General features: G+C 47.7%; 1 protein-coding gene across 2 annotated transcripts; it reads left to right on the forward strand.

Moving 5' to 3' along the window:
• Positions 1-9,549: 9,549 nt before the first annotated feature.
• Positions 9,550-46,807, forward strand: LOC149363068 (rRNA methyltransferase 1, mitochondrial-like). 2 transcript variants are annotated; one of them, XM_089573357.1, is made up of 10 exons: positions 9,552-9,710; positions 9,886-10,055; positions 29,466-29,781; positions 33,642-33,712; positions 35,184-35,238; positions 35,818-35,897; positions 37,047-37,140; positions 41,837-41,975; positions 44,902-45,021; positions 46,153-46,327. In XM_089573357.1, the coding sequence occupies exons 1-10, from the start codon at positions 9,693-9,695 to the stop codon at positions 46,191-46,193; spliced, it is 1,104 nt and encodes a 367-aa protein (XP_089429483.1). In that variant the 5' UTR covers positions 9,552-9,692; the 3' UTR covers positions 46,194-46,327. The 2 variants fall into 2 exon arrangements, with proteins under 2 accessions (XP_089429482.1, XP_089429483.1); XM_089573356.1 differs by lacking the exon at positions 41,837-41,975 and having other exon boundaries at positions 9,550-9,710; positions 46,153-46,807.
• The last annotated feature ends 25,076 nt before the right edge of the window (positions 46,808-71,883 follow it).

Below are 71,883 nucleotides of genomic sequence, written 5' to 3' on the forward strand. Positions count from 1 at the left end.
ACTGAGCCCTAGTGGGCATTATACTAGGTGGCTTCGAGCCCATGGCTCTTGGCGACCTTGTGAGCCCACTCAGTGGCCCGGACTTGCGTCAACGTGTCTGAGCTGGCCAGTATAGCCTCCCACCGCTCTAGAGAAGGGACTGGTAGTAGGTCCGCCGGTGGCGGCGCCTTTTTGCAGCTCCATAAAATGTGGTCATATCCGGCTATCTCGCCGCATTGTTTGCAAGTAGCGTTGTATTGTGTTGGATACATGTGTGCTAGTCTCGACGGGCTAAAGAAGGCTCGCGTCTGGAGCCGACGCCACGTTACCTCCTGGCTTTTGTCGAGCTTTTTGTCTAGTGGCGGATAGATCCTCCTTTCCAGTTTAAACTGATTGGTGTATTCGTGAAATGATATGAATGCCTCTCTCGTGAAATTTGGGGACTCAACCCGGCTCACTGCTCGGCTGACATAACCTCGAGCTATACTGTGAGCCAACTCGTTTCCCCTGTTCCCCGAGTGTGCCGGCACCCATATTAGTTCCACCTCTCTTTGGTCCCAGTCTTTATCTCTTAGGATTCGTTCTGCCTCCTGGGAGATCATACCCCGCGCAAAATTGTTGATAGCCACCTTGGAGTCGCTAATTATGGTGACTGCTTTGGTGCTGGCCATTGCCATGGCGATAGCCGCCTCCTCCGCTGTCCCTGAGTTTTTTGTTTTGACCGAACCGGCCGTTAATGTTTCACCCGAGTCGTTCACGGCCACGACCACAAAGGAGTCGCCTCCTTCGTATTCCGCCGCGTCTACATAGGTTGTGTATTCCGAGCCTTCGAGCTTGGCTTCAAGGGCCTTTGCTCTGGCTCTCCTCCTGCTTTCGTGAAAAGCAGGGTGCATGTTTTTTGGAAGTGGTTTAATAGTGAGTAATTTTCTAACTTTGGTCTGTAATTTTGCCTGCGCGTTTCTTTCCGGAATTCTATCATGTAATCCTAGGTTGCTCAGGATCTTTCTCCCCGGGGGTGAGGTGGCAAGCCTCCTTAATTTGCGCAAATATATGTGCCTCGCATAGTTCCGTGGTGGTGTTGTAGATCCCCAGTTTAAGAAGTCTTTCCGTAGGAGTGCAGTGGGGCAGCCCCAATGCTGCTTTATATGCCTGCCTTATGATCCCATCTATTTTGTTCTGTTCCGCCAGCCCTAGCTTGAGGTAGGGAACGGCGTAAACTATTCTGCTTATCACGAAAGCCTGAACCATTCGGCAGAGATCTTTCTCTTTGACTCCCCGTCTTTTGTTAGCTATTCGCCTTATGAGCCTGGTTGTCATGTTAATTGTGGACTTAGGCCTGTTTATTGTCTCTGTGTTCTTTCTATTGTCCTGTATTATAAGTCCTAGGACCCTGATTTTGTCAACTCTGGCTACCGGAGTCTCATTTACCAGTACGTGAATGTCTCCTGCGTTGGTATCGCGTTTCCTAGCCCCCCGGATCACCAGAAGTTCGGATTTGCTTGGCGAGCATTTTAGTCCTGCCCATTCCGCGTAATCCTGGACAATATCGATCGCGTGTTGGAGATTTTGTTCTATTTCCCCATCGTTTCCTGTATGCATCCATATTGTTATGTCATCCGCATATAGCGTATGGTTTATACCTTCGACAGTCTTCAATAGCGGCGGTAGGTTCTTCAACGCCAGGTTGAATAAGAAAGGAGAGAGCACTGAGCCCTGCGGAGTTCCCTTGTCTCCCAGCTTAATAGTTTCTGACTGGATGTCTCCTAGATTTATTTCTGCGGTTCTGCCGGTTAGAAAGTCTCTTACGTAATCGTAGGTCCGCTTTCCAGGGGCAATCTCCGCCACATTAGTTAGTATGACCACGTGTTTGACGTTATCGAAGGCTTTATGTAGGTCTAGGCCCAGTATAGTTTTGGCGCCCCCTTTGTTCGGCGGGTCTATGATGTCTGCTTTGAGCTGGAGCATGACGTCCTGCGTGGACAACTTGCTCCTGAAGCCTAGCATCGTTTCAGGAAATACCTCCCTTTCCTCTGCGTATTCCTGGAGTCTGTTTAATATGACATGTTCCATCAGCTTCCCCAGGCAGGATGTTAGCGATATCGGCCTGAGGTTGCCCACTTCAAGTTTCTTCCCGGGTTTTGGAATAAAGATTACTTTGGCATGTTTCCATTGTGAAGGTAGACTACCTCGTTTCCAGATCTCATTTAGGTAATCTGTGACTGCCGTGACCGAGACTAGATCTAGGTTCCTTAGCATTTTGTTGGTTACCCCATCTGCCCCCGCTGCCGACGTGGTTCTTAGTTGACTCATTGCTCTCCATACCTCCGCTATCGAGATGTCCTCATCTAGCTGTGTGTTCTCTGCTCCTTGGTAAGCTGGAGATGAACCCCCTTTGTCTGTGTTAAGGTACCTGCTCTTCAGTTCCTCTATTAGGTCCGCGGCTGTTCCCTGGTATTTGTGAATCAATCGTTTAAGCTGCCCTTGTGCCGCCGACTTTGTTTGTCCTGGGTCTAGTAAGTGGCGAAGAAGATGCCACGTGTTCTTGCACCCTAGCTTTCCATTCATTTCATCGCAAATTTGTCCCCATTGTTGACGCTGAAGCTCGTTTGTGTAGTCTTCTATCTGTTTTTCGAGTGTCGATATTCTCTTCTTTAGCCTTCTATTGTGTTTCTGTTTTTTCCACCTCTTCAAGAGGCTCTCGTGGGCTTCCCACATGTGGGCCAGCCTCGAGTCTGTGATGTCATGTTCGGTGGCTGGGGTCTGTCTAGTGTGACTGTTTACGTCTTTTTTGAGTGTCTCAACCCATTGATTTAGATCCGATATCTCCCTCGGAGCGGTTCTGTCCCGGACTTTTCGGAGGGTGTCCCAGTCTGTCAGCTTCGTTTCGCGCAGCTTCCCCTTCATCGGCCTGGTTTGTGTTTCAATCTCTATGATGTAGTGATCGCTACCCAAGGTGTGTCCTGTGTTTGACCATCGTTCACCCTCGAGGTCTTTGCCTAGCGTCAAGTCTGGGGACGTGTCTACGCTGACGCTATTGCCTATCCTCGTGGGGTCTTGCGGGTTGTTTAGTAGCGTGAGCCTTAAGTTTTGGATTTCTGTCCATAGTTTGCTTCCCTTAGAGGAGGCCGTCCGATATCCCCATGCCGGATGCGGGGCGTTGAAGTCCCCCGTGATTACTAATCCCTTCTTATAAGATAGTCTAATGGCTTTACGTAATAGGTCCGCCAGCCCTGTGCCCCGGTTTTTCGGTGAGTTGTATATATTCAGAATAAAGAGACTGTTGTCCCCCTTTCTGTTTGGGATTATTTCTAACATCACGTAGTCCTCGCTTGTGTTTTCGAGTGCGTGTTGTGTTGCCGTTAGATTTCTATGCACTAGCGTGGCCGTGAACGACTTGGGTTTGTGCTCTTTTTGCACTTCTAGCGGGGTGTACGCGGCGTAGCAATTTAATTTGACCATGCCGCTTGCCTCCTGAAGCGTGATTACGTCCGGTGTGGTTATGTTTTTTTGAATGTATGCCTGCAGGTTCCATCTTTTGGACTGGAAGCCTCTGCAGTTCCACTGCCAGATTCTAATTTGTTGGCGAGGGGCCATGATGTCCTATAGAGACTGCTGCTGCGGTTGCAGCTAGGGGAGGGTGTTGCCGGCAACAGGGGGAAGCCTGGCTTCTATGTTTGCTAGTTGTTCCAGAATTTGCTGGAAGCAACCCATGGTTCGTTCCCTGAACATGACGAATTCCGCCGTCAGATTGTCAGCACGTTCGGCTATTTTGTCTACCCTAGCGGTAAGGGCATCAATTCTAGCGTCTTGAGCGTCAACCCGCTTCAATAGTGTGTTCATGTCTGACCTAACCTTGATGTGGGTTTTAGCCGATGCGTCCTCGTTAGGACTTTCTGCCGCCTTTTTGGGAGTACTGTCGTTTGTGTTTCCCTCTCTGGGTAGAGGTCTTTTCAAGGGGACTCTGGTGTCTGTGTCCATTGTGTTTTGAATGTCTCCCCCTTCATATGTGTCTCGCGGGGGCGCCTGACTCGCGTTTTGTGATTGTTGCAAAGGTGGTTTTTCGACCACCTTCGGCTGTTTTGTGTTAGCATTAATGAGTTTCCTCAGCTCCGCCATCTCCTTCTTTATGGTGTCTAGCTCTCTGTCTCTCTTAGCGAGCTGCTCTACCAGTTCCTTCTCCCGAGCGGTTTCCCAAGAAGAGGCCTTATCTGGCCAAATCACCTTTTTGCCCGCGTCTCTGTCCTTGCTTGAGCCTCTTCTTCTGCTCGAGCTGCTCTGTCAGGACCGGAGCTGGCGCCTCCGGTCCCCAGTAATGGTGGGAAGGAGCTCGATCTGCTTCTCCCCCGGTGGCCTTGGCGGGTGCCGCTGTGGTCCCTCGTCTTCGGTCTTGGTTGGTGTCCGGAGTCAAGTTGCCCCAGGTCGTTCTTGGCTTTATAAGGTTCTGTCTTTGCCAGCCGATACTTGCAATTCCGGCTGCCGGTGTTGTGTGGCCCCCCCGCATACGATGCATTCGGGCTTGCATGTCGGCAGTTCTCCCTCCGGTGGGTCTGGATGGTCTTCGCCGCATCTGCGGCAACGCTTTACCCATGGCTTATAGCACACATCCGTCCTGTGTCCCGTCTTCCTGCAGTTGTAGCAGGTCTCTACCCGCTCTCGGTACGGGTAGACGATGAACACTGATCCCCAGTAGAAGACTTGTCTGGGAAGCTTTTTCTCTCCAAAGGTGATGAGAATAGATCTCGACTTGCCAATTCTTCTGGCGTTGAGTACTACGATGTCCGGGTTGCGTTTGATGAATCCTTGACGGACTTCTTCCGGTGTTCCGATATCATAGGCGTTGTATACCACGCCCTTCATTGCGTCGTCGGGAGCCGCGACGTAGGGTGCCATGGCGAGGGTCTTCTCCCCGATAACTATCGTCTTTATCCTCGCGTAGGTGCTCGCGCGTTGACGATTCGGTGTGCTGATCGTGTACGTGTTGTTCACGGAGTTGATTCTTGAAGTGTCTTCGTCCAGGACATCTCCGTATGGTAGTTGCGCGGCCGCGCAGGTGGCCTGCAGTAGGTGACGTGGCACGTAATCGTTCAAGTTCCAGCCTCTGGGCCTGAAGATTATTTTATAGTCGCTCTCCGGGAGCTTCGGCATTGGTGCCCTTTTTCGGATGTTCGGGTCTTGCCTCTTTTTCTGAGTGGCAGTCGATTTCTTCTCCCCGGCGCCGTGATCGCCAGCGTTCCCGCCGAAATTCGCGGCGGCGTTCGTGCCAGCGTTTCCGCTGGCGTTTCCAGGCTTCCCGCCTTTTTTCATCATGCGGTCGTGCATACTGAGAACGGTCTCCCACTCACCGTTCTCAAATTCCGAGGGTGCCAGTTCATCTCCGTCGACGGCGTTGATCATCGTACAACAAACTCAATGTGGTGTCGCTGTTGCCAGGCAGAGACCGAAAGATCGGTTCGGTTTACAAGATTCATGGTCGGGGTTGGTGAGCGCATGAGGATGTGCAAAGGCTCACTCAGAGGCTGCGTTCATTTGAAAAACAAAAGTTGGACATAAAGGCTTTTATTCCAGGCCGCACTGCTGGAGGGCTTATTTACAAAAACATGTGCAGATATGTACTTCACTTTATGCGACAGTAACCAATGAAAGCCAGACAAACGGTTTGGCTCCAGAACACTTCAGGTCTTTCGTATTTGAAGGCGTCACACAATCCTGATAACCTCCCAAAAAAAAGAATTTTGAGGGGCGGGCACAAGGAACTTTCTCTGCTTTCAATAGCTCGAAGCATCACAGTGGCTTTCACGCGTGCGATAGCCCAGTTGGCAATGCAAACTGCAACGCATTCTTTAAAGCTAGCTCCAACTAGGATAATAATATTGCGAGGTCCAAAGAATCTTCTTGATCTCTTTCTCTCAATGTCCACTAGTATTCGAATATGTAGACACTAAAAACTAGCTTTACTGTTTTTTTTTTACATTTGTTTTTCGAATCGTTATTATGGACGACTCGCCTTATCCGCGGCACTGCTCGGTTACTAAGTGTCCTCATTAACGAGGCAAGATGGTAAAATAATACTTTCGGGATGTCCCAATTCTAAGCACTTCATAACTTTAATGAGATATTGATCAGTGAGAAGCAGTCATGGGCAGTATCAAAGATACATGTATCTTCGATACTATCTTTCGATACATTTTGTGTATCGGTATTAGGTATCGCGTGCCGAAAACTAGAGTATCGGAGTATCGGTATCGAAAATACATTTTTAGTGTATCGTGTATTTTACGATACTCGATACAAAAAAAAGCCTGTAAAAGCGCTCGCTCAGGCGGTAGTGCAAGAAGGGCGGCAGCATCTTCGCTGCTTTTCAGCCAACTCCCAAGCTACCACTTCTGGATCAGCGTTTCTCGGAGTTAGAAATGGATTCACCCGCAGGTTTGACCATCTTTTGAAGATGAAACCGAGTGCAGAAGAGGCAACAGTTGCTGCTGTTCTACACCCCTATTTCAAGTTGCGGTGGTTGCGAGCAGAAATGGAAGACTTCCGCCGTCATGCTCAGAAGCTTACAGAAGAAGCTTTTGTCGACTATGTCAGCACAACACAAGCCGCGCATTCTTCTGCACGCGAGGCAGTGGGATCATCGGCGCCAGCAGCATCAAATGAGTCAGCTGACGCATTCTTTTCATTTGAAGAGACAAGCGGTATAACCAGCCGTAGCTCTCAGAAGGCGTTAGTGAAGCTTCAGTTTCTCAATTATTTACAAGATCCTCGAGTTGATGTGGCTATGCTTCATTCTTATCCACTGATAAGAGGCGCCTTCGTCAAGTATAATACTGGGACGGGCTCGTCTGCTCCTGTAGAGAGGCTTTTTTCATTTGCCTCCCTTATAGCGCGCCCACATCGCGGGACTCTTTCGGACCGGCGGTTTGAGCAAATGTTGTTACTTAAGACCTTCAAGTAAACGTAACGAATATCTTTAGCCTAATAAAAACGTTCACCCATTTTACTTGTTGTTGTTTTAATTCCAGCTTTTCAAGAATAGTTTCAGCTTCAGAAGTTTTTTATCGCAGTACTGGCAAACTAACTGTTCGGTTCCCAAGCGCACGGAGCTTGCATCATTTAGTTTGATCAAAGGCACAGGCCATCGGGTAAGTGCTCTATAGTATCGAACCGAAAACAGAAAACGTTTCAGGTTTATTCATATAGCCAAGTGCTCACAGATTGGTTCGTATGAGGAACTTTGTGTTAAATGATTTTTCGCTAGGCTGCTTACGGAAGCGATCACTTCAACATATACCGGGTGTCCCAGCTAAATGTAACCAAACTTTTAAAAAAGGCGAAGTGTCCTAGTCCAGTGAAACCAACTGAGGGTTGTTCATAGTCGCGTGGCCTAGTCCTGAGTATTTTTCCCCTCTTAAAAGTTAACTAATTAGTTAAGTTCAATTAGCTAACTTTTTAATCACTGACTTCAGGAAAAAAAGTGTCAATGAAAAAGTTTTAGATCACCTCGAAAAACCGCTAGTAGTGCTGTTTCCGTCAAGTTACGATTTACGTAGCTTCATTTATTGGCCTTAAAAGAAAGTTGTCACGTGACCAGCTGCTCGCTCACTTCTCTGCCCCAATGTGCACCCAAAGTCTCATCAAGGAGAGGACTTCAGAAAAAACGGATTTTATTCTCTAAGGCGCGTCTTGGGACGTTGAAGTGGCACAGTTGTCATGTGGAAGCTTTTTCTTATTGTGCGGGTTATGGTTAAAAGCGCGGTAAAAAAACTACTTTACGTAAATATTACTTTGCTGCAAAAGTCTCAGTAACCTGTTTCTCGAAGCGATCTACAACTTTTCCATTGACACTTTGTTCCTGAAGTCAATAAATAAAAAGTTAGTTAATTAAGCTTAACTAATTAGTCAACCTTGAAGAATGAAAAAAATACTGCAGACTAGGTCACGGGACTGTAAGCAACCCTCATTTGGTTTCAGATGGCTAGGACACCCCGTGTTTTTTAAAAGCTTGGTTACATTTAGCTGGGACACCTGGTATATGGCTTTAGTCCAAATTAAAGTTCTAACAAGGCCAACTGCGCAGACAGCGGAGCTTCAACAGATCCATGCGGTCAGATTCATTTATAAGTCCTTTCAGGAAAAGTGCTCCATATAGAAATACACTAAAGGTTACAGAAACCACGCGTACATTTCCTAAGTTCTCCAATTATATTACCGGAATTATTAGACAGTGATTTCAGTTATGTAAACTTTGTTAGTCGTAATATAACCTGTATTATATTTGATATTTTAGTGATGTATCGAAGATACAGTATCGAGTATATGTATCGAAAATTGACTTCGGTACTGTATCTTGTATCTGTACCGGAGATACAATTTGCAATGATATCGAGTATCGTATCGAAGATACTATTTTGAAGTATCTTGCCCAGCCCTGGTGAGAAGAGAGGGAACAGCGGTCCTTTGGGAAGCAAATGCGATTTCTGCCAAATCAGCAATTGGGTGGCCCTGATAAGGGCCGTTTGTGGTGATCCTGTTGTTTATGCCTGGGGGGTCCACCAGAGCCATGCTGGCCCACCAGAGCCAGTCCAGGTGGGACTGAAGCAGGGCGCGGCTTGTTCCACCGGTGCGCACCAGCACAAGCTTGGCTTTCTGCCAAGCTTGTTCTATATTCTGAGTGTGCGCACCGGTGGCCGGGTCGACGAAGTTGTCCTGGTGGCACACCGTGTTGTGCTGCAGGTCCATATCACCGGCCGCGTCCTGTAGAGCCTCCAGGTTGTAGCCCCGCCACTCGTCCGTGACTACCTTGGTTGTCGGCAGCACATTGTCCCTGATGATGGCTTTCAGGGTGTCGCCGTCCCGCTTCTCAACTTCAAAAAGTCGGGTCTCTCCCGTGGATACCCAATAGAGGCCGACGACTCAGGGCCCTCTATCTGCTACGCCGTTCGCCTTTCGGCGACCGCGGAACAGGGACTCGTCGACCTGAACTTCCTCCCCGGGGCCACCCATGCGTGGCCTCTGTAGCAGGCCCTTGGCCACAACTTCACGGTAAAAATATGAGTAAAAGCACGGCATGGGGTACGCTGTCGTACGCTTGCTCGGCATAGAGTATTTCCGTATGGGTGAACTAAATGAATTCGAGACGACGGTCTGGAAGTTCATTTTCTACTGTATGTACTACATACATGAGCGCAAACTGCAACAAGCTCAAGCCATGACCGCCGCTCCCGCCTCGCCCAACGTTGGCCTCGCGTCACCCAACTCATGCGCTTTAAAAAACATTTCAACTAAATATAAAAACAAAACCTAACAGTTGTAATATAATAGGTAAGTATTTAAGCTGTAAGTGAATATTCTAAAAGTTTATGTCGATTTTATGCATCATTAAGTTTAAATATGTTGTCACGTGATTTTGGCGTACAATCTAGCCCCCAGCCTCAGGCGTTGCCAAATAAAAACGTCACTACTAATTATGTGACTGTATTAAGGTTAATTTAGCGGGTTTGTAATTTGAAAGTTATTTTAAATACATCTTTTTTTTTAGTAGTTTACCGACTGCACCAAATTGGCGCTGCGGTCGGTATCCAGAAAACACGTGAACGTTGTTTTGGTTCTCTGGTTGCTCAGCGTCCGTCGGTCTCTTGCCCACCACGGCACCACGGTGCTTTCGACTGACAGGTTAACTCTGCTCCACAGTCGCACCAGTTTATTCGCCTTTCACGATGGGCCGTCCTCTTGCCGTAAGTAAGCTTCAAATGCCGTTTTCCCTTGCAGTCTCGGAGGCTCCTGCGAGCGGTTGTAACGCACCGTGATGAACCCACGTGGTTGTGCGAAGCGCTCCTACCGCTTACTACGCACGGTGCTTTTGTAACGAGTTGTATCCTTCACTCATGGGCCACCTCTTTTTTTGTCCAGGTTTGGATGAGAGACGCTCTGAAGACGGCGTGCCGCCTGAACTCTCGGCCCGTTGCGAGCGCTTGGTACTCGCAACAATCGAACCCTGAAGACTGGGACTCGGTCAGCGGCGACCTTCTGTCCATACACGCGAAGCTTGAACGAGAGCATCCGCTACCCAAGAAACAGAGGTTTGCCATATATTTCTACACTTTTCATTGTCGTTGTGAAATACGGCGGCGTTCAATTTGGCAGTTGAGTTCACAGCTTTTACAGTCCGCTGGAGGAACGGAGAGTAGCGGTGCCATGTTTTGCAGCGCTCTCTTCGGCGCCATAACCGTATTCAGTTGAGAGGTTCGGTGTTTGAAATTTCTGTGTTGTGCAGCAGAGTTGACTATCAAGCGTTTAGGTATTCTTCTTGGTATTGGCATTCGAACACAGCGGATAACGGGCAATTAAAAAAGAATAAAGCGAGAAACGAGAGATGCGAACGCCGACGCTTTTTCGCGTTTTGGACGTGCTGTTTGGATTAACTGATGTAGTTTCGCATTCAGGTCTGGTCCTCTTCGCTCATTACGGTCCAGGGAGGGCGCAAGCAAACTATTTTGATCGTCGCATTAGTGCTGTTGGGTTTGGCAGTTCAAACATTGGCTTTTCTAGACTTCTACGCGGAAGTAACAGTGTCGCCGCAGTGTCGCAAGTAACAGTAGCAGGTCGTGTTGGAGACTCACTTCGACCTACAGCCTTTCAGTTGCACATTGGATGTGGCATTAGTTTCGTTCGCTGGCGTCATTAAAAAATTCCTTGCCATTTTTCAGCGCTGTGCACATGCGCTGTGCACATGCAAGGGAGTTTTTGAATTTGTGAAATGTCTTGCTTCAAATAAATTGGCCGTAGAAACAGATCCATGGTGCCATTTAGGATTCTTTCAAAGATAGATGTCAACTAAAGCTTTCGCTTTAGTTGATATGGCACAAAAGCTGGCATTGATTACTAGAACAGACATCTCTGGCATCGCAGATGACCATAAGGAACTGAAAGCGTCGATAGAGTTCATGAATAATGCATTTGAAGACTTGAAAATCAGTGTACAAAATCTTTGTTTGTTAAAACAGCAGCAGATGGAGGATGCCGAGGAAGTAAAAGAGCTGAAAAAGCAGATCGGCGAACTGCACGAAGAAGTTGTGGATGTGAAACAGTACAGCTGCAGGAACAATATTGAAACCAAAGGCGTCCCCGCCCGCTGCTGATGAGTCACTCCCAGAGGTGATTTCAAAAGTGGCTGCAGTGCTTAAGGTGGAACTTCGCACTGAGGAGATCGTTGCTATTCATCGCGCACCAACAAAGAACAAGGGCCAACCAAACATCACAATGAAATTCATCTCAAGGAAGACAAGAGAGGAACTACTGCAGAAAGCGTGAAAACAGGGACTCACGACATCTGCTCTGGGTTTTGACGATAATGAACTAGTGTTTGTGAATGAACACCTATGCCCAGAAAACAGGATCCTCCTTGGTACAGCTGTGCAAGTGAAAAAGCAGAGGGGGTGGAAATTCGCCGGGCTAAGCAATGGCAAAATCTTAATGTGGAAAACCGAGGCTTCTAGAGTCCTGCACATAACGAAACAGGACCTTGACCTTGACCGAGTTTTTAAGGTCACTGACCACACTGCGCGAGACAGTTTTAGTCTGTTTTTACAATAATGGGTTTCACTGTGGAGGAAGTGAATGTTGAATTTAGTAAGGGCAATAATTCTCAGGCTTTCACTGCAACATTCGGAGTTTCAGGAAAAATGAGAATTTATTATTAGCACAATTATCTGAACATGATTTCTTGTTTGACGTCATTGTTTTATTAGAGACCTAGTTAAAAAAGCAGGGAACAGATCCGTGTTCCTGGCTATTACTTTCTTGCCAACTGTAGGAACTCCTTGACTTGGGGAGGAGGAGTGGCTCTCTTTATCAAATCGTCATTAGATCACAAAGTCGTCAAAATATCAGCTCACCACCGCGCGTTAGAATACTTTTTTGCAGAGTTATCAAATGGAGTAATAGTGGGCGTGGTATACAGGCCTCCCCGATCGAGACTTTCACTATTTTTAGAGGAAATGAATGAAGTCCTCTAGTATCTTCATATAAAATACAGAGGCCCTGTCTTAGTGATGGGGACTTCAACACTGATACTTCTACAGATTTAGCTTCCAGATATGCATTGTTGCTACAGTCATACAGCCTTACTAACTTCATAATAGAACAGACTAGAATGGCAGCAGCATCGATAATATATCTGCTGGAGTCTATAATGTACCTATATCTGACCACTTACCAGTATTTGAATTTCTTCATATGGGGAAAGCCGTTGATAGCTGCAAAACACCTTTACGTAAACCCAGAATCAATTACAACTTAGTACGAAACGAACTTGAGCTTACGAAATATAGCTGTCTTGAGCGATGGAATTAATGCTGAATTTTCAAACTTCATTTCTGTATTGAAGCAAGTAATAACACGCTGTCGCTCATGTAATCACCACAGGTATAGTGACCCCATTTGTCCTTGGATGACTACAGGTATACTTAACGAGATAAAAAAGAAAGACACGTGGCATCAAAAGTAAAGAGCGCGCAAAACTAATAGCTTCTACCTACAGCAGTTTCGTGTTATTAGAAATAGATGGTTTGGTTTGGTTTATGGGGTTTAACGTCCCAAAGCGACTCAGGCTATGAGAGACGCCGTAGTGGAGGGCTCTGGAAATTTCGACCACCTGGGGTTCTTTGACGTGCACTGACATCGCACAGTACACAGGCCTCTAGAATTTCTCCTCCAAAGAAATTCAAGCGCCGCGACCGGGATTGAACCCGCGTCTTTCAGGTCAGTAGCAGAGTGGTCACTTATACACTTTATACAGCAGGCACAAGGAAACACGAAAAAAATGTGGGAGGTTGTTCATACTGTAATAGGGAAACCACCTTCGACAATTCGCAGTTCCTGATTTTGTTGGTGCTTACACAACTGAAAAATTTAATAGGTACTTCGTGAACATCGGAGTACAACTAGCTAGTCCGGAAGTCTTACCTGAATTGTAACTGATGGGGACACAGCCCAAAATAGTTTTAAGCCTGATGCCACCAGTGATGCAGAAATTATTTAATAGTGATGCGGGTAGACGACGACAAAGAGCGATGGCACGAGTGGGAAGAGTAGAAGACGACAACGAAGTTTGGACTGTGTTCTCGGAGCCACTCGCAGCTGTTCTTGTCTATTTGTAAATATCTGTAAATATATTCTTTCCCGCAACATATTTGGTGGAGGTGCGGATTTCCCCTACGTCTACCGATGACGGAGCTCCGCAGCGGCCGCCAGTTGCCTTCACTCATCATGACCCAAGACGCCGCCCAGCAAACCTCAGCCCCGGCCATGACATCACTCGTTCTTTCTCCCCCTCGTGACCCTGGGACATTTTCTGGTACCGACAACACTGACGTCGACGACTGGATCAACATGAGCGAGTGAGTACCTACAACCGCTGGGATCCGACCCTTATGCTCGCAAATGTAATATTCTATCTAAAAGACACCGCCCGGGTCTGGTATGAGACGCACGAAGACCATCTGACCAGCTGGGACGTGTGCAAAGAGAAACTCCGCGAATTGTTTGGACGGCCGCTCGGCCGAACGCTTGCCACTAAGAAGGACCTCGCCTCCCGAGCTCAAACATCTACGGAGCCCTATGTGTCGTACATTCAAGATGTGCTGGCCCTCTGTCACAAAGTTGACGCCAACATGCCCGAGTCTGACAAAGTCGGCCACATGTTGAAGGGAATCGCCGACGATGCCTTCAACTTGCTCGTATACAAGAGCTGCACTACAGTCGACGGAATTATTAAGGAATGTCGACGCTTCGAGGAAGCCAAAAGCAGGCGTATTAGCCAGCCGTACACACGCCTCCCCAACACGGCTGCGACTTCTTCATGTGAAGACCTGCGACACCGGGAAGCTCCAGCACCCCCAGAAAATGTGACCCGCATCATCCGACGCGAGCTCGAAGCTATGTCCCCTGCCCCCCTGCATCTACATGATGGCGACAACCGCTTGCCTACCATCTCTCTGGTACAAGCTGTCATCCGCCAAGAGCTTGCCAACCTTGGTTTCCAGCCCGTCAGCCCTGTACGGTCTTCACCACCACCCGAAATCACTGCGATTGCTCCTGGACGACCTTCGTACTTCACTCCACGTCGCCGAAACCCTAACGAGTGGCGGACAACCGACGACAGGCCCATTTGTTTCCATTGCCACCGCATTGGCCACATCTCCCGCCACTGTCGAAATTATTGGTCCCGTCGCAGCACATACCGTCCTCTCAGCTCCCACCGCGACGACGAACAGCCCAGCCACTACACGCTCCCTCCAGCCCAGCACAGTGCTACAGTCGACGGCCAGATTCCCCGCTCCAGCCGCTCCCCGTCACCCCTGCGTCGCCAGTCTCGTTCGCCCCAACGCCGTCGCTCCTTTCCTGGCCCCTACGGACGCTCGCAAGCGGAAAACTAGACGCTGCAGTGTCTGGAGGTGATGCTGCAGTACAGCCCCAGTCCCAAAATCCTCGATTAGCCCTTCGCGCACACAATAATTTGCTCGCCATTCATGTCGATGGAGTGCCTGTGAGAGCCCTGATCGATACAGGCGCGCACGTATCCGTCATGAGTTCAGCCCTACGACACCGCCTCCGAAAAGTACTGACCCCTGCACCCAAAGCCGTTCTCCGCGTTGCCGATGGTGGAACGCCTCATGTTGTTGGACTATGCACAGCCCGTGTGACCATATCCGGCCGCCATACATCCGTTCTGTTCTCTGTTCTGGACCAGTGCCCTCATGAAGCCATTCTTGGCCTCGACTTCCTGTCTGAGCATTCAGCCCTCATTGACTGCGCCACTAATGTTGTTCAGCTTGACCTTCCTCTTTCTGCTGAGTCGCCGTCCCCAGTTATACACCGTCTTTGTGCTGTCGACTTTGTCCGTCTACCGCCTCAAGCCGCAACTTACATTTCTTTCTCATCTGTTCCCCCTGTACCTGATGGTCACTACGTAGTCACTCCGGAACTTGACGTCGCCCTGACGCGCAGCATTGCGCTTCCACACATTGTATTTACAATGTCGGCCAACCGAGCGTACCTTCCGGTCCTGAACTTTGGTTCATCCATCCAACCGCTCCCGCAAGGCATCTCACTCGCCACGCTGTGCCCTGCTGCCGAATGTGTGATATCAGTGGTGGACAGCTGCTTACCTTTCACTCAGCAATGCCGGTTGCCTGCGGCCCCATCAACAGCGAACCCAACGGACGACTACGCCGACATGATCGCTTCTGACCTACCGCCGATGCAAGCTCGCGATCTTAGGTGCCTCTTATCATCTTTCCGCGACATCTTCGACTTTGATAGCCGTGTTTTGGCTCGGACCTCTGTGGTGACGCATCACATAAACACCGGTGATTCCGCTCCTCTCCGCAGACGTCCGTACCGAGTGTCCAGTGCCGAACGCACCGTCATAAATCAAGAGGTGGACAAGATGCTCGCAAAAGACATCATCGAGCCCTCGTCAAGTCCTTGGGCTTCACCAGTCGTCCTGGTGAAAAAGAAGGACTGCAGCTGGCGCTTCTGCGTTGATTATCGGCACCTCAACCGCATCACAAAAAAAGACGTATATCCACTCCCAAGGATCGATGATGCCTTAGATTGCCTACACGGTGCCAAATATTTCTCTTCAATTGATCTTCGATCGGGGTACTGGCAAATTGCCGTTGATGAAAAGGACCGCGAGAAGACCGCCTTCGTGACGCCTGATGGCTTATACCAGTTTAAAGTCATGCCGTTCGGCCTCTGTAACGCCCCGGCTACCTTCGAACGAATGATGGACTCCCTTCTTCGTGGCTTTAAATGGTCCACCTGCCTCTGTTACCTAGACGATGTTGTCGTTTTCTCGCCTACTTTTGCCACGCACCTCGAGCGCCTCTCCAATATACTGACAGTGTTTCGTAACGCCGGACTTCAGCTGAACTCATCGAAATGCAAGTTCGGTCGTCGCCAACTCACTATTCTCGGACACCTCGTTGACGCTTCTGGTGTACGCCCAGATCCCATCAAAATTCAAGCTGTGAAGGACTTTCCTCTTCCAAGGTCGTCGAAAGATGTGCGCAGCTTTGTCGGCTTGTGCTCGTATTTTCGCCGTTTTATCAAAGATTTCGCCGGCATCGCTCGTCCCCTCACCGATCTTCTGAAGAACGACACCCCCTTTACCTGGGGCCCTGCTCAAGAGAACTCATTTTCATCTCTCGTCCATTTGCTGACCACTCCGCCCATCTTAGCACATTTTGACCCGTCGTCTCCCACAGAGGTTCGCACCGACGCCTCCGGATATGGCATCGGCGCCATCCTAGCCCAACGTCAACAGGGTCAAGATCGAGTCATCGCTTATGCCAGCCGCCTACTTTCAGCCGCAGAGCAAAATTACACCATTACTGAGCGCGAGTGTCTTGCCCTTGTCTGGGCAGTAGCTAAATTCAGACCCTACCTGTTCGGCCGTTCATTCGCTGTTGTCACTGATCACCACGCTCTCTGTTGGTTGTCTTCACTAAAAGATCCCACCGGTCGCCTTGGTCGCTGGGCATTGCGCCTCCAAGAATACTCATACTCCGTCGTGTACAAGTCAGGGCGCCATCACCAGGACGCTGACTGCTTATCCCGATACCCTGTGGAACCACCTGACCTAGAGGACGCTCAGACCCTGCCCTGCCTCTTGGCTATCTCCGATCTTGCTGATATTGCCAACGAACAGCGTCACGACTCATCTTTACGACCTATCTTTGATGGCATCCGTTCTGCAAACCGATCTCCGTCTCTGAACCTTTATGTGCTCCAGAATGGCATTTTGTATCGCCGAAACCTACACTCCGATGGCCCTCCGCTCCTGCTCGTGATACCCCAACGTCTACGCTCTTCTGTCCTTGAAGAACTGCACGATCTGCTGACAGCCGGTCACCTTGGCGTGTCCCGCACGTACGCTCGGGTGCGGCATCGCTTCTTTTGGCCTGGTCTCTATCGTTCCGTCAAGCGTTACGTGGCTGCTTGCGACCAGTGTCAACGTCGGAAAAGGCCCTCCACTTTGCCTGCCGGTCTTCTGCAACCCATCGCCATACCTCCGGACCCTTTTCACCGTGTTGGCCTCGACCTTCTTGGCCCTTTTCCGACGTCCCTCTCCGGCAACAAGTGGATAGCTGTCGCAACTGATTATACGACTCGGTACGCCATCACGCGTGCTTTGCCGTCCAGCTGTGCTACCGATGTTGCCGATTTTCTTTTGCAAGACGTCATCCTTCACCACGGCGCCCCTCGTCAACTGCTCACCGACCGCGGTCGTTATTTTCTATCCAGAGTAGTTCACGACATTCTTCGTTCGTGTGACCCGCAGCACCAGCTCGCGACAGCTTACCATCCACAAACCAATGGGCTTACGGAAAGGTTCAACCGCACGCTCACCGACATGTTAGCCATGTACGTATCGCCAGACCACCGAGATTGGGACGCAGCCTTGCCTTATGTGACATTTGCATATAACTCTTCCCTTCATGACAGAACAGGCTATTCTCCTCTCTACCTTTTGTTTGGTAGGCATCCCACCTTGCCTTTGGACACACTCTTGCCGCCTTCTTCAGCCCCCACCACTGCTTACGCTCGGGACGCCATCTCCCAGGCCACGCTGGCGCGCCAAATAGCACGTAGTAGGCTCCAAGCCTCTCAAGTTTCCCAGAAGTCAGCCTACGACCGCCGTCACCAGGCCGTCGAATATACCCCAGGATCACTCGTCCTTCTCTGGACGCCCTCTCACAGCGTCGGTCTCTCCGAGAAGCTCCTTTCGCACTACCGTGGCCCTTACCGTGTCGTGCGCCGTGTTACCGACGTGAACTATGAAATTGCTCCCCTTGAAACCTCGCCCTCGTCCTCTGGCGCCACCACCGACATCGTCCACGTCTGTCGCCTTAAACCTTATCACGACGCTCATACGTCGCCGCCCTAACGCCGAGACGGCGTTTCAGCAGCCGGGGGTCCTGATGCGGGTAGACGACGACAAAGAGCGATGGCACGAGTGGGAAGAGTAGAAGACGACAACGAAGTTTGGACTGTGTTCTCGGAGCTGCTCGCAGCTGTTCTTGTCTATTTGTAAATATCTGTAAATATATTCTTTCCCGCAACAATAGTCTCTTATCTGGCGAACCGTAAAGCTCCTGGATGTGACGGCATAACTGTAAAGATTCTAAAAGACAATATCGAGGTTTTAGCACCGATAATGGCAACATTATTCAATTATGCAATGGAAAAGGGTGAGTACCCGGATATCTTAGAAATAGCAAAAGTCAGCCCAGCCTATAAGAAAGGGGATATGAACGACCCTGGCCACTACCGACCCATATCGGTTTTAAGTATTGTAAATACTATTTCAGGAAAAGTAATAGCTTTTCGGCTAAAAAAATATCTCAATGAAAACAGTGTCATTACACCTTCACAGTACGGATTTAGGTCCAAGAGGTCGACGTCTGCCGCGGTAATGGAACTGACGCAAGCGATCTACTCGTCTTTACATAACGGAAGCATATTAGTAGTTTTGTTTTCAGACCTTAAGAAGGCATTCGACACAATCGCACATTCAGTTTTCTTGCAGAATTTAGAGCAGTATGGCTTTAGAGGAAGAACTTTACATCTATTCGCTAGCTACTTGAACAGTCAACAGCATGTTTTCATAAACAACTTTTCATCTTCATACCATACAGTTTTAACAGGAGTTCCTCGAGATCGGTTCTAGGACCCATCTTGTTTTCTTTTTACGTTAATGACCTGCCACAAAGTACCAGTGCATCTAAAACCATTACCGTATTTACTCGAATCTAACGCGCCCTCGATTCTAACGCGCACCCGTTTTTCGTGACCCCCCCACCGAAAAAAAACAAACTTGATTGTAACGCGCACCCGTTTTCCATGACAAAAAAAAAAAAAAAGGTACCACCCACCTCGTGCTTTCATGCAGCAATACAACTTTGTCTCGTTTGGAAAAACAAAGATTTAATCTCGATGCACTAAAGTTGCGATAATAAACACACACATAAAAAAAGGAAACGGCTTATCTTGCCAAGCCCGGGATCAGCCGTGCCGGCGTAGTGAAAACAATCTTGGCAAGATAAGCCGTTTCCTTTTTTTATGTGTGTGTTTATTATCGCAACTTGGTGTAGAGAGAGGAACTCGAGTGAGACACAGCGGGAAGCATCGCGCCTGCATGCTCTGCCGAAGCGCGATTGGTGGCCCCGAGAGGGACCGTTGAAAAAAAAAGCTGCCAAAGGAGCTTTGAGAGAAGAGGAGGAGGAGAGGCGGCGTTGGGCGAGGAGACATGCAACGCCAGCCCGGGATCAGCCCGCCGGCACAAGGTTCACTCGTCGTCGCTGTCAAGCCTGGCCCGCATGGAGCGTTTTTTACCCGCGAATCCGCGTCGCGCGCCCAACGCCCACGCCGGCGTCGACGAATTCACTCCTGCATGGTCAGCAGCCGAGCGGCGCGCGCTACGGGCGACGTTGACAAGATGGCTGCGCCCTGCTCGCCCACTTCGGAATAAATACATGTCACCGCTGGATTCTTCGACGTGATAGCTCGCTCAGATAGTAGCGGTTCGCTTTTACTTCGCACAGCTCGCCCACACGTAGAGGTATAAGCGATAACTAGCCTTTGTTTTTCAGATAATTTCGCGATTTTCTAGCTCTTAGGCCTAACTGTGTTTACCTCGCAAGAACGACACCTGGTGAAGCAGTTGTCTAGCTTTCAGTCACTTGCTACATTTTCATCGATTAGCAGTTTTTCTACTTGGAACGAAAAAAGGCTCGCAATGCACCCATCGTAGTTATCAGCAATTACGGATAAAAAAATTCTTCAACACAGCATTTATGTGCTTTGGCGTCTTGTCACTAGATGGCGCTACCGTTTACGCGTGCCCCTGATGGACGGCGCGGCCAGCTAAAAGCGACTCCTCCGAGAGACAACACGCTGCTCGGCCGTTTCGGCCGAGAAACCCGAAGACCAAGCCTCGGTATTATAGTTAACTAGAACTCGGTACCCTCGGTGTGTCAAACGCCCGTCTTTCCGGATAATAACTATGCTTTCCGGGAAGCACGACGCAGTTTTGGTGGTCAAGCTACAGTGCCAGAGAGAGCTCGCAAGCGCGTCTCTCTCGGCCGGCGTGGCTCCGCCCAGAGTCACGTGACGCCCGTTCCGGCTCTCATTGGCCCTCTGTCGCTGCCCTCTCCCGGCGTCGGCGCGGCGTCGACGTTTTTATCTGTTTCGACAGAACCCGACGATTTGGCAAAAACGTCCTCTCCGGCGGCAAAAAAACGCTCCGGTGCCGTCGACGCCGACGAATCGCCCGGAAAAACGCTCCATGCGGGCCACGCTTCAGACAACTCCTTATCGCTGTTGACGGACCAAAGCATTTCATCCTCGGTGCCGTCCATGGCATTCGATATGCCACATTTTTTAAAGGCCTTGCTGACCATGGCAGACGGTATCGTGCACCACGCATCTTTCGCCCATCCAGCGAAGTCTTGCAGCGAGGCACGCTTAATCCTATTGCTGGGAGTGAATTCATGGCAGCCACTCACAAGCCATTCGGTGTAGAGCGCCCGAATCCTATCTTTAACCGGCTTGTTCAAACAGACATCGAGCGGCTGGAGCTGCGATGTCATGCCGCCGGGTATCACGACAAGGTCGGTGTTGCACGCTGCGAGCTTGTCCTTGATGCGTTGGTCGAGATGGCACCTGAACGCGTCGAGCACAAGCATCGCACGCAGGCCCAAACTGCCGCCGGGTCTCTTGCGCCAGACGTGGTCGATCCAGTCGGCGACCAAGTCCGTGGTCATCCAACCTTTTTCATTTGCGCGCACAATCACGCCACTCGGAAACACGCTTCCTTTCGGGAGCGTCTTGCGTCTGAATATAAGATACGGGGGCAGCTTGTGTCCATCCGAGGTGCAACAAAGCATTGCGGTGACGCGTGTTTTTTCATGGCCGGAAGACAACGCGCACTTGCTTCGCCCCCTTCTTTTCAACAGTTGTGTTGGCAGGCATGTCGAAGTAGAGCGATGTTTGATCGGCATTTCCAATCTGGCCGAGGCCGTAGCCGTGTCTGCGGCGCAAACCCAAAACGAACCGCTGAAAACTGTGCAGCTTTTCCTCATATTCCTCAGGCAACTTTTGGCATATCCCCGTTCGCCTTCTAAGAGAAAAGCCTTTTCTCTTCATAGAATTTGAGAGCCAGCACCTGCTGGCTTTGAAGTCACTCCGCGTTAGGGCCGTTTCACATGCATGCGATTCTCGCCTGCGACGCTGCGAATTCGGTCGGTCTGCGACTGGGGAGGGCCGTCGGTCTAGCCGCAGACGGCCTGCGACCAAGTTCCGTCCGGTTGGAATCCAGTCGCAGCGTCGGTGTGGTCGCTCTGCGACTGACCAATGGGCAGCGCCGAGTCGGCACGTGACGTGACGTCACGCGGGAGCAGCTGCCGCGGCCACGACCGGTCTCCAGGCGCGCGAGCGAGAGCGCACGTGCGTCGAGACCTGCCGCGGCAACAACTCGCACGTGACGTGACGTCACGCGCCGTCTCGGCGTGGGGTCACGTGGGAGCTGTTCCCGCGGCGTAAGCAAAACTGTTTATTCTAATCAAAACATACGAAATATTGCCTTGCATCTAAAAACAAGCTGGTCATTACATCATCAACACATTCCGTGCAGTGTTTCTGTCGGGTTTAATCGTGGGTTGCCTATGCGAACATCGAGCAACCTTGCGTGTCCCTCCGACCGAATTCGCTGGGTACGCGTTGCATGTGAAAGCACTGTGCGAAAATCGCACTGCGGCGTCACCGACTAGGCCGACTATTTTCGTTCTAGTCGCAGCATGTGAAACGGCCCTTAGCCCTGTTTGTAGGGCTAACTGCATCGCCCGGACTTTGAGCAGATCGGTCGTCACTGGTTGCTGCGCCGCTCGCTGCTCTTGAACATATTCTGCGAGCTGCTCTTCTATTTCGGCGAACCGGCCCTGCTTCGGTCCACTGAAACCCTTTCATGTAGCCTTGCTGGCGAAAATCTTTTCCTTCTGCTTGCGCCAGTCCCGCACGCACGTTTCTGGTATTCCGAATACGCGTGATGCGGCCCGATTTCCGTCAGTCTCTGCACACATGATGACTTTCCTTTTAAATGCGGCATCATGATGAACTCGGCGTATCTTCGCTGTCGGCCCGTCCATGCTGGTAGAGCAAACGCAGAAAACGGATAGAGTAACCTAAGCACAGGCAGCTAGTCAGCTACGCTCTCGAAGTGCGTATGAGGCGGCCATTTTGAAATGCCGATGGCGATATGTTATCGGAGATTTAGGGTCGTACTCGATTCTAACGCGCACCCAATTTTTGGACCCGATATATCGGAAAAAAGGTGTGCGTTAGATTCGAGTAAATACGGTATATATGCTGAAGATACTGCCTTCATTTTTTCTGGTAAAACAGTTGAGAATATAAAACAGCCATCGTTAACAGTGAACTAAATAAATAAACCTGTCAGTTTGGCTGAGGAAAAATAGCTTAACACTGCATAGCGCAAAAACAAAATATAGTGTTTCGCTCTGCCTTTAGATGTTTTGATTCGTAGTTTTTGAAAATCAATTTTAGCAAGTGCCTTTTGGAAGAAGTTGACTCGATTAAATAGCTTGGAGTTGTGTTTATAAAAGCCTTAAAGGTGCACTGAAGAGGAATCTGAACTTGTCTTTTTGCCGCGGGAACTCGATCTACACGTTCCGAGCTTTCTTAGAGACTGCGATTTACTGCCCTGTGTGGCCGATTTCCCCAATTAAATCGGATTAACGTCCGGCTCCCGCCTTTTTTTTTTTTAATTCTGCCTCGTACGGTGGGCGGAGTCGACCAATGCGCGGAGCGCCTTTCACCCAGTCCCGTGGCGGCTTGCCGCTCTGCCATCGGCGGAGTAATACGTCGTAGTCCGTAGTAGCAAATAGTCCGCGCGTATTTTTATTTCTTCGGGCTTATTTTGCGGCTATATTATCTGCGATTGAAACTATTTATTCATGGAAACCTAAAAAACAAAAAAAGCGAAAGCAAAACCTCCACGGGACTGGATGAAAGGCGCTCCGCACGTTGGTCGACTCCGCCCACCGTACGAGGCAGAATTAAAAAAAAAAGGCGGGAGCCGGACGTTAATTCGTTTTAATTGGGGAAATCGGCCACACAGGGCAATAAATCACTGTTTCTAAGAATGCTAGGAACGTGTGGATCGAGTTCCCGCGGCAAAAAGACGAGTTCAGAATCCTCTTCAGTGCACCTTTAACACTGCATAGCGCAAAAACAAAATGTATAGTGTTTCGCTCTGCCTATAGATGTTTTGATTCGTAGTTTTTGAAAATCAATTTTAGCAAGTGCCTTTTGGAAGAAGTTGACTCGATTAAATATCTTGGAGTTGTGTTTATAGCCTTAGTTGGAAAGTACACATCATCAACATGTGCATAAAATTAGCATCATCATGCTTTGCATTATTGAGATGTAGAGAACAGTTTGGTATACCTGTGTTAGAAATAATTGTCTATACCATATTTCATTGCCATCTTGTGTACTGTTGTGATTCGTGGGCTTCAACGTTAAAACAAATTTGGATCCAATTATCCGTCTCCAGAAAAGGGCTTTACGCGTTATCATGCCTTCCAACTGGCGCCAGGCAAGCCATCCACTCTTTCAAGAACTGAAAATACTTCCATTTACGCATGTTTTTCGATTAAAGGTGTGTATAATGGTGTATAAGATTATTGGGAACAATTGCCCCCTTACAATCAATCTGTTTACTCTGCCAACTTGTAGCACTAAGAATACAAACAACCTTAATTTTAGTCCCCCTGTAATGTGCAACATCTATGGCCAGTGCCTAATCAGTTTTATGGTGGACAAATATGGAATACTACTCTGCTTGATGTCGAAGTATCCAAAAACTTTGACTTTTCTGTGAAAAGATTTGGTTTGGTTTATTGGGGTTTAATGTCCCGAAGCGACTCTGGCTATGAGGGACGCCGGTAGTGAAGGGCTCCGGAAATTTCGACCACCTGGGGTTCTTTAAAGGGACACTGAGGAGAAATTGAAGTTGACTTGCATCGACAGAATACCAGCTCCTGATTACAAAAACGCCATTCATACTGACAACAAAGCTCTTGTAACATAGAAAAGAGCAAGAACCAAAATACAGGTATCGCCGCCACAGGCCAAACTCGCAAGTACAAGCTTCATGACGTCATAGGACAAAACAGTGTTGCTAGAACCAATAGTTCTAGCAACACTAGGACACGAGAAGCCACGAATCACTGAGGCGCAGCAAATGCATGCGCAAATCTCCTTGACGTCGCCAGATGGCGCCACATACCCGACAGCTACGCGCGCTCCTGCAGCGCCGGGACCAATCAGCGCCTGCTCACAGCGGTATGGGGGCTCCCGGTATTCCGCTAACGGTAACAAGGTACACGGTATGCTAAAGGTGTCTATTTGCGAGAACTTCGTTGACGACTTCGAGAACGGGATCCATTGTAACGCTGGCAAAATGCCGGTGCAAACGTAAACGAAGCGACGGCCCCAATAGCCGATAGATGCCTTCAACGTGCGGCCGGCGGTAGCTTTCTTTTCGGCTGCTGCTGGGCCGCACTGCTGGCAGCCAGAAATCACGGAGTCTGCGTTACGTCATGTGCACGTCATGTTTCACGTCACTTGGTCCTGTGTCGTCATAGGAGAATCCCAAGTTTGAATCAGAGCGGCGGGAAAAACTTTTTCAACTTCGAATCCAAATTTATTAGAAATAAATGCATCTTTCGCTGCCGGCCAAGTGGCAACAAAGCCATGAAATGCCGAACTATCGGATTTTGGTATAAAAAAAATATTAATAGAGCTCTCCTCAGTGTCCCTTTAACATGCACTGACATCGCACAGTACATGGGCCTCTAGAATTTCACCTCCATCGAAATTCAGCCGCCGCGGCCGGGATCGCACCCGCGTCTTTTGGGCCAGCAGCCGAGCGCCGTAACCACTGAGCCACCGCGGCGGGGCCTGTGAAAGGAATTGTTCTTGGTAATGTATAGTGACATGCATAGCTCCCAGTCTTTTTCCTCTTGTGTTTCGCTTGCCTGACTTTGTGTCTATTTTATCTTGACACTGCAGTATTTTTTTTTGCTGCCAAGTATGTATGACTATGGGCCCCAACCAGCTTCGGCTATGGGTCCTACAGGTTTTGGTGTACTGTATATATGGCGAATAAATAAAATAAATGAAAATAAAAATGCTTGCTTCTGTGAAGCTTGCACATATTTTTAGGTAGGGGTGTGCGAATATTCGAAATTTTCTAATATAATTCGAATATTATATTTTTATTTTAGTATTCGTATTCGATTTGAAATCCAAGTATTCGTGTTGTTTCGAATATTCGACACGACGCGAATATTCGTATCTAGCCGAATATTCTATTGCGAGCACCGGCGTTCATTTCGGTCCGCAAGTCCTATCGACAGAGACATGACAACGTGGCGGCGCCCATAGCAATGCGTAACTTTGGGTCATGCAGTAGCCGACTGCGCTGGTGGCTATACCTGCGAGCAGGTATAGTCAGAGCTGTGCACGAAATATCTCGGAATATGTGCCAGTTCAGCGCCAATTGAGAGGGCATTTTCTGTGGCTGGAGAAGTCGTTTCAGCTAGAGGGGAACTACTTCTGCCTGACCATGTGGAGCAGAGGTTTTCCTTCACGACAACCTTTTATGTTCATCCCAACAACGTGCTTTTGTGCTTATGGAAAGCTAGCCTTGATCAATGCTATGTACTAGCCATCTTCTCTGATATTTCCACTCTTCTAAGAACAATGTTCGAGACTTTGATACTTTTTGTGCAGCCACACACACCTTTTGTGCTCATTTCATCACTGATAGTTGAAATGAATGCTGAAATAAATGTTTTGTAGTCGTTAAATGCGTCTGTCCTTGATTATTCGATATTCGATTCGATATTCGGAACCAAGTATTCGTATTCGATTCGTATTCGAAAAATTTGATATTCGCACACCCCTATTTTTAGGTTTTGGTTTTAACAAAGGGAATCTGATTGTCACGGAAGCACATCGATTTCCTATTTATTGTCAAGGCAATATCTATGCAGAAGTTTACTTTCTTATAATTTAAAGTTAGCATCTCTGCAGATGAAAGTGCGAAATGTTTTCATCTTCAGAATAACAGTCTGTGGGGCGAGTTGGCGTATGGTGCAATGAACGACGGCGCAGTGACAGTGTACAGGAAAAGAACAGCACATGTGCATTCTACCAACTGTTTATTAGACAGAAAGGAGGCGTATTTATATTCCTCAGCTCAAGCCTATGACGCAGCACATTATCGCTCTGAAGCCAGCCAGTGACAGGCAGTCAGCATGAAAACAAGACAGCACACATGTAATCGCTGAACCCTTTCTTATCCCTTATTCTTAAAGGGACACTGAGGAGAGCTCTATTAATATTTTTTTTATAGCAAAATCCGATAGTTCGGCATTTCATGGCTTTGTTGCCACTAGGCCGGCAGCGAAAGATGCATTTATTTCTAAGAAATTTGGATTCGAAGTTGAAAAAGTTTTTCCCGCCGCTCTGATTCAAACTTGGGATTCTCCTATGACGACACAGGCCTAAGTGACGAGAAACATGACGTGCGCATGACGTAACGCAGACTCCGTGATTTCTGGCGGCCAGCAGTGCGGCCCAGCAGCAGCCGAAAAGAAAGCTACCGCCGCCCGCACGTTGAAGGCATCTATCGGCTATTGCAGCCGTCGCTTCGTTTACGTTTACACCGGCGTTTTGCCAGCGTTAAAATGGATCCTGTTCTCGAAGTTGTCAACGAAGTTCTCGCAAATAGACACCTTTAGCATACCGTGTACCTTGTAACCGTTAGCGGAATACCGGGAGCCCGCATACCGCTCTGAGCAGGCGCTGATTGGTCCCGGCGCTGCAGGAGCGCGCGTAGCTATTGGGTACGTGGCGTCATCTGGCGATGTCAATGAGATTTGCGCATGCATTTGCTGCGCCTCAGTGATTTGTGGCTTCTCGTGTCCTAGTGTTGCTAGAACTATTGGTTCTAGCAACACTGTTTTGTCCTATGACGACATGAAGCTTGTACTTGCGAGTTTGGCCTGTGGCGGCGATACCTGTATTTTGGTTCTTGCTCTTTTCTACGTTACAAGAGCTTTGTTGTCAGTATGAGTGGCGTTTTTGTAATCAGGAGCTGGTATTCTGTCGAGGCAAGTCAACTTCAATTTCTCTTCAGTGTTCCTTTAACTAGGTGACCGCAAGTGGTCCTCCATATGCACAGAGTGGCACACAACCTAAAGAAGGTTGCAAGCCAGTATGACATACCTGTCGTGTTTTCCGCACTCAGAAAACTGAGCTGGTTAGGTTTGCGGATTGGGCAAAAAAAGAAGAAAGCCCCAGTGGGAAAAGAGTCATTGCAGACCTTTGGTTTCTTGTGCCGTCGGCGCGGTGTGCGGGATCCCAATGACATGTGGAAAGGTCTGTATATGCCGGACATGTCGGTGCGTCTATGACAGGGCACGGGAGCATGAGAAATCACTAGAAGATAGGGGGGGGGGTCGAGTTTGCCACCCCACTCTAAAGGCCCGTTCATACTTGCCCAAAAATCCGGCGAGCGAAGCGGATTCGCTCGCCGCAAAAACAAGGACCTGTTCTCACTTATTCACGCGCGAGTGAGGCGGATCCGCCGTGCCGCTGCTGTTTCTAGCCTTTCCACACCGCTTCGCTGATAGCGGCATACACAGATATAAAGACAAAAGAGCATAAATTTACGCTGTCTACGTACCATAAGCGTATGCATGCTTACGTACGTTAAACGCAGGCGCATTCTCACTTTTAGTTCAGCGTATGCTAGCACAGACGCCAAAATAGACTTTACCTATAGTGGCGCCATCTGGTTGTCAGGGCGGGAACCATTACTGTCAATAAACCGACTCTGCTGTCAAGCCTAGAAGCGGCAGAATCGTCATTCTGAATAAAAAAAAATAAAGCAAGTTTATCACTTATACGTCTTCGTAGAGGCGAGATGAGACGAAGCGAAAGACCTGTGCCGCATTTCTGGCCAGTGAACGCACTGAAAAAGGCAGCAACAATGAGAATTCAATCCGAAGCGACGGGTCCGGCTTCGAAGAGCGCCGCCATGTTGGTCGCCGCGCGGCGGAAATGGGTCCAGCCCGATCGCCCTCGCCGCGCCGCTTTCCGAGTCGCTCGGCGTCAAAAGCGGCCGAATCCGCTCGCTCGCCGGATTTTTTGGCAAGTGTGAGCCAGAGCTTAGCAGTATTAATATCCTAGGCAGGAGTCACAATCAGGTGGCACATGAAATTATTGCAGCCTTTTTGATCAAAAAGAAGGGTAACCCGTGTGTTAGTTACACCTCACACCTCTGTAGCCGTTTGAAGAAATGAAATTTCCTATCTTGAAAGTTGTTATGAAGGCATGTGCCACTCGAGATTCCTTCCTTTCATGTCTAGCGTTCAGTGCACTAAATAATGGGTGTTGTTTTTGTGGTTTGTTGTGGTGGATTTAGTTGTTGCTGGTTTTTGGTGTTTTTTGTCTTTTAGGTTTCTGACTGTTTTTGCTTCGAATGTGTGACACTGCTTTTGCTACGAATGCTATACACTGCATTTGTGAGGAAAATTTTTATTCCTTTCTGTGGTTTCGAAAACCAACCATTTATCAGAGGCTAGTGTACTTTATGCGCCGGGGATAAATCTGCTGTCTTGCTTTCATGCTGATTTCATGCTGTCACTGGCTGGGTTCGGAGTGATAGTGCACTGTCGCATGCCTTAAGCTGAGGGTTATAAATATGCCTTCTTTCCATCTAATAAACAGTTGGTAGTGTACGCATATGTTCTTTTCTTGTGTCGCTGTCATTGCGATGCCGTTTATTTCGTTTCCAACACTAGTTCACTACTGTGCAGTATTAACAAAGGGCCACCCACACACTTGCTGGAATTCTGCCCACTGCTCCCTCAGTATTTTTTCCTGTGGCTCTGTCTCTGCTTCTGCGCACTGCTCCGTGCATGACGCAGAGTGGAACATGGCTGCATGTGTGGAACTCACGATGATGTTTTATTGCAGAACCTTGAGAATGTGGCTGCATACAACTCCTCTCCACTTGCTAAGTAGTGAACATGCAGAGGTGGAACCACAGGGGGCTAGATGCGCTAGAAAGAAGTGCGTGTTCTTTTTGTAAGGCAGCGTGATAGTGAATGAGCATTTTTGTCTTGTGGCGTAAGGTGAACTTTAAAGGCTTTTTTTTTTTTGGCTTTTGGGTTGTTTTCTGTCTGCAGTTCTAAGTTTCCTGGTAAACAGTTTTAGTTTTGCGCTGCCCTGATTGTCTGTCGTTCATGACTGTGCCATTCTTCACAACACTTGTGGCATTACTAAGGCCAGCACTGCACTCATTACCAATGTGTTTGCTTTTCCAGGCCGCCTCCAAAAGTCTTGAAGAAGCATCGGGAGACAATAGCACCCAAACAGTCGACATCAACTCTACAACGGCCCAAGACCAGCCTAGGTGATGAGTATGTGTTTGGCCTGCACCCGGTGCTGCTGGCGCTGCGCGCTCGCCGGCGCATCCTGTATGAGCTGTACATCAGCGAAGGAAAGCTATCGAACTCCGAGAGGCTGGAACACAGCCCCTTGATGCTAGAGATCCTGGATGCTGCCAAGGAGCAGGAGCTGACAGTCAGCAAGTGTTCTCGGGACCGTCTTGGAAAGCTTTGCGGTGGAGCAACCCACCAGGCAAGTACAGCAGGTTGCTTGTTCCCCTCCCCAAGTGTAGGGTAGCCAACTGGGCATCGCCTGGTTAACCTCCCTGCCTTTCCGTCCATTTCTCTCTCTCTTGTCTGTGTGATTGTGCGTGCATGTGTGTGCATGTGTGCTTGCACGTGCGCACATATCAGCAAAGTGGCATATTTGTAAGAGTTTGTGAAAATTAGCAAGTTTCGAATACTGAATCGGATGTTGTCCTATTTGATTCTCTGAATGAATTGTGGGATGTAGGTTGAAAATGGTTTAAGGATATGGAAATATGTTCCCAAGTTTTTGAACAGTAGTCCTGAAGAAATGCTGTAGTTTTTTTACTGCAAATGGTTTGAAACGGTGCTTACTTTGATACTGCAGGGTGTATCAGTGCTGCAACATGGTCAGTTCGTGAGGCAGCATTCGTAGTGCTCATGCATGGCCGCCATGATTGCACACTGCGGCAAGGTTTATCTATGTCTAACGCACCCTGCTGTGACCCCTGATCTCGGAGGCCGGGCTCGCAGCTTGCATCTACTCTGCTAAAATTTTGCAGGTGTTTATTCTTTGGGATCATCAGTGGTAGTATTTTATTTCCCTGTGTGTGAGATACGATGGCATTGCATTACTCTAGAGCCCTGCATGATGGAAGCCAGCAGTCACAGAAACTAAGGAGCGTAGGGGATGTTTTTTTTTTTCTTTTCATGAATGGGATATGAATATGGTAGTCATTATTATTTTTCAAGCTAACTGATTAGAAAGTAGAAGAAAAAACATGCCGCCAGTGGGGTCCGTGCCCATGACCTCTAAATTTTGCGTTCGGTGCTATAGCAATTGAGCTATGGCGATGGCTGCCCAATCTGCTTTCGGGCGTATCCATGTGTAATGTAAGTGAACCTTGAGAGTGTTCACCAGCGCCACCCTCGTCTATAGCGGTGGACGTAGTGCGTCCTGTATTACCACAAGTGCCACGTAGGAACATGGTCGAATGGTGAGGGCGGAAGCTCTGTGAGAACCCTCTTATGCTACCTATCGCATCAAGACTGCCAGATCCAAGGCCCTCATTAACTGTTGAGCAGACAGCGGAAGGGAAAACATCCCCTTCCTTCTTCCTTTATGCATGTCATAACAAGCCCTTCTATCACCTTCCCTCACCTGCTCAATAGCTAACGAGGTTCTCAGACCTGGCAGCCTTGATGGCATAGGTAGCCTAAGAGGGTTCAGCAATAAGAAACAATGCTTTTGCGGTCAAAGCACCTAAGTAGTCTAAGGTGCCCTCCGTAATTTTTTATGCATTTTAAAGCATTCTGCTTGATGTAATTGACAGAACAGCCCCTAATGGACGTCTTTGCTTACCCAAAAGTTACTGAACATAAAAGCGAGAATGCAATGCATTTGCTTTACTACAGTTTTAAATATCTGTTTGTTTTCAATGGGAGAGGGGACCTTACAAGTGTTTCTTGGCATTTTGAAGTATTTTTATGAGTGCAGTTTCACTTTACGGGATGTGGTAGTAGTGGCGGATCAGTCTGTGATCTTTCTGCCTTTACTGACCTTGGAGGGCCGCATCTTCTGTATAATTGTAGTTAATGCATAGCCTTTACTGTGTTCTTTCACTGCTCATCGAGCAGGTATGGTTTCTCTTAGTGCGGCATTGTGGGGTTTGTTTTCCCCAGGCATCACTCTCTGTGTGTGTGTGTGTGTGTGGCTGATAGTGTAGCTGTGATAGTGCTTTGCTTTCTAGTCAGGTTTTTAGTGTGGTCGTACTATTAGGAGCATTTTCAAATTTCGGGCACACGTGCGTACATTCCTGAAGCCTGCTTTGTGGCAGGCGGCCTTCCTCTGGCCTTCCAGGCAGAGGCCTGCCAGAACAAGCTGGGTCTCAACCCAACCTTTGGCAGCACCTGCTATAAGCAGGGCAGTGGTGCATCGCTTAAGGGGGGATGAGGGTCTTGAAAACTTTTTTTTATTTGTTAACATATCTTTCTGAAACTTAGCACCTGAGTGTATCATTGAATGCTGATTTCAAATATGCATTTAGATTTCAAATATCTCAGCTGAAAGGAAATATATGGCAAAATAAAAAATCCCAATTAGGTCATTTCTTACGGGCCTTTTTAGAAATTTATCAGTTAAATAAACATTTTTAAAGAATAAGCAGACATTTCCAAAGGCCCAAAGCACATCCTAAAGCTAACAGAATGTCTACAAACTAATTTTGTTGATCACAAATAAACAACAAAGTTGGAAAGAAAAAATGACGTGGCAGTAATTAGCCCACCCTTGGCCTAATTGCTCATATATTATGTTTAAAGAAAAAAAGAAAGCTTTAGGATGTGCTTTGGGCCTTTGCAAATGTCTGCTTATTCTTAAAAAATCATTCTTTAACTGATAAATTACTATAAAGGCCCGTAAGAAATTACCTAATTTTAATGTTATTTTGCAATAAATTTTCTTCCAGGTGAGATATTTGAAATCTAAATGCATATTTGAAATCAGCATTCTATGATACACCTGCATGCTAAGTTTCAACAAGTTATGTCGAAAAATAAAAAACAAGTTTTCAAGACCCTCATCTCCCCTTAACTGCTGCCCCGCTGTATCAGGACTCCCAGGGATGTGCCGACTGTTGCGTTGGTCAGAGAAAATGGCAAAAAAAATTCTCTCGTCCTAACTGCCCACTTCTTCGGGCTCTAATGCCACACAGGGGTGGCACTTGGCAGTCGTTTTCGTTTTGTATTACGTTTGGGTGGAGTACTCGCCTGATTCGATCAAAATTAAATGAAATCTCTCTCGTCTGTGGCGGCAAACCAAAACAGAAAGCTTTTGCAACAATGATGCCAGTAGCGCCATCACGCGCCCACCGGGTGAAAGAGCACTCTACCGTGTAGGGAGGCTGCGGAGAACCGCGCGGGAGAAGCGCAAGGTATAGGAAGGGGGGGCAGTCAGGTGCAAACAATGTTTCCTGCGACAAATTTTGATGCAGTAGTTGAGAATGTACTTTCAAACCACCCACGCAGCTGCTTTCTCCACCTTGCGTTTCGTTGTAGTCTGAGTGGTAGCTAACGGAAGAGTGCTCGTTTCTCCGGCGGGTGCAGGTGGCGCTACTGGCACCACTCTGCGAAAGCTTGTTGTTTGGTTCTGTCGGCGCCGCAGACTGTGGAGAATTACAATTAATTCTGTACGAATCGGGCAATTACCCCATGCAGATGTAATATAAAACGAAACAGATTGCCAAGTTCCACCTCTGTGTGAAGTTTGAACCTGAAAGAGCAGGCTGTTAGGCCAAGATAATTTTTTTGCGATTTTATCTGATTGACACAGCAGTCGGTAATACCGTAAAGTAGACAATGACCAATTCCGCATATATGGACATAACCCATTATCGCTATCCGAGCAACTGCCTTCCGTGAACACTGGGCCTGAACATTGAAACCGAAGTGAAAACCGGAGTACTAACGTACCGAGTTGGCATTTGGCCTAACTAAATAAATTGTCTTTTTTTTTTTTTTTTTGCAACTGCCGGGTGACACCTCGTTGTCTAGAGCCACACTGTTATCAGCATTAAGCGAATACCTGAAGTGTGAAATAGATTTGCATTAGGACCAGCGGCATCCTCGGTCCGAGACTGGTGCAGCTACTATTTTTAGGTTAGCTCGACTTCTTGCCCTGTTACTTGGTCGAATACAGAGTTCAAGGTACATTTCTCTTTAATTTGAGAAAGGTATGTAGCTTCAGGTGGTTGTTGAACATAATGATTCCCTTGTTGAAAGTCACGCGCTGTGTGCATTGCCTTTTGTGAGTCCCAGCTGGGGAAATCACGAACTGTTCAAAAGGGTCGGGGTTTGTGCTGCACGCAGGGTGTGTGCCTGGATGCGTCGAAGCTTCCTGTTACACTGGGCGATTCCTTGTTAGACAAGCTGGATGATCGGTGAGTGTTCGCAGAATCTTATCTGTCTACTTGCCGGACTTTCTGCCACCGTGAAGGAGTTAGCACGAGGGAGGGCAGAGAGAGGACAGGGCTTCTTGGCAAAATATTCAGAAGCTATACTTGACAGTGTGCGAAGGCTTTATTAAAATGCCGACATATTTAGTGCCGACGAGGCGAGCTTGTCCAATCTGGAACCGGAGAGGACGTTGTGTGTGAAACACCAGGCATGCCAGGGAGGCCAGAAAAGCAAGGAACGAGTGACAGTGCTTTCGAAGCGATAGCTTCACTTCAAGCCGTCAGCAAGGCTGCGCCTCAGCCGCGTCGGTGCCAGAGAGCATAGCCGTTGTCATGGCAACCGCCGCAGCTGGCATGGGGCCTTGTCTTGCCTGGCACTTCGTGCAACGTACAGAAGAGACCAAAGATGAAGCTACCGCTTTTTACCGGGTTTAACCATGCTAGACCATCAGCCAGTTTTTTTTTCTACAACGCCGACGGCTTGGAGAAGCTGCAGCTTACAGTCATCGGCAAGTCCAAGCAGCCGAGGTGTTTCCGATCGACAGGATGTTTGTGCGTTTTGTACACAGGGAACCGAAAGGCCTGGATGTCTGCAGATTTATTTCGTGTGAGTTCCTCACAAACCTCGACCGTAATATGGCGTCCAAAAACTGAAGCATTTGCTTTTTGTCGACCAGTGTTCTGCCCACCCAAAGCAAAGACTTGCTACATCACATTCAGGTTCCTGTCAACGAACACTACCAGCCATCCAACAACGAAACTGCTGCACAGTTTTGCGCGTTTCAGAGGGGGCTGGTCAGCGACATCGAGGGCAGGAAAGTGCAGAAGTGCATTACAGACTTTTTCGGCCGGAAGTAGTTAAGCATAACAAAGTTTTTGTTCATTTTATGTTGAAGTTGTCTTGTTTCGGATCATACGAATTTAGGATGATAGGAATATTTTGCGTGCTCCCGAGGAATTTGTATCATCGATATTCTAATGTAGTCGTGAATATGTACAGGCTCCTGTTAGGTGCGTGATGGTCCCTAAATACTAAATATTTCTCAAGTCCAAAATATAGGAGTCTGAAAAATTGGGTTGGCTACTGTTGATCACCACTGATGTTGATGATCATTTGGTGCCCCGCCGCGGTGGCTCAGTGGTTACAGCGCTCGGCTGCTGACCCAAAAGACACGGGTTCGATCCTGGCCGCGGCGGCTGAATTTCGATGGAGGCGAAATTCTAGAGGCCCGTGTACTGTGTGATGTCAGTGCACGTTAAAGAACCCCAGGTGGTTGAAATTTTCGGAGCCCTTTACTACGGCGTCCCTCATAGCCTCAGTCGTTTTGGGACGTTAAACCCCAGTAAACCAATCATTTGGTGATGAACTGTTGATGATTATTTTTGCTCTTGGCAGGTGGCATTGCAACTCAGGCTTTTGCGAGATTTAACGATCAGACATTTTGCTCTATTGCAGGGACCTGGAGACAGACTATGGCAAGCCCCTCTGGCTGTACATGGACAGAATACAGGTGAGTGAGCTGGTGACAACTTGTAGTGCTGAGCTGGAATGTTGATGGATTGGATGGCAGCTTCACCATAAGGCCACCGCCATGTGTTTTCTTGGCACAATTTTTTTAAAATTGTAGAACAACAAGCAAGTTTTCCAGGTTGCCACGTTTGTCTTTATAGATGGGAAGAAGCTGCAGTAATTTTGCAAATTCTTTTTGCTAACAAAGACAGCTCTTTCTCACGTTGCCTGCCAGGTTTCATTTACTTGCGAAATTCTGCATGCAGCCAGCGGATGTGATTGTTATGACAAGCTTTTAGCAATTGCATACGTGTGACAAATTGGGATGTGTAGAACTGTGTTCTGTGCAGAGCTGTACCATTAGCTTTGTGCAGGTCTGTACCATTAGCTTCAAATTCTTGACATTTTTTTTTCTAGATGGTTGTTGATAGCCTCATTAATTCTATGATTGTCCTTTGTTATTAGGATGGCCAGGTTTACTAGGGTGAAACCATTGTTGCCAATATTAATAGGAACTTGTGGTTGATGCTTGAAGGAGGTGTTTTGCTGCGCTAGTGGTGACCGGTCAATTTTCTTGCAGGACCCAATGAACTTTGGTGCTGTTCTCAGGTCATCCTGTTATTTTGGTGTCCAGAAAGTCTTCACACCCAGTGCAGATAGGTACGCTTCCTTAAACAGCATTATTGTTTCAAGAGCATTGCTGTATTACTAGAAAACGGTGGTGTCTTTAGTCGGTTTGCCTGTTGACGCAAAGCAAGAATATAGTATAGGGGTGTAAGTTCACTTTTTGGGGCTGACTGACGTCTGACAGCATCGTCTAGTAACAAGGCAGACACGTTCAAGCAAGCACCTTCTGTTTTACTATTGCTTCTGTAGTAAGAGACAACACAGAACGCTTGTTGTCTAAGCTGCTAGGGGCCACTAATGCCCCTCCATCAGTGCTTCCTTTCTGTGTGGAGCCGCCGCGGTGGCTCAGTGGCTATGGTGCTCGGCTGCTGACCCAAAAGATGCGGGTTCGATCCCGGCCGCGGCGGCTAGAATTTCTTTGGAGGAGAAATTCTAGAGGCCCGTGTACTGTGTGATGTCAGTGCACGTTAAAGAACCCCAGGTGGTCGAAATTTCCGGAGCCCTTCACTACGGCGTCTCTCATAGCCTTAGTCGCATTGGGACGTTAAACCCCACAAAACCAAACCTTTCTGTGTGGAGTTATTTGGCTATCTTCTTGCATTTCTAGTGATATATGCAGTTTTAGCTCCTGTGTATTGGTGCGACGTCCGTAACATATTTAAAATTTTTCCATCTCTAGTCAGCTAGAGCGTTGTGCACTGAATGTGAAGCCCTCGAGTGTGGTCTCAACCCCTTTGAGGAGATATTATTTTGTATTCTTTTTTTGGGCGCATCATCATAATGCTTGTCAGCGTGCGGTGGCATCTGCATTCTTTCAGGATGGCCTCTCCCCCCTTGCACGGGGCAAGCATCAGTCTAAATTTGCTCTCGTTTGATATCAAACACCGTTGGAACAACCTTCTTGTCGTTTAACTGCACTAAATGACATTTTGGAAACATGGGTTGTCGGGAGGGGTTCTGGTTTGTTGAGCCAGATTCTTGCCAGCCAGAAAAGGCAGTTATTATAGTCATAGAACCAGACATGGGAAAATAAAAATTCTCCGACACTCTTGTCTATTGCCAGTGGGCTGAATTGCATGGAGAATGCCGGGGGAGAAACGATGCTCTCGCCTTGATTGGCTGCAACCCGGTATTGTTTACTTGAGCTTGTTTTTTGCTCCTGTCTTCTCACTGATTTCGCAGCTGCCGCCTGTCTCCCACAGTGAGCAAGGCAAGCTCGGGTGCTCTGGAACTGATGGAGATGTACGCACTGCAGGCGCCAGCAAAGTTCCTTATGGTGAGGGCATGCGATTTGCTAAAGAGGTGTGCCACAAAATAATAAAGAGGTCTTTTTTGTACTGTGTGGGCATAGTTGAAGTTACGTTAATCCCTGCAATAAGTTAGTGCCAAGGAATGTGTTAACAGCTGGAATGTGCGAATATTGCAACATACGAATTGAATACAGTCTTATAACGATACTGGTTATTACAATATATCGGCTGTCACAATGAACAGCTTTGGAATCATCAAATTTACTATGTATCCAATAGTAAAATATCCGTTTACTACAATGATGGGTCACCGCATTAACGGTTATAACTATTAAAATCGGCTACTGTGACGAAGCTTCAAAATGAAAAAGCGCGATTCACCCGAAAATGCAAGCGTCTGCGAGCACGCCAAGCGCATTTCGCTCCGCATGGGACCCTTCCTCCCCTCGAGACGAGTGGACTGCGCCCACGATACTAAGAGAGGAGAGCATTTTGATTTTCTACCCTTGCCCCCCTCCATGCTTCATCATATGGTCGCATCCCTGCAGCCGTGCTTGGTGGGTCAACAGCATCAAGAAAGGGATCCCGACCGAACGTCTCTTTGTGCGGCGTAAAGGGAGGCAGTGTGCGGGCGTGTGTCGCAGTGTTTATACGCATCGCAAGTGTGCGTGGCATGGCTGCATCACCTGTGGCGCTCCGGTTTCTCGTCGAACAATGGCAGATCCGTCTGCGTGCACCCTTCACCAGACTGCATGAGGCCGTTGCCAGCAAAAAGATCTCATTGGAGATGAAGCACAGCATAGTTGAGGACCATAAGAATGGCCAGAAGGTGTCGGTCCTGGTTCTGAAGTACAGACTGCCTCAACCGACAATTTCCACGATCATCCGCTCCGCAGATAAGCTGCTTCAAGAAGAATGCGCTTGTTCTAAGAACAACGAATGGAAAAGGGTCCGGCAGGGCGCCTACATGGAAGTGGAGAAAGCCTTTTTCCAATGGTTTCTCAGCGCCTGTGCACAGAACCAGCCCATTAGTGGGCCGATCCTGGCGGTGAAGGCAAGTCACTTTGCCTTTCTTCTTCATGAAAGGGACTTTCATCCTGGCAATGGCTGTCTGCAATGCTTTAAGGACAGGCACAGGATTGTATACAAAGCAGTCACCGGCGAGGAAGCCTCACTCGACATAGAAGCGAGACACCGATGGAAAGAAGCAACACTACCACATATCTTTGAGGAGTATGCTGACAGTGGCATTTACAACGGTGATGAAACTGGAGTTTTTTTTCCAGATGCTTCCCGCGAAAACCCATGCGCTTCAAGGAGATCCATACAAGGGTGGAAAGAACAGCAAGATGCGCGTGACCATATTTCTGTCTGCAAGTGTGGACGGAAACAATAGATCTCCTGCATTTGTCATCCCCGCAGCTTCCAAGGTGCCGGCAGAATCCCCATATGCTACCGCCACAGTGGTAAGGCGTGGATGACACGAGTGCTTTTTCATGAGTGGCTCATGGAATTCTATGAACAAATCGAATGCCAAAAGAGGAAGGTCGCCTTGGTCCTCGATAACTGCAGTGCGCATCATTCCATGCCAGAGCTTTCCAGCGTGGAAATCTTCTACCTTCCACCGAACACCACTTCAGGTTTTCAGCCTATGGATGCTGGCATTATCGCCGATTTCAAAGCCCTGTACCGCCGTCACGTCTTGAACAGGTTAGTGCTTGCCGTGGACATGGCTGCGCGGGGAAGTGATGAGCAACCTGATTTGAAGATTAGTCTACTGATGGCAGTTCAGTTCATCTTCGGCGCATGGTCCGAACTCAATGCTTCAACGGTGCAGAACTGTTTCAGGGGAGCAGGCTTCGTTCGGGGCCTCACGACTGCCGCGGGTGATGCTTGCTGAGCTCCGACCGGCGAAGGGATGCCAGAACTGTGGTCTGCGCTCAGCGACGATGCATCAGGACTGGACGAGTTTCTGCTTGCAGATGATAGAACGTAGAACGTAGAAGTAGAAACGTTAAGAGAACCTCGCTAACGAGGCAATCGTGGCAAATGTGCAAATGGCGGGCAACGACAGCGATGACGACGCCAATGACGACACTGCAGATGAACCTCTCCAAGTAGTGTCCTCACAGGAGGCCCTGCAGATGATTCAGTCCCTTTGGGACTTCGGTTTTTCAAGGGGCCTCCCACTTGAACACATCGAGCAATTAGATGCTCTCGAGACAAGTGTTCGTAAGCTTTCTGTGAAGCAAGCGGAACTCTCATATTATGGTTTTTCTCTTAACTATTGGACAACTTTTTTTTTCTGCTTGATTAAAATGCTTGAACGTTATCCTGACTGTATTTTTTGCCAAACCCAGTTATAACAATGACATTTTATTGACACTTGAGTATTCTTATAAGTGGGCTCGACTGTGCAAGTATGAAGAAAAAATGGCGTCGAATATCGAATATCTGTTCAGTACAAAAACTAATTATTTCAGAAACTCATAAGCATGCAGGTGTTGTTGCCCCCCCCCCCCCCCTTTTTTTTTTTTCAAAAGTGTATGGTTGTTGCAAATAAAATGAAGAAAACTAGACTGCCTCAGCTTTGTATAAAAAAATTATGATGTGCATAGAACTGCATACTACTTGATTAGACAGCATAACAGTATCCAACCTGTAGTGTAGTCATACAAAATGAATCGCATAAAATGACAGCACTGACAACAACAGAAACAAACATGATGGCTAATAAAACTTCATTAATTGTGAGTTCAGTGTACAGAAAGAAATCCCTATGTTATGCGAAGGTCCATTTATGAAATGCAGCCTCTGAAAAAAAAAAAAGAAACTGCCAGAAATTTGGCAAAACTTTATGAGGAGTCACCATCGCGCAAACGCTTGTAAGCTCGTGACGAGCGCCCAGTCTAAGTGTGCATGAGGAACAACACGAATGGAAGCAAGGGGGTAACGCACATTGGCGCAGGAACTGGGAGTCTGCTTCGAAAAAGGAAAAAGAAATGGCCAGCCATGTGCTAGTTGATGTTCCAAAGCGGTGCTAGGATTGGACTACCAGCGAATATGCGAGCCGACAGCTGCAGTTGCCACAGGCGAGCAGAGCTCAGAAACCAAAACTACGTGGCCAAACTATATTTTGGGCTAGCGGGAGGGGCTCTCCAAGCATTGCCATGCCTGCCATTACGCCTACTTAATAGTTGTGTTGGTTACAATGCATGATTACTTGTCTTGTTATGACACCTCGACTTGCCCCTTTGGGAGCCTTGCGCGAAATTCTGCAAGTAGGCTTTCCCACATGTTGTAGTTGACCAAAACGAGATCTCAGAGGTCATGCTCAGAGAGTTATGGAGGCGACAGGATGAATGCATTAGGTATTTAACACATTATGAAAGACTAAAGAAATGCACTTTTGCGTTGCGATTGTTTGAAGTGCGTCGTCGGCCATCTTGTACGCAGCACCTGTGGTATGTGGGAAAGCCCACTTGCGGGATTTCACACTTGGTTAAAGAGAAACTGCATAGGTTTTAGAAATCAACGAGCTTAAGAGGGTGTAATGTGAAACTTGCAGGTAAAGCATGCGAAGTCTTTTTGGGCTAGCACTTGAAATAGTGAAGTAATGGCCAATTAAAATCTGGACGCTCTTCAAGCTTCTCCGCAGCGCACAAAGCCAAGTGGGGGTGGGGGGGCACATGATGACCTCATCGAAAGTATCGGTACATTAGCAATGCACAAACACCTGCTTTGAAGGAAAAAACCACCACCACCGAAGGCAAACCCTGCCGAAAGTTGCTTGGCAGTGTCTAACGAGTCAGGGTTGGGTGTGGCTAACGACAGCGATAATTTGAAATCATACCTTCTGTGACGTCACGCTGAATTTCCCTGCACTCCTCTGGTGCATTGAGGAAAAGCAGAGTTCAATTGTCGATTACGTCACTATTTTAAATGCTAGTGCAAAAACACTTGGCATGCTTTACCTACAGCCTACATAGATTTGAATCCTTGAATATTGCGAAATTCTCAAAAAAGTGCTGCAGTTACCCTTTAAGCGTAGTGGCATTGGAATGCGATTTGTCCACATGATAAACGACTGAGAATGAAGGGAACAGGACCTTTGTATTGTTTTCCTGGAACCTTAAACTAGATCATTGGATAATTTGCCAACATATTGCGGTTTTGCCATCGTTGAATTTTTGAAAGTCTCCAGAGTAATGTTCACTGGCGAGTATTAGGGAAGTTTTGAATATTCGAATATTCTCGAATATAAATTTCGCAACTATGATTACAAATTGAATATCAAACATATTCGGTTCGTACTTAAAATTTTGAATATTTGCACACACTTCTAGTTTAACAGAGAATGATTGGCATCAAAATCATCACCAGCTCAATCATGTTCACACGTCTCTAAGTGTGATGTACGATGCCAGCTGCGACCTTCCTGTCCCATTATATTTTTAATCTGCTCTGCCAGTTGTGATTTTCGATGGACTTCAGCTTTATTCTCCAGCCTTTGAATCCAGACTTCTGCGTTTATGGATCACCGATTATCTGGCCTCCGCATTGCATGTCCACCAAGTCCGCATTTTTACTCTTAATTTCTACTAAGACATCCTTTACTGTTGAAATGATTGTGCGGTATTTAGAATAGCATCATCAGCTTCTGTCTTGTTTTAATCTTGTCCGCCACACACATTAGTGTATCCCCTCACAAACCTTTTTTAGGAGCTGAAAGCAAAAGGCTGGTGGATTGTGGGTACGTCGAGCTTCAACGAACGAGTGAAACGTGATGGCCCAGATGGTGGAGCTCACACTCTGACTTGGGACCTGCCGCCACCCGACAGGCCAGTGTTGCTGGTTGTTGGTGAGTGCCGGCTGGTGGCAGCCCTCAGAGTATCGGTGTGGGTGCAGTGCAGAGGAACGCCCCGGAAGCAGCGGTGGTTGCACCATTGCAGTAACCACCCTTTAGTACTCATGCTGACTGTCATGGAGGGGGCGAGAACGTCAACGTTCTCGCCACCTCCATTTTGCTCTTGCATACTGTGTGCTAAGTGACATAGCCTAGCAAACGCTGGGCCTGCTGCCATTGTGTGCTGGCAGCGCTGCACAGGATAGCGTACCTAACTGGCAGTCGGTATGTCGCAGCCTCCAGAATCACTGTGAGGGCCTTCAAAATGGTGCTAAAACTTTGGGGGAAGGTCCCCCTTTTTCTCAAGCAAAAGTCGCCTGAGCTGCTGTCCCTTCACTGTCTAACCTGCTCCGCTGTCGTAAGTTCACATCCCTAGAATGATATTTATGAATACTCCTCAGACATCCGCCTGCCATCCGGTAACGAATGTCCCTTGGACTTACACAGAATCTCCGAATGGGTATATCCAGATATGGATGTCTGTAGGGATGCCCTATGTACATCCGAGCCTGGCACTGGAGATTCGGACTTTACTCGGACCTACCACGGATATCCGTGGTTGACTGGGTTCGGCAACCAAGGTTGTGAAAGAATGATAGAGGGAACTTACTGGAAGAAGCGAGAGCCTCCAACTGTGCCCCTTCTCCAGCACATCCCCCTTACCCTGCGCCGCGCCAGGGATAGCTGTGTGGATGCGGCCGCTGTCATGTTATAAACGTGGTTTCATGGCCAAGGTTGTGCGGCTTTGTAAACCGTTTTCATGGGAATGAGGGACGTATCATTAACTCTTGTAAACAGAGGCACTACACCAGTTGCCAGGCCCATCCAGGTAAATCTGTCAAGTTTAATTTATATGTATTCAAGATGGGGCCTTGCATGGCAGGGAATATTTGGATGCTTATTGCAGCTGTGTTTTTGCGTCTGTTAGGTTGAAAAATGAACATTTGAACTCCGCAAGGCTTTGCTGGTGTCTTAGTCTGGAAAATCAAACTTTTGGACTCTAAAATATTAGTCATGAATATGTACATGTTCCTAAGAGGTGAGTGACAGTTCTTCAATAAAATACTAAATATTGCAATGCTAATACTAAAATACTAAAGACCACCGTTTCTCATTGGTATGGGGTTGCAGTTTTTTTTGTTTCCATTCTAAATTCGATGCATTCCTTTTATATCTTTAGGATTTGAATTCATTCTGCATTGAGTCAAAATATAAAATGGAAGGAACAGAAAACGCATGGCAGATAGTAGCTGGTCTGATTTTCCGGAGTTTGATGAGACAACCTCGCGTCCCTCATGTTAACGTGAATACATTCACAACCGATATTTCGGACTGCGTTGAGCCCAAAAGTTCGATTTTTCGATAAAAAGTAGTGCCAGCAATACTGTGGAGATTGTTTTTTTTTTAATTTTTTTTTCAATCCAACAGATGCGAGTGTCTTCATTCGAACCTGCTAGCTTGGATAGGCTTGGCTATTTGTTTCTCATTGTTGTCGCTCGAGTTTAGGGTACTTTATGGCTCGAGTCTATGGCTCTTTGTTGCCATGGAGGTGTCCTACAATGAAGACAGCGCGAACCAAGGCACGTGAATGCGTTGAAGACGGAACTGTGACTGCGTCCACTGCGGTTTACGTGATGCCACCTGTGGTGCGGAGCAGATGGGGTGCAGTCAGAGGAGCTTGCTTCCCTCTTAGGTTCCCTTTCAGTCTCTGCGACTGGCGTTGGCCCGTGAAACACTTCTCATTTCGAGCAGCGTCACCTGTGATGAAACTTGCTGAACTTCATTTTTCCTCTTTTGTGTCATACCGTAGCACTGGGCTTTGTTTTATCCAGTGTGTGTTTCGTTCTGGCTGTTATGTTTACTGATGCGCTTTACTGGTGCCCTGAAGGTCTTGCTGGCTTAACCTTCATGTGCTAATAGAAAGTTACACATGTCACTGTGCATTCGTTGGAACAAAATAGTCTAAAAAATTACGCATAGGTCTCATGTGCTTTCATAGGTGATCCATGAAGAAATACAGTTGCAGAAGCTCTGATTGGAGCGTAGCATTGGCATTGGGTGCAAGGCAGTTAGGTTGCTTTTCTTTGTTTTTTTTTTCCAAGTGCCAGGTCACGGCCGCTGCTTACTTCGGAGTACTTGGCGCCTAGTACTACTGTTCACAAAAAGGGGCTGCACTTTGTTTTGTAGCGTGAGCTACATTGGCCACAGTCTCGCCGTTTTTGCGTGCTCCCTCCTTCGACCATACTGCGCATGTGCGAGGAGCGAGTGATGTCACTGCACACAGCTGGCGTGCCTCGCCGTGCGTGCTCACCGCAAGGCACGCCAGCTGTGCGCAGTGACATCACTCGCTCCTCGCACATGTGAGAGGAGCGAGTGATGTCACTGCGCACAGCTGGCGTGCCTCGCCGTGCGTGCTCACTGCCACCGGCGCAGAGCCACGGGACGTCGCTGCTCAGGCTACGTATATCCTGGCATAGCAGAGCTAAGCCACTGCCAACTTTTTTTTCTTTTGCTTTCATAACAGGCTACGGTCATTGCATGGAGACCCCTTCTGGTTCAGATTCTGTGCCACAGATTTTATGAACGTTTTACTTGTGCGGCATGGAATGATGTGACCGTGGACACCTTGAACCATTCTTAAAATTTTTCAGTGCTCTCACTACTGCCCTTGCTCAGGCTTGCCTTGTTAGTGTGTGGCTTTTTTTCTCTGTACTTTTGGCTGTCGAGTAAGAGAAGGCAGTCCTCATGGGGGGAGCATGGCCCTTTTATCGAATGTATGTGACCCGTTTTTTATTTTTGCACTAACATGAGTGGACATTTTGTTTAGTTTCATGACCCTTCTGTCCTCGTATCATCCTGCCTCATGTGGTGCTTTCTGCAGGAAACGAGGGCCAGGGGATGCAGCCTGAGGTGTCTGCCCTGTGTGATTCCATCATCTGCGTGGCTCCCATTGGGGGTCAGGAGAGCCCCATTGGCAGCCTCAATGTTTCTGTGGCCACAGGTGTGTGCGTGCATGTGTTGACACACTGATTTACAGTAGTGGTTGCTTACAGAAGGGTGGATCATTTGAAGCTCTGTGCCTTTCTTCTCTTGTAGGTGTCTGATTGCACTTCAGTAATTGTATGTCACCTCCGTACTTCGTGGACTAGTGCCAGCAACAGGCAGTGCGTCCCAGTAAAGAAACCTGGCGAGGCTGACGAAGCTCAGTGAGAAGAGTGAACCATTGGCACCGATTATAAATTGTTACGTAATGAGTCATGCGGAAGAAATTTATTATGATAATAGACTTTTCATGCGCACCTGCTTGTGTGTATGTTTTCTTTCGAAAAATTTTTGCTATCCTGCAGAATCGCCCATTTCAGAGTGATCTCATCATCACATGGTCTAGAGAGGGCAACTAACTTTCGGGGGTGTGGAGTGGTGGGGTGGAGTGGAGTGGAGTTGACAGCATTTGGGCCCTATTTGTTACTAACCGCATGGATTGCACAGTTTCCTTGCCAGCTCCCTTAAATTGTACCTTACCTCATGAATTATGCAGCATTTGGCCAGTAGTACCGGAACTTTTTGCCAGTTTGTAGACAGTCTGCTTCTGGACAAGATGGTTGCATAATTTTGAACTTGTAGATTTATTTACTTATACACTGCACTTTACATGAGTGCTATGTGAAAAATTAATGAAGGATTTCTTGTCACAAAACCGTCTTTGTTGGTCAAAACTGATGTAACTGATGACAAATGGGTGTTTCTGTGTGACGTAACAGCTTGCTGGCATTTCTGTGAAATTTCCTCATCAAAAAAGAAAAAAAATCAAACCACTGCACAGCCCCGCTGTCAACTTGCAAGTAAGAATGCACCGTAAGGGTTAACCAGTCCTTGGCGCTTCGCCTTTTCAAAGAGTACTTGTGGCTATGCGCACCACTGGTTGGCACAGGATGTTCATGAGCACCACCTTCCTCTGGCGTCCTCCTTGTTTTTAGGTGCTGCGACACTCCCTGTGTCAAAATGCAGCTGTGGTGAGGGCAAAAATTTTGCCGACTCGGTCTGTTTCCTTCTTGCCGGTGACCTCGACACCACAGAGCAGGGTGAACTGTGCCGACTGACAGTGTGTGGGTGTTTCGTTTGCTTTGCCCAGGCATTGTGCTGCACCACCTGTCCCTGGCTCGGCGTCCGTGAGGGGAGAGAGGGTGACTCATGGTGCTCATCCCCACTTCTGGATTGGGTGTGTCATTTTGGAACTCTCTCTAAGCAGTGTTCCGAGCACCGTTTCCACCGCCTCTGCCAACTTGCAACACCACCAACTTCTTCTGCAACCTCTGTGTACAGTGCCTCTGAACCACATCTGTCACGTTTGCTAGCCTTGCACACAGTGCACACAGCCTTGCAAACAGTGGTGGAGGGCCTGTGTGGATCAGGCCATTTGAATATAGTATCTGTATCTGGAGATAGTATCTGGAGGGGAGATGTGGTTCTTAAAACTGTTTTTATTACTTTTGGAACAAACTAAATGAAACTTACCACTCATATTCAGCTTTTTGTGCTGATTCCAAATATGTAATTGGATTTTGAGTAGCTGTATTAGGTCAAGAGGTATAAAATTTTGGAAATCTATATTTAGCTTATTTGTTACAGGGTTTTTCGACAGCTTTCCTTTGTCAAAAGCAAGAACGAAGTGCATGGCTGGAATGCCAGACAGTTGTTGTAGCCAGTGATGCTATTTTTATTGTACTCAAAATGTTTCACATGCAAAAGAAATGAATACAAAGATGACTGCAACATTCGGACTGAATTTTTTATACATTAAATGGCAATTATAATTTGCTGAAAGATGTTAGAGCAAAATAAATAGCATCACCAGCTAGATCTATTTAATATGTGTACATTGATACAGTAAAACCTCATTTACCCGGATCTTGAAAGCTCGGATATTCGGTTAACTCGGACACGCACCGCAGTCCCAGCAAAAATGTGTGTAGTTCAATGGTGTTAAACGCTTGTTAACTCTGCAGCATTTAGCGGCGTATCGGTTAACTCGGACAATCCCGGCGAGAGCTATTGCAACGTCCATACTCGGCGGCCCGGACATTCAAACACCCCTAACCGACGATGAAGCCGGCACAGCCGAGGAGAGCCACGCAAACTGCAACAAGACGAGAAACGGCCGCGGGACGCGATGGATGCGATGATGATAGTGCGAGAGTGATCAGTGGCCAGGTGGCGCTAGCCACCACCCAGTGCACTGGTCGAGCATCCAGCAACCACTTAAAGTTTCAAAGGACGATGGGACAGCTTGCTAGGCTTACTTTATCACCGGGTCTACGCTCATGCTGCCCATTCCACCCACACTACGCCGACACTGCAGCTGTGTTCGTTTGTGTTGTGAGTGTGTGAAAAGCAGTGTTGTGTGCGGACTTGTGCCGTTGCGTTCGACTTCTGGTGCGTGCTTTCACTGCCGCCACGTCTACGCCGACGCTGCAGCTACTTTCTTTGTGTTGCGAGTGTGACAAGCCGCATTGCGTGTGGACTGGTGCGTCCTGTCACTGCCGTCACGCTTTGCTGTTATGGCCCCCCCAGCGAAGCGGCAACAGCAGCCGGCCAATAATTTAGAAACGAAGGTGAAGATATTAAAGGAGGTCGGTGAAGGCGTTTCTCAGCAAGAGATAATGAAAAAGTATGGGATCAAGAGGAGCACATTGAGTGACTACAGGAAGTATAAAGAAAGAATTGTAGAAGCATCTGACAGCGGCAAGTTCACTGGAACAAGAAAAAGGCTCAGGACGGCAGCACGCATCCAGCGTTAGAAAATGCATTGCTACGATGGATCGCAGATATGTGCAGCGGGCAACTTTCTTTGAGTGGGCCGCTGATCTGTCAGCACGCTGGGAGATACGCAGCGAAAATGAACGTTGACTCTTTCAGTGCGTCTGAAGGATGGTTCGCACGCTTCAAAGAAAGACAGATTGGTCTTCAGGAACGTACGTGGTGAGAAGGCAGCGGTAGATGAAAGTTGCATCACTGATTGGAAGTCGACCGAGCTTCCTTGATACCTGGCTCGCTACGAACCTGCCAACATCTTCAACGCTGATGAAATGGCACTTTTTTCAAGGCCTTGCCGAACAAAATGGTCACGTTCAAGGGTGACCCGTGCGTTGGGGGCAAGAGGAGCAAAGGAAGGATAACTGTGCTTCTCGCCATAAATATGTTGGCCACGGAGCACCTACCACTTCTTGTAATAGGCAAAGCAAATCACCCTAGGTGCTTTAAGAACGTTTGCCGCCTGCCGGTAGAGTACAAAGCTAACAGAAAGCCATGGATGACTACGGATATTTTTCAAACCTGGCTGTTGCAGCTCGACCGCCGCTTGTCCGCCAAAAACCGCAAGGTTTTGTTTGTCGTGGACAACTGCAGTGCACACTCCAATGTGACAGGGCTGGAATGCATCGAGCTTGCATTCCTGCTGCCAAACACGACGGCTGCTCTACAGCCACTGGACCAGGGCATTATCCAGCACATGAAGACGAAGTACAGACGGCATGTGATGGAAAGGATGCTGCTCTGCAAGGAGGCGGAGCGAGAATACGACATCAACCTCCTCAGCGCGGTCCACATCTTAGCCCATGTCTGGAGCAACACATCGGCAGAGGTCATTGCGAACTCCTTCAGGCACAGCGGGTTTGTCCGCCCTGACGACTGTGATGTAGATGTGCCTCCTGAGGACGCTGAAAGGATGGGTGACGAAGCGACGGATGACAGGAGCTTTCTCCTGCCTACTGATGTCCGGCTTGTTGACTACATTGCTATTGACGATGGTGTTGCTGTTGCTGGCCAGCTGACTGACGATATCATATCAGAAGTGCTCGACGTGGAGGAAAATGAGTGTTCCGATGATGACAATCGAGATCAGCCGCTGCGACGCCGTACTGTGCAGGAGACCGCCGAGGCTCTCGCCGTTCTAGAGCAATTCTGCATACTAGAATCCCGCGACAGTGAGCGTGTGCACCATCACCTGATGGGGTTGAAAAAGATTGTTCTAGCACAGATTCCGGTGACGAAACAAACGAAAATAATGCAGTTTTTTAAGCAATAAAAGTGCATTCATGCTGCGTGCATTTGTTTCTCGTTTTCATGGCACATTCGATAATCCGGAATTCGGTTAACTCGGACATTTTTCCCAGTCCCGTGAGATCCATGTTAATGAGGTTTTACTGTACCAATTTTGTGGTTGTGACTAAAAAAAACACGCACAAATGCTCTGTAAGGCGATGCGATATGTCTGAAAAAGTGAAACTGAGAAAAAGAATCTGAAGTTTCAGTTTAGCATAACTTTTATTGGCACAGCACTGTAGCAGTATAAATAGCAGCACTACGTAGCCCTCGTCTAGAGCAACAAGATCATGTCATATATACGTGGTCGCTGCGCGAATAGAACAATGAGAAATTTGCCGTAACGCTATGCATAGTTCATAAAAATGGTGCAAGAAAGCTACTACCACCCACTTCACATTCTTCTTTCAGCTTGCAGATGAATAGCAGTCACGCAAGCAGCGTCTTCATGGTTTGTGCCCCTCTAGAAGTAAAGTTGCACATTGTACCACACAACACATCCTCTGAATCCTTGCAGTGCTGTGTTCTGACCTCGCATCACACCCAAACCTATAGCAGACCAGGGCTGTAGGCAGAGTCCATTGCTGGCCTACGTGGCTTCGTGAGCTTGCTCTTCGCAGCGCTCTTGTCTGTGTGGTCTTTGCTTGACATGCGAAGCCTTCGGCGATCCTCTTCACGGCTTCGACGCACCAGGCAGCTGTCTGCACTATAGCCGAGTCTCTCAGCTATTGCTGTGTTGGTTTTTGTCATGCCCTGGTTGAATCGGCTGATGGCTTCAGCCACTGCCTTCTGGAGGACTTGATCCTAGATCATGGAATGCAGGCTCTCGCTGGCATTTTGAGTCATGCCGTCACTGCATCGCTCCAAGAGGGCTTCATCACTTAGTCGCTTGAAGACTGGCTCCAAAGCTTCACAGACAAAGTCTCTCAAGCTATTTTTGTGGGGTTGGGGCTCCTCACCTTTTGCCATAGCACGGTTGTGAGTGCACCGGGATTGTAGCCCTTCAGGGCACAGAGCATGCTTGTGGTCATCATCAGTTGATGACATGAGTTGCAGTGTAGCCTCAACTGCTCTCTTCATGCCTGGTACATCGTTCCGGTGACTCCTCATGGCGTAGCCATAATAATTTGCTATTTTTTTTATTCTATCCTGCATCAGACGGTCCTTTCCTTCCAGTGGTTTACCTTAGGGCTTTTTTGTTTGTCAACCAGCCCATGCAAGGCTGCTCCCGTGCACTTATGCACATGATTTATGCAGTCTTTTTTTTCCACCTTGATAAAGCCATGCACAGATAATCCTGTCAAGGCGTGAAAAGTCCTACTGTCTCCATCGGACAGCATCGTCGTGTATCGCAGCTTATCCCTCTCAGGTACACAAGAAAACGAGGGACGGGAAAATCAAATAAGCGATATTTTTCGTTTATTATGTCTTCCAAAACAACAACAAAAACTTGAATTCAGTTGGTTGTAAACAGAAAAAATTATGACTTCGGACACATGTGTCCCTATGTACCTTAAGGGAGCCAACTTTCTCCAGCCATAGCCTTTACTACTTCGTGCTGTGAAAGTCTTAAAAAACAGTTCCTTGCCGGATTTAAAGCACAAGTGAACTTCACAAACTGTGCAGTAGTTGAATGTGCTGTTTCCAGTCTTCGACTTCGTGCAATTTGCGCAGCGCTTGCATGCGTCATTTTTGGCCATTTGGCGTACCGGTGCTGCGGGCTGTGCGAAAGTCGTGACGCACTCCAGCGTCTGCACATGTCCTGTAATGCCTCGTTGCCGACTAGAAAAAGTGCCGATAAGTAAACGCGCTACAGCTTGCCTAAATTCAAGTGAGGTCATAGCAGGCAGGGTTCGTAGCGGTCCTTGAAACCCTTGAAAACCCTTGATTTCTAAAGCTCTATATTCAAGGCCTTGAAAACCCTTGAATCTTGTAAAGGTGCTGGAAAGTCCTTGAATTTTGCGCTGGACTAGGCTTAGCGGATTCGAGTGAACGTCTGGCCACATTTGGCAAGTCCTAATCCAAGTCAATCCAATGTCGCGTTAGCCACTGTAGTCATAGAGAAAGAGATTTCTTGTGTCCGCTCTCTAGCCCAGACCATGCCCTGATTGTGCAGCACGCCGCTCAGCCTCCTGGCGACGTCGCCTTGCTAAGTGTTCCTCGCGTTGCTCTGGCGTCTCCGCTGCGTGCTTGGCCCTTAGCCTGTTCGTTCTTCCTCTGGTTAACCGCTAACTGCCAGGCTACCACTTCGGGATCCGGCGAATTGAACTTTTCCTCTCTTCTGCGCTGCTCAGCAGCGGCTTTGCTTTCCTTCTCCATGGCTGTAGCCTGGCTGTCGTTCCTCATCATCCTCTCGTTCTTGTCGGCTCCGGCGCACCAGCTGCGCAGCTGTGTTGCCATTCGCTCCTCGCGAATGCGCAGCTTGGCTCATCCACACGAAACTGCTCATCCACAGCCAGTGTAGCTCACGCTACAAAAACTGTTGCGGACTTGTTGGCAGCTGCAGACAGTTATGCCGTAAAAGCTGAGGCGGCTAATGACATCACATATATTGCGAAATCAAACATTCTTAGAAAAACTGCAAAAGAAAAGATTGAGGAGGTTCAAGCAATTTATTGTGCAATCGCTGAAAAACTTCAAGTACATTCTTGTTAATCTTAACCAGTGTGCACTTCAAGGCAGTTTATGTGTTTATTAAGTGTGTTTCAAGGCAGTGTATGCCTATTTTTTTCTTCTTCAATAGAATGAATGATTTTGTTCTTAAATTTATTTTCTGTCCAAGCAACTAAACATTGCTTTGGGTCCTTGAAATTGCTATGCCAGGGCCTTTAAAGTCCTTGAAAATCCTTGAATTTTTTTCCACTAAAACTGCTACGAACCCTGGCAGGCATATCAGTATTTTTCGCTTGAAGCTTTATGTAGCAAATGTGGGCAGCGTTCATTCCAATGTCGAGAAGATCAAAAAGTACTCGGGGGGTAAAATTTGATCTTTGTTCGCCTGTCCACTTCATATGTCACCTTCTTTTGATCCATGAGGTCAACTCCGCCCATGGATTTGTTGTATTCGTCTACAACCAAAGGACAGCGCGCGCCAATTTTTTCTTTTCTCCCAGTGCATCGCCGCTTTAGAAGAAAGGTTTGGACTGGGGAGATGAAGTTGGAAGGCAACGTAACGGCCCGTTTATCCATCCATTTTACACACGAAATGCCATCGGCACTAAAAGATGCAATGTCACCTCTTTTCATTTCCTTGTCGCTGGGAAAATTGGTTGGCATGCTGTTTCGGTTCACAGGTGCGGTTCCACAGGCCTTGATGTTGTGGTCTGAAAGCTCCACTTGCAAGGCTGGAGAGTTGAAAAAGTTGTAAAAAAAATTCGCAACCAAGACCGTTCAGTCCGTCTGCGAGCTGCAGCACAACAGAGCTTCCAAGCCCCATGACAGCACCTTCACTCTTTTTCTTGATGTACATGTCACACTGGAATAGGTAACCTGTCTCTGAATCGCAACGGCACCACATCTTGAATCCCCAGCGAATTGGCTTGTGTTTTACCTATTGCTTCATGATGTTGTGGCCTTTGAATTTTATCATATGCTCGTCAATGGATTGACGTTTCATCGGCTCGTTGCAGTGGTTGATAAGAGGTCGCACTTTGAACGCCCTGTCAAAGTTGGGTTCTCCTCTGCTTGGCCGTACGGTAATGTCGTGCAAGGAAAGTTGGGGGTTCAGTCGAGGTTGGTGTTGTTCTTTTGATTACTTGTACGTTCGCTGTAAGTTCTTGGGGATCCTTGCTAACCTGTTCGCATTGGACAGCAATACAGGATGCTGTCACAAAAGATAGTATGTCAGGGCCCTCCAGTAGCAAGCGTTGGTGGACACGTTGGGAAGAGGCGCCAGTAGCGAAACGATCGCGCAGCATAACTTCTGGCGAAGGATAGCTGCAGATATTAACAAAATCTCTGAGTATTAACATACTCAGCGACAGATTCGCCAGGTTGCTGACAGCAATTCTGAAATCGATGTCTCTCTATGACCAAGTGACATCAAACTCTCTCTCCAGGAGATTAACTGTTTGTTTATAGAGATCTGGTGTCACATCACCAATAGAAGGCTTTGACGGGGAAGGGTGTGACACAGTTGCCTGTCCCTGGGACGCAATTCAGGCGAAGTAGATTTTGCAGCCTCTTCATCTCCCAAGTTGTAAATCAACGACGACTTTTAGCTGGTGCTGATTCTGCACCAGAAACGGTCAAGTAGAGTTGAAACTGCCGGGCGACCAGGTCGTTGAAGAAAGGGTTCAGGCGAACGCACACCCGTAATAGACAGTGTGGGTAGTGCAATTTCTTTCGACTGGTTCCTAAAATTTGTATTATGCGAAGTGCAGTGTTGTAAGAATTTTGTTATTCTTCTTGCTTGAGGCCACTCTTTGTCACCCTAGTTAGTACTGAACGTGGCAATCAATGACGCATCAAATTTCTCAAACTCCAGTATGGCTACTCGGCCTCCCCGAGCACCAAGTCAAAATGGAGGGATCGAACGTCTCCCTCCTGCAACAGTTACGTTCAATATGGCCACTCGGCCTCCACAAGCTTCCAAACAGTCACCTTTCAATGTGGCTGCTTGGCCTTCCTGAGCTTCAAGCCACAGTGGATGGAGAGCAAGCGTCTCCCTCCCAAGTATACGACGTAGTAGAGCTTGGTGACGCAGTAGGGCTTAACTGCGCAATCAAGCAAATAGCATCGCATGCTATTTTGTTTTTGCAACGATTGCCATAGTTTCTCTTTCAGTGTGGTGTGAAAGCACTTTTCCTCGTTGCTTTGAGAAAAGCTTGATCACACAATCCTATTTGCTGATTGCTTCTGTTGCTACCTTATACAACACATTTATGGTAGACGTCAATCTTCTTCAAATTCATATATGAAAATCTCGTTGAAACAGTTCCTGTCACTTGTGTGTAATGTCAACACCGAAATGCGATCACATTAAAGTAGATGAGTTACAACTCGCAACTTCAGCATCCGCTGGGCACTTCAGGACCAGCGACTTCTTTAGGAGCGACCTGGGCCACAATGAAACGACGCAGAACGCTAAAATCGGCTTTACAAGAAAAATTTCGCTTACTGATGGCAGTGCATTTATGTTCAGTCTTCTTCAAAGTCTTATACGAAAATCTCCTCGAAACAGTTCCTGTCACTTGTCTGTAATGTCAACTCTGAAATGCGATCACATTAAAGTGGATGAGTTTCAACTCGCAACTTCAGCATCCGCTGGGCACTTCAGGACCAGCACTTCTTTAGGAGCGACCTGGGCCACAATGAAACGACGCAGAACGCTAAAATCGGCTTTACAAGAAAAATTTCGCTTACTGATGGCAGTGCATTTATGTTCAGTCTTCTTCAAAGTCTTATACGAAAATCTCCTCGAAACAGTTCCTGTCACTTGTCTGTAATGTCAACTCTGAAATGCGATCTCATTAAAGTGGATGAGTTACAACTCGCAACTTCAGCATCCGCTGGGCACTTCAGGACCAGCGACTTCTTTAGGAGCGACCTGGGCAAGGGCGTCCGCAGAATTTTTTGCAGGGGGGGGGGCCCCATTGGTTGTTGGCGCCGGAGGGGGGGGGGGGCGAGGTTTCCCTTCCGGCGAGGTTTAGGTGTCCACCGACAAATGAGAGACAGATACATTTCCTTTCCTCAAAAACCAATTTACCGACGAGCGAGGCGTAGAACCGAATGGGCGATGGCGTTCTATGGACTCCTTGGCAGCGTTGCAAGACGCTGTCACGTTCCACTCTTTAACCACACATCAGTGACCACACTTTAGGTCAAAAAAGTGCCCCCTGAATTTTGACGGGTGTCCACCGAGATATGTGAGACCGTTACTACGTAATTTCCTTTCCTCTCAAATACAATTTTCACTTTCTTCATTACAGCCCATCTTTATCTATCTTCTTTCACTCCCACCTCCCTTACTCTACGGTGCGGTTCAGGTGTCCACCGAGGTGGCAGAGAATTACTGCGCCATTTCCTTTCCTCAAAAAGCGTTGCGTTCAAAGGGAAACGCATCGCACCCAAGGGCGTCCGCAGAATTTTTTGCAGGGGGGGGCCCCATTGGTTGTTGGCGCCGGAGGGGGGGGGGGGGGGGGTATGTTCGTAGCAAAAAGGCACTATTTGCGGAGTAAATTTATTTATTTATATACAAATAAAATAAATAAGTAAAATACACACATGAAAGAAAAATTACAAACAGCAAATTAAAGCGAGGCTAGGAGAGATACATTGGAGTTTATCAACGAAGAAACAATTAAAATTAATAAAAATGCAAAAAGATACTATCACTTCGTGGAGAAGAGTGCTCAGTCTTGCTGCATACGGGTTCTCGACACACCCGGATTGATGACCAGCACACAGCACAATATGTTCACAAACACGCAACGACAGTCACTCAGTCAGTCTTCCTTGAACAGAAACTGTAGACGCCTCGGATTTTTCTGGGCGAATTGCGTGATGACACTGGTGATAAATTCATTTCTGTGCTTCATTACACGCTCTCGGTGCACACTCATCATACAAAGGCCGTCCAGTCTGTCGTTTGTCATCGTTGAGCGTAGCCACGTTTTCACTCTCCTCATTGTACTGAAGGAGCGTTCGACCGTACAGGTAGTAACTGGCAAAGCCAGAGCCACCTCAATGGCTTTTGCAACACCAGGGAAGAATGTCTTGGCCTGATGTAGAAGCTCGCAGTAAGTTATTTCTGATGGGTCCCCAGTTTTGTTGCACCACATCTCGTACCAAGAGATGGCCTCTTCCTTGAAGTTGTCGATGCCGTAAAAGCACTGGAGTTCTTTGGCGAGAACAGCGAACTCAACACGGCTCAAGTGCTTCATTTTTGATGGATGCAGCTGGAGAAGTTTGAAGCTCCTCTCATTGCTTTCAGAAAAGCGCCGAGCTAAAGAAGCAGTGAGGGAGTCCAAGTACGGCACATATATTGCCACACGGTAGTATTCCTCTGGCGACTGAATCCCGTAGTTGTCTCGGTGGGCCTGACGAGAGACTTGTCTTGGTACAGATATCACCACATTTAAGTGATTGGCTGCCTCCCTTGCTGCATTCATGATGTTAGAGAACTCCTCTACAGCGTTTGTCCGGTGGCCGCGAAAAATACGTTGTAGCTCAGTGATGTGGCCATGCACAGAATGGAAGTCCATGGATACACCTTGCAGAATGTTCGTAGCTGGTTCGAGCCGAGCGCTGTACTTCGCTACAATATGCAAGCAGACGATGAAAGATGAGCTTGTTGTTGCGCAGTAGAGGATGTGAGCTCGTTGTCTAGTTACAGCATTTGAGCATGATTCCGTGGACGCGAGCTGCTCGAGTGCTTCGACTATGGCCACGTAATGCTGAGAGAAGATCCTAATAGACTTGTACTTTGCAGACCATCTTGTCTCACACAGCATCGGAATGTTGGGCACCAATTTTCTCCGGAGCACGCTCTCGCGGAAGAAGTTTATGGTTTGTTTGATTATCCCAATTGTGTTTCGAATTTCAGAGACGTCGTTCAAATCGTTGATGACGAGATTTAGTTTGTGACTTGCACAGTGGAAAAATAGTGCCTTCGGGAACTGTTTTTGTATAATTTTGTTCACTCCAGCTTCTTTTCCAGCCATTGTAGAGCATCCATCGTACCCCTGTCCAACGAGGTTCGAAAGAATCAGTCCGACATTCGTCAAAAGCTTCAAGATTGCCGCGGCGATGCAAGCGGAGTTTGATTGCTCCAGCTCTACAAATCCCAAAAACTGCTCTCGAACGCACACTTCGACTTCCGCCTTGTCAATAAAGCGAACGCCTATAGACATCTGCTCTTTTCCTGAAATATCTGCAGTTTCGTCAGCAAGAACGGAAAAAGCAAACGCTTTGTTAGTTTCGGTAACTATCTGCTCTCTCAGGATGTCGCCACAGATTGTGATGATCTCGTTCTGGACGCGGACAGAAGTGTACTTGGCATTGCCAGCAGAAGAAGCGAAGTGCTCCTGAAGTAGAGTATCTCCAGCTTCTACACGAAAGTCAAGCAGATCATTGAAGACTCCACTATCGGACTGCTTGCCGCGAATCGGCAAGTCATGCGTCGCGCAAAAGACAATGGTGGAAACTATTGGAAATAGTTTCTCACGGTTCCTTTCAACTTGCGCGTGCAGTGCTCTGTTCAGCTGCTGTACAACGGGTAGCTGCTTGCCTTTCATCACATCCATAAAGTTCTGTGAGGCCGTCATTGCCTCCTGGTGCCATTGGGATTTTACGTGATCCCTGCACGCCTCGTGCATTTTTCTGTAGTTACTGAAAGCGCGCACGATAAAACTACCTTGAGTACCCCGGTGAACACGCGGAGGAAAAATGACGCAAAAACGACAAAAGGCGCCTTTCGCTGTCGCTGAGTACGCAAGCCAGGGGGCGTAATCTCCCAGCCACTGATGTCGAAAAGGCCTCTTTCCAGGTGTTACATCCTTCTTAAAATCATATGTGACATTTGGCGACCATGGCTTAGTAAGAAGACGTAACTTCAAAAAGTCCGGTATGCCAGTGAGTTTAGCTTTGCCTAGAAACTCTCCTAAGTCATATTCTTGAGGCAAGTTATTTGTTTTCTTGATGTTGTCTCCGGACTTCGATCCCAAGCAAGGAGAAAGGGAATCGTTTCGGCTTACTGCGTGACCGGAGCTCGCTGGTGGAGTTCCTTCCATGGAGACGACGACGCCGGCTACTGTCCGGTGATGAAAGGTTGCATCGCTCTGGTCAAATCCGGACTTGAATCCCAAGAAAGGAGAAATGGAATCATCTCGGCCTGCTGCATCACCTGAACTCACTGTTGACAGAGTCCCTTCCATGGAGTCGACGACATCAGCTACTGTCCGGTGATAAAAGCTTGCATCACTCTGTTCAAATGCTACACCGTTGTCACATGTCACACCAGAATCTGCAGGGGCGCATTTGGATAATGCTTCGTCAGACAACCGCTGACGCTTGAAGAAGCGTCGAATATCCATAATTCGGGACCGCGCGAGACAAAGCTGGCTATGGAGTTCCTTGGGGTTGGTAGTGTTAAAAATATATACACATTGATTGGAAAAACGGTTGAATGCGTACGTTGAAAACAAAAAATGACTATGTATGCAGCGAAAACTTATTTACAAGATAAATGCACGCTCGCAGCTTCATACACCTCGCTCCATCTTGCTCGCGCAACCGCACAGTCGAGTATTTGCACACACACTACTCGCCGCTCGTCGTTTTCTCGTCCGCTGTCTTGGTTGTTCTCAGCTTCGTTGACAACCGGCCACTAAAAACACCGAAGCACAAACAAAGAGGCGCGCACACGCAAGGAACGCCGCGCGACTTCCGAGGGGAAGGGACACTCGCCACTCCGGTCGGAAAATTTGTTTTGTGTGTTTTTATGAGGTTCAGAGCCCCAAAACGACTCAGGCTATGAGGGACGGACGGTCTCTTTACCATGCACTGACATCGCACAGTACATGGGCGCTGTTGGGATTTGAGGCCCAGCCAGAGGTGACAGGCGAGCCAGGAAGGCGCCATCGGGCTGCCTTGACCAAAGGCGCTGGTTTCCGGAGAAGACGCAAGGAACGCTGGTGTGGGGGCGCCTCTGGAGACTGCGTCGCCGTGAACAAAAGCAGCTAATCCCCTTTGCCGAAAATTCTGAAAGCGGCGCTTGTACCGAACTGCGCTCTCCCGTGGATCGGAGGAGACAGCGAGCGGCGGCGGCGCCAACTCATCGCCCGCTTGCCCCTGAGCAGTCCGACAAAGCGGGGATGGACACGGCTGATTTGTCCCTCCCTCCTGAAGAATTCATCGGTGGCCGTGGTGTGCACTGTCTGCCTCCGTGTCGCTATCTCTCTAGAGATCAAAGAAACAGGCACACATCTCAAGACGGCTCGAAACACATGCTCGCCGGTGCCGCTGTATGTCTGCAACGACGCGTCCCCGGACGCGGCACTTTGCAGATGTGACCGAAAGCGTGGAAGCAGGGCCGCTTTTACTCTTTTGGCTGAGCGCACCGCCGCCCCTGACGTGCGGCCATCACTCACGGTTCGAGTGAGTGATTTTCCAGGGGGGTGCAGCCGCCCCCCCTTGCCCCCCCCTCCGGACGCCCATGGACCTGGGCCACAATGAAACGACGCAGAACGCTAAAATCGGCTTTACAAGAAAAATTTCGCTTACTGATGGCAGTGCATTTATGTTCAGTCTTCTTCAAAGTCTTATACGAAAATCTCCTCGAAACAGTTCCTGTCACTTGTCTGTAATGTCAACTCTGAAATGCAATCACATTAAAGTGGATGAGTTACAACTCGCAACTTCAGCATCCGCTGGGCACTCCAGGACCAGCGACTTCTTCAGGAGCGACCTGGGCCGCAATGAAACGATGCAGAAAGGCTAAAATCGGCTGTACAAGAAAAATTTCGCTTACTGGTGGCAATGCATTTATGGTAGACGTCAGTCTTCTTCAAATTCTTATATGAAAATTTCGTTGAAACAGTTCCTGTCACTTGTCTGTAATGTCAACTCTGAAATGCGATCACATTAACTCTTTCCTTACCACGGGGAAATTGGCTGTTTTTTGTATGGTTTAGTTGCGATTTTTTTGTGCAACAGCTACTAAATGTACAGTGTCATGCGGTACATAAAAGTGAAGGTAAATGAACGTGCTTTCAAGCAGTATTTATTTTTAAGAAATACAAAAAAATTTATTTCCACAAAAAAATATTCATGAACAAAAAAAAACAAAAAATACAAAAAGTTTCTGAGTAAGGAGTAATATCTCTGGCAAAAAATTTTTTACCGAAATTCCAAAATATACAAATTGTGGGTATATCAATAGGCAACATTTCTGTATAAAATGATACCCATACACTCAGTACTTTTTGAGTTAGAAAAAAATTACAAGACGCATAGTGAAATATTCAAGTTCTTGATTGGTCCCACTTAAATTTTTTTTTTCAAGGAAAAGATTAACTTATAGCACAATACTATATACCAAAACGCGCGTGTTAAATGCACAGTACAAAAGCACATTACGAAAGAAATACAGTAATAACAAAATGGGTAATAAAAATTAGTAATCACAAATAATTAATGAAATTCACTGCAAACTTTCTAAATGAGTAACTTATATTTTCAGAGCAAAAAATTCTACAACTCTTATGATAGATACAAAATAGTTAGCACTGCATAGAAGAATATCACAGCAAAATTGAAAGTCATAGCTCAAAAACTTTTGGAGCCATAAATGTTTCATTCAGCCAGATTGGCGTGCCAGTCACCGAAACAGTTTCTCGTTGTGAAGCACAAATGCACATTGCATGTGCGACAGAACACATTCGTCTTGTGTTCAACTTTCATTTCTGCATAGCACTTCCTGCAGTTCCGGCGGACGTCCTTTCTTTCAGGCCTGTGCTGTACAGCTGTGCGTGGTGGAGCTGGCGAGGGAGGGATAGGTACTGCTGCTGTGTCCTCTAGTTCTAGGAGCTGTCCAATCAGCTCTGTCCTGAAGGCCAGCTGGTCAAATCGAGAAAGCCTAGAAAGCTTGGATGCTTGGGGATGCTGCGTGCGATATGCTTGGAAAATTATATAGCTGTTCACAGCTGCGATATCCAAGCAATGGAAGAATAACGTTTTCCACCATCGGACGCATTTCCTCAAAACATTGTATGTGGCAATCAGCAGGTCCGACTTGTCGACTCCAAGCATTCCGGCGTTATATTCGTCAATGAGCTGTGGCTTTTTTATGGCAATTTGATGCCACTTCCCATCCTTCTTTTCTCGTCGTTTGGCAAGCACGTGCGAGTTAGCTGTGTGTGCAGTGCTAACCATATGCACAACACGTCGATCCTTCCACTGAAGGTACAAGACTCCCTTGTCCCTCAGCCAGCGGATGTCTCCTCTTTTAGCTTTCTTCTCCCAAGTGACGCCTTTCAGTTCTGTGGGGAATCCCTTGCGATCTTTCCGTGTCGTTCGGCACGCTAGTGTCTTGCGTTCCAAGAGGTGCACAAGAAGAGAGGTGGAAGTATAGAAATTGTCCATATAGACAATGTACCCACGATCAAGGTATTTGTGGCAAAGCTTTGTTACCACATCAAAGGCCAGCCCATTGGCACTTGGTTTCTCACGCTTTCCTGTATACACAATGAATTGGATGGTGTAGCCAGTTTTCGGGTCCGCAAGAACCCATAATTTGTAGCCCCATTTCACAACTTTGTCTCTAATGTATTGCCGAATTCCAGAACGCGCTTTGGATTCCACCATTCTTTCGTCCACTGAAATTTCGCGATACGGCTGGAACAATGACGCGGAGCACTCGTTGATGTGCTGAAGAAGCCAGGACACCTTGTCTAGTTTCTGTGCGGCAGCGCCGTTAGTTTCTGGGTCAGAAATATGCAGCATGGCAAGGAGCGCGGTGAAACGTCGCCTTGACATAATGTTTGGAGGGAGAAGCCCGGTAAACAATTTTGATGTACTCCAATACAAATGCAGCCGCGGTAGTTCCAGTACTCCCATGTACAACAGCAGGGCGATAAACTTCATCATTTCTGCTGGGGTTACTTCTTTCCATGAACCATCCTTCTCGCTGTACGTTGGTTTCTCGAGGATGTGCATCCACGCATACTTGTTTGTATTTGCACAAATAGTGCAAATCACCTCCGCCGTAAAGAAAAAGCGAAAAAAATCGAGCGCTCGCGATAGCCGCTTCGGACCGCTATGGAGCGTCATCCCGAGGTCAATGCCCGGATCTCTCTGGGGTCGAAACTCCACGCTTCTTTGGGCTGGAGGAAGCACGTCATGCCCAAATGATGTGGACACTCTATAAATAAAGAAAATAATAGTTTGAACACCAACCGGGCAATTGAACCGGCTCTAGATATCCATAAACAAAGCGGACGCCGATTCCGAAACTTACCTGCGGGTAACAGCTGATGTTCCCGGCTGATCGGCTGCGTCTTCCTCATCTGAGCTGAACTCCGACGACGCGACATCGATGTCCGAGTCATCTGTGCTCGATGAGTCTAAAAGATCACTTGCCGGGTCGTCGGGATCGAGCGAAACTGCGATCTTTCGAGCGCGCGCGGTTTCGGATGTCGACGCCATCACTCTGCTCAAGTGCGCATCAACCTTCGCACCCGCGCGCCCTTTAAAAATCGCCGCCACGCGGTAAAAATATGAACCGTGCAGAAACGGAAACTCTAGTTTGTCTACAATCACCGAGATGGCGCCAGAGGTACTGGGAGCAGTGGTTTTTTCATAATTCGCGCTCAAAAACTTCGCTCATCGACGATCGAGTTCTAGTGCCGTGGTAAGGAAAGAGTTAAAGTGGATGAGTTGCAACTTCAGCTTCTGCTGGGCACTCTAGGACCAGCGACTTCTTCAGGAGCGACCTGGGCCACAATGAAACGACGCAGAAAAGCTAAAATCAGCTGTACAAGAAAAATTTTGCTTACTGATGGCAATGCATTTATGGTAGACGTCAGTCTTCTTCAAAGTCTTATACGAAAATCTCTTCGAAACAGTTCCTGTCTCTTGTCTGTAATGTCAACTCTGAAATGCGATCACATTAAAGTGGATGAGTTACAACTCGCAACTTCAGCATCCGCTGGGCACTCCAGGACCAGCGACTTCTTCAGGAGCGACCTGGGCCACAATGAAACAACGCAGGAAGGCTAAAATCGGCAGTACAAGAAAAATATCGCTTACTGATGGCAAAACATGCCAGAAGCTTGTTTGAAACTACGGGAAGAGCCAATTGGACAAATTACGATTACGTTCGGGACTCAAACTGTGTTTAATTGGTCCCATCCTCATCACCATTGCAGTATCGGCCGTATGAAGGGACAAGACGCAACGTAAACTGCGACCAAAGAAGCAGTTCATTGGACATATACGAGTATTTATAGACAGCAAGCAAGTGACACAAACAGCCGATCAACAAGTACACGTAAACACAAATAACCAAATAGCCAATCCATCATTTCGATACCGAAACCAATGGATACAACAGGGAGCAAACAAAACCACCGGGAACAGCGCGTGGTGGCACAACGGCAGTGGCGACTCTTTATGCCTCTTTGGGAGTAGAATTCCAAGCCTTTCGCTACATTCAAGCTGTACAGCTTAGCAGCTAGATTCACCAGCATTTTTTCCATATTTGAAGGATTCATGTGAGGCAGAGAGAACTTGGGGCAAACGCACAAGTTCCCCACTGTTTAGAATTTTCCACAAACAATGTCAAAATGTGCCCATTGAACACTATCACCATTTACCCCTAACACTTCCTGTGCATGTAAACGGTTCCTAGCAATTTTACGAGATAGGTGTGTCAGAAAACAGTCAGTGGAACCCAGATATATATCGAATTAGAAGGTGGTAAAAAAATAGTTCGATATATTGATAATTCGACATACTAAAATCTGCGTGAGACACTGCTCGCGGTCGTGACAAATGATAGCTTACCGATCGGAGCATTCAAGAAGGGTGTAGTCCATACACGCAATGTGAAGGCGCACTTTATTTTACAGAAAAAAAATTGCTAATCTTTCACTGCTTCTTTCTCTGAGCAGTAAAGTTGAAAACTCTGGTTTGCGTCTTGTCACGACTGTCCAGGTGAGAAAGGCTGGCGCCCTCCATTTCACTGCAACAACTCCGAATCAGGCTGAACGTTGACGCCAGCTCAGCAGTTGTGCATGGGTGCATTCTGTCCCAACCACAGCGACCTTCATCTCCACTAGGATCGCCTTCCTCGTGGGTGCCAGCAGTTCCCGGCACAATGTCCTCGTCAACTAGAATGTCCACAGCTTGAACTTCGCTGTCAGCATTGGCAAAATTATCAACTGTCAATTCAGGCGGGACAGCACCCGGAAAACAGGACAAGTTGCGAAATGCCTCACGTGAACATCCGTATTCATCCAAGCTTCTGAACAATCAATTACGATCACTGTAAGACCTGCATTGCGGAAACAATTTACCACTGTGTCCTGCTTCATGTTGTTCCGGGCACCAGTGATTATCTGAATTGCCCCCTTCAGATCGATTCCCCTTTGAAGGTTAATTAGGAGCCGCTGAACAAGTTTCCTCCTGTAGCCGACCTGTAATGCCCTTATAATGCCCTGGTCCAGTGGCTGTAACCTCGCTGTTCTTGCCAGGCGGGAGAAATTTCAGTTCTGCAGTCGAGCCCGCTTATAACGAACCTGAGTGTCACGCAGCGTCTGTTTGTTATGTCCTGAAGTTCGTAGCAAGTGGACCATGGTTTAAAAAAGAGTTGGTAGTCAAAACAGAAAATTTATATCTTTGGCAGGAAGTCCATGGTGCTCATCTGTTTCTGCAGAGCAGATCTGATGAAGGCTGTTTCCAGTTTATTTAAAGCAGAAACATGCTCTTTGATGAGGCCCTTCGCATAGGCAGGTTGCCTGAGGCGGCCCTCTATGTAACCCGTTTCTACAGGCGCACTTATGGGTGCTCGCTTCGAAGTTTCATCGTCCAATTCCTCCGCGTCGCTCTCGGCCAGCACTTTGTGATCGGTACCCTCGTCTGTGCATGGTCAGCAGAAATAAAATAATCTCTACCAGTGTCATGCCCCCCCCCCATGTTAGAGTCGACGATGTGCTGCCACAAATCGCCGCAGGACGGATCATCTTCGGAAGCATCAAGCTTGGCATCAGCTACTGCATTAACGAAGCCATCCTTGCAGAAACAGTTCTGCATGCAAGAGGCAGTCATCTCTGCTCAGGCCACCTTCATCTTCAAAACGGCTGAATATAGCGAACCTCGAAGCGGCAAGACGGCGGCCGGGCGGTCAACAGCAGTGAGCAAACAGCGCACACTGCAGGGCATATACAGTGCCTTAAAAGCACGTATTATGCTTTAATCAAGCGGCCGCGCTTTCGAATTGGTATTAGGCGGCAGGAAAGGCGGAGTCACTGCAGTAGGAGTAGTTTGCACTTTGTGCTCTGAGCATTGAGCAAAGCAGCACGGGCCTGCTTTGCCTCTGCATTTCGCAGCCACAGCTACTCTGCGAATATATTGCAAATCACCCACACCTTAGTGTTGTGCCTGTAGCACATGGGTACATAGCCCCGAAAGCAACACTGCCTCTTTGACTTGCTGGTTACAAGGAACACGCGCCAGTCGTTGCCGTCCATATTAGTGCACAGAAGTTCCGTAACGCACACTTTACTGTGCTCGCTGCCAGCGCATGAGTCTCCTTTCATGGCGCGCGTCTTCTCCGGCAACATCTGATAAAATAATGCCGTTTCATCCGAGTTATACACGTCCTGCTCCGCATAGCTTTCAGTAATGGCTCGGTTTGTCGCTTACCAAAGCCGCCTCGCCGACCAGCTACGACCGTAGATGCTCCTGCTGCTGCTCTGACATGTCTTGATCCCTCAAGACATTTGAGGGATCAGGGGAAAAACTCGCTGCCCCCATTCGCACCCGAACTCCCATAAACCATATCCTTGCAACCAATTAACCCACCCTTCTAGCCCGGCCCTATCCGCTAGTTCTCAAATTAGAGGAGTCTCCTCGGGCCTGCTCCCGCGGTTGTGGGCCGCTATAGTAGCTTTTCCCTATTGATTTCTTTACCCTTTCGGACGTCCTGAACATCAGTTACCTTCGGGCCTTATCTTTTACGTTATAATGGAATTAAGCCTTCTGTACTCGTGAACAGTGCAGGCAGGTTTCTGGTTGGTTGGTTTGCACACTCACACACACACTCCCCTTGAGATCGACTGTGGTGTAGTGGTGTGGCTCGCTTTGATTTCCATGGTTGTCTGCGCTGCTGTGTTGAGCTTCATGTTATGTTTGCATGAGCTCTATTTCGTGGCGCTTTTAGTGTCGTAGATGAATGTGAACAGCATGGTGCTTGCCGTGCTGCTGTACCGTCAAAACTTTTGCTTAATGTTACCATCTTAGGTGCTGTCGATGACGGCCTCTGCAGCGGAGTCAATGCCTTAGTCACAAGCCTGGGTGAGTAGTTGATGGCTTAACGAAGCACTCATGCGGGCGAACCGTTTCCTTGTAGATTGGGGTTGTTCTGTTCCAACAACTCCTAAAGTCCACAAATAAATTACCCGAGGGGTCACATCAAGATGACTTTTTCAATACTTACAAGCGTAAACCTTTTCTTCAAGTTCTTCTAGCAGGTACACAGCTGCTCCCAGGTAAAATTGTCGTCCATTATGCGCATCTGACGTTGCAGTTCTTTAAATACATATTGGTTCCTCTGACACTTTTTGCTTCTATAAGTGCCAAGAAAGACCATTGAATCATCACTCGACACTGCGTGCGCACTCACGCTCGTGTTCATACTTGTTGCTGTTTTGACACATCACGTCATCGGAAACAGGTTATCTCAGAGTTTCTGTGCTGCACCATCTAGACCAGAGAGGAGGCAGGAGAGCAGGCACTCGCTGTGTTGGCATACGAAATTGCGAGCTCAACATCTAATGGACTTGTCGGAATATCAGAGCTCAACATCTAATGGACTTGTTGGAATATCAGTGGCGGGTCTGTCTCCAAGTCCAGATGATAAGCATCCGTGCCGTTCTGCCGCTGTCTTCACCATGCTTGCAGCATTCCTGGTGTGGCAGAGAAACCGCGGCCCGCTCTCCCATCGGACCCTCCAAAAGGGCTGACGTGCTAGTTCATTTTCTTTAATGAATTGCTCAGTCATAACAGTACCCACACGAACTCCAATCAAATTGGGTGATGGATACGTAGCAGAAACAATGTTGTAGACTGTCGAGCCCACTTATAACGAACCTGACGGTTACGCTGATTACGTTCGTGATATCCAAAGTTGGTAGTAAGTAGACTTCTCATATTATACAGACGAAAATCCAAAATCCATCAAAGACAGCGTTTATTTCTTAAAGAAGGCTGTCACCTGCATCTAATCTATCTTTCAAAGCACACCCTATTGTGGCATTTTCTAGCCTGTCCAGAGCCGCCACGTGCTCCTCTCCAAGGCCCTTGCTGGCAACAAACTGTTTCAGGGACGCGATGTAACTAACCGCTGTTGAAGCATTAACGGCAACTAGCGGCAAGTCATCTTTCGTGACGTCCTCGTCGGAGTCTTCGCCTTCAGTTGCTCGCACTTCACGTGCTATGGCTTCGTCAGTGCATGGCTCTGCTATCTCAGCATTATCGTCCGCACCAACGAAGTCGTTCGGAACAGCATCAGGTGCGGCCAGTTGCGCGTCAACGACGTGCTGCCACAAATCCATTTGTGTCAGATCGCAAGACTGTTCGACAACCTCCTCCGTCGTTCCTGGGCCCATAAACCCCAACTTTCGGAAACAATTTGCGTTGCTGTCCGCAATTAGCTCACTCCAAGAGGCCTTAAACATTCACACAGTGTCAAACGAAGAGATCTGAAATGGAGCGTCGGCACCTGGTTTCTCAGTTGCAATTGGCATCCGCTGGATTATGCGCCGCCGATAAGAAACCTTCAGTGCTGAGTGATGCCCATATCCGGTGGCTGGATCTTGCACGGCGCATTCAGTGGCAGAAAAAGTGTGGTCACCATAGTCGGGGAAGGCCTCACGTGGTGCGCCGAACAGTTGTCGAGCACAATTGGGACCTTCCTGTTTTCCTTCGTCAAGTCACGGTCGAATTCGACCCGCCACTCGGCGAACAATTCGTGCGTCACCCAAGCCTTTCTATTGTAGAAAAGAGGTTAGTACTGCACGAATGGGACACGTCAGGAGAACGAGGAACGAAAACTATAACACAGGCGCGGACTTCCAGCTGTTTATTTGAGACCATAAAGCAAATGCTATATAAGGGATGAACCTAGGTGCATAACCATTACAGTCATTCACACGAGGCCTGATTAAAATCTAGACCACATTGATCAAATTTTAACGTTGAAGAAGGGTCGATAAACCAGAGAGCACTCAGTCAGCATGTCCCTAGAAACTCGAAGTCATAAAAACGACTAAAAACTAGTAAGGAACCTAACAATCAACCTGAGTAGAGAGGGTGAAAAGTGGCAATGTAGGTGACCCAACAGACAAGAGTAAAAAAAAAGGTATGAAAACGCGATAAAATCCTGGTGTGACAAAGGGAAAAAACAGCATGAGAGAAAGGAAACAACAAGAGTAAAGGTAAAAATTGAAGCCAGGTAAAAGAATGGAATGGGGTAAGGAAAAAACAACCATGACATGGAAGCCAACGAAGAGCAAGTGTAAAGGTGAGCATAAAACCAGATTTCCGGCCTTGAAGTACATCTTAGGACGGAGCGCTGACACATTTTTCACCGTTTTTTTACGTCATAGGCTTCAACGACCTCCCTTTCCGTCTTATCTCTTGATTTAAACGAAACAGTAGTGTTGTGGAAATGTGGGGAGCAAGGCACGTTTTTCTTGCCCTTACCCTTCACAGTTCTTACAATGATGTGCCAGATGACCTCCCATATTGTTCTTTACTGCCAAGTTATGTTCTCGTGCCCGTTCATTGAAACACCTACTACTATGCCCAATGCGAACTTTACCGCATGTTAGGGGTATTTTGTAGACAAGGCCTGAATCGCACTTTGTGAACTTCTTTTCGTGCTTCGTATAGCACTGCGGCCTGGTTCTCTTTTTTTGTCGACATCAAAGGGCAGACGCTACTCAGCTTAATCTGTGCCGAAAAAACCATCCTGACGCCATATCGGTTTGCCACTTTTTTGATGTTGTGGGATACCCGGAGTATGTAAGCATCACCTCCAGTGGCTTTTCCTTGTCCTTTTCATTCTTCTTTTTACAGCCTTTAAGCTTCTGTAATAGGCTTTCTTCTATTTTGTGGTTGCATGATTTTTGTAGGGCAGATTGGCCAGCTAAGATTACCTTGGCACGTTTTACGAGCTTAGAGTGTGCGCTTCCAAATGGCACTGGGTTCTTTCTGGTTCTCGGACTGTATTTGCCTCTCAACGCATATGCTGGTCATAAATTTTGATTTAAATAATTCTCGCGTCTCTGCTGCCGAATAGCTGTAGTTGTGACCTACAGGAGGCTTCAAGATTCAGCGTGGCTGTGTCTTGAGCTGCTGCCAATCACAGGCCTTCAGTGACATTGCCATAAGCATCTTCTATATCGGCATAGTTTGCTGGCATATACAAGTCATCGTCCACGAGGAAGCTGTGCAGAACATATGCAGCCATGACTATTTAGTCGGCGTTTTCTGGCAGAAGGTTGATAACGCGTCGGAAAATCCGGAACCTGGACGCCATCACTCCAAAAGTTATTTTGTGAGCAGCCAAGGAGCCGTGCTATGGCAGTCGGCATCAGCTGGGCTACGTTGATGAAGATGATACTGCCGTGAATCGTGGTAGTGCTTGTTTGTTCGTTCTTCAAAGCTGCCGGCAGCCTTGAATAATAAACAAACACTACAAAGATTCGCGGCAATGCGCTGCTGACATGTATGCTGCTATATAACATACATGAGTGCCTGTGAAAGAGCAAGTGCACCAGAAAATAGACATACAAGGAACACTGTTTATTTATTCTCTGCTGATTGCACAGCCAGGCTAGCAGGGTATTCACCCTGGCTGTAGAATTCACAGATGTTTAACAGCTCCATGTAATAAAGACATACTACAAGGAACACTATTTGTTCTCTGCTGATTGCACAGCCAGGCTAGCAGGGTATTCACCCTGGCTGTACAATTCACAGATGTTTAACAGCTCCATGTAATAAAGACATACTACAAGGAACACTATTTGTTCTCTGCTGATTGCACAGCCAGGCTAGCAGGGTATTCACCCTAGCTGTACAATTCACAGATGTTTAACAGCTCCATGTAATAAAGACATACTACAAGGAACACTATTTGTTCTCTGCTGATTGCACAGCCAGGCTAGCAGGGTATTCACCCTGGCTGTAGAATTCACAGATGTTTAACAGCTCCATGTAATAAAGACATACTACAAGGAACACTATTTGTTCTCTGCTGATTGCACAGCCAGGCTAGCAGGGTATTCACCCTGGCTGTACAATTCACAGATGTTTAACAGCTCCATGTAATAAAGACATACTACAAGGAACACTATTTGTTCTCTGCTGATTGCACAGCCAGGCTAGCAGGGTATTCACCCTAGCTGTACAATTCACAGATGTTTAACAGCTCCATGTAATAAAGACATACTACAAGGAACACTATTTGTTCTCTGCTGATTGCACAGCCAGGCTAGCAGGGTATTCACCCTGGCTGTACAATTCACAGATGTTTAACAGCTCTATCTTTAAATGTATGAGCATGTGTGGTGGAGTTGCCTTCATTTGCGGCCGCAGGGAGAGCAAGTGCACTTCGCAGCAAGTGCACTTCGCACGGCCTGAAGCTCTCTGTCGGCAGCCTCCACTTCCTGCCGCCTTTTTTGGCGTTTGTTTCCCCTGGGTGGGGGAACCTCTGGTGCAGTAGTGACTGCTGCACAGGATGGCCCTGCTCCATCTGCGTCTGGAAGGCCTGGGAGCAGGAACATCATCTCCAATTCATTCGCCGGGTTTGCGCTGTTGGTGTGGCTCACGTCAGCTGCTGCTCTGACCACTCCGGGTTGCAATATCCGGGTTGCAGAAACTCCTGGGTAGAATGTACAGGCTGTTAATTGCTGTTGCTTGCACATTTAGTTGAACATTACTATTAGTCATTGCTTACCGTCTCGTTTCAATAGAGTCCCTCAGGAACTCCATTTGCTTTAGATATGGCAAGGCAGTTTTGGCAGTGGCTCCTGCTCCACTCTTTTTGGAGCCTCTTTCATCTTTAAGTTTAGCCTGGTTCTAGCCCTTCAACCAGTGTTCCCAAGAATAGTTACAGAGGTGGACAGGAGCCATTTGCCAGAGCCAAATTGTTACTGAACAGCCGTCTCATTCGGTCCTGATGTGTTAGCCCTTGTGTAGGCTTGTGTGCACGCATGGGCCCTTGCTAAGCTACACTAATATTGCCCTATATAGGTCTCTGGCTGATGTGGCATCATCTTTTCTTGTACTACCACTCATGAACAACTTGTATTGAATACTCTGCATTTTGGTTTATTAATGGTATCAAATGGTGATGCAGGGATGGTGTTTCAGGCTAGTATTGTTTGTTTGTATTCAAAACTTAGTATTATATTCAAAGCTAGGCACTGCTTGGTTTTATCTGAGGATCCAGTACTTGTTCCAACAGTGGTACAACATCTGAGTGAGTGTAGTTCGAGTGGTCAGATCTCTCGTTTCCAGTTGTGAGGTAAAGGTTTATCTTGCTACAAAGTATTGTTCTCAAGGCATAAAGGTACGAGGCAAATGCAGGGTCTACTTGCAGCCACGATCAGGTGTCGAAAAGCTGCCTAAGCATCATGCTGGGAAATCCTTGTCATAGAGCTTAAAAGCTAGTTTCTTTTATATCTGTTTATGTTCCCATGTTCCTCACTCCCTAACTTTCCAGCTATCAGCAAGCACCTTTCTTTCCAGTTTTGTCCAAAATGTGGAAAAATTGTTTAGCAGATGGCCATTATCTGTCTTCAGCGAACTTAATTCAAAGCCTAGTGGGTTGCCTTCTCCAGTTTATAGAGAGGGTTCACTGTCCCACCATCAAAGCATGTATCTCAGGGGATTCAGGATGCTATTCACTAGCATCACCTGATGGTACTGCTCTAGGCACAGCTCATTTTCATGCGTTCTTTGACCCTTGCCTACTGTCATCACTTGAATGAAGTAGCGCATTCCATTGCTTTGATGCATTAGGATGCACAGC

The sequence above is a fragment of the Amblyomma mixtum genome, chromosome 2, assembly GCF_055824585.1.
Source record: "Amblyomma mixtum isolate Tamu chromosome 2, ASM5582458v1, whole genome shotgun sequence".
Taxonomy (NCBI): Eukaryota; Metazoa; Arthropoda; class Arachnida; order Ixodida; family Ixodidae; genus Amblyomma; species Amblyomma mixtum.

Coding starts and splice junctions, on each gene's coding strand:
- LOC149363068 (XM_089573356.1), top strand. Junction 29,782..33,641: donor GCGGTGGAGCAACCCACCAG/GCAAGTACAGCA, acceptor TGCTGCACGCAG/GGTGTGTGCCTGGATGCGTC. Junction 35,898..37,046: donor TTCACACCCAGTGCAGATAG/GTACGCTTCCTT, acceptor CTGATTTCGCAG/CTGCCGCCTGTCTCCCACAG.